We start from the raw sequence: 60,805 nt of genomic DNA on the forward strand, positions 1-60,805 counted from the left end.
TTGATCAAATTTGAAAACTGAAAACAATGTGTAGAGAGTATTTTCTTAATTTTTGCAGTGTGTTGAGGAGAAGGAGTATGGTAGATAGAATAAAATTTCAGATTCCGTGGCCATTTGGGGGGGACTGGAGTGACCATATACAATTGAGAGGCTTCCATTACCTGTTAGCAGGTGGATAGGACTGAATTGCAATGATAACTGATGCTTGGAGGTCCCAGAGAAAATTGACAGGGGCCCTTGGGTTGTGTCTCTGGACCATCTGTCCTTCTACCTCGTAGTGCACACAGGGAATGTGTAGAGATAAGAGAGAGAGGCTGCACCTGCCAATCCGTGTTCTCTGTTAGGTCTGTTCAGTTCTGCAGAATGGTCGACATTGGTTCATCATTCTCTACCTTTAAATAATAGCATACTTATTACTTACGTGTATTGAGTGTTTGACATAAAGGAAGAGCTTTGCAAATTGGCTTATTGGATCTGTCCACATTTGTAACAGGTCGTTAAACCATGTCACAAAGGAGAAATGTAAGGTTCACATAGGGGAAATGTTTACACATAATCACAGTTATATGTCACAGGCAACGAATATTGCTTGCTATGTGATGGTCTGTGGCTTAGTTGCAATTGGTGAGAAGGAGAGTCTAGTTATGTATTCTCAAGTTGAAAACTAATAAACTATATTAAACGTGCCAGTCTGTAAATGAGATTTACCATATTTTGGGGAAATGTCCAGTTTATTTCACATTGCGCATCATGTGATATTCCTTTATAATGAAGCTAGTATGTATTACGGCTGTGTACAGACTGTATATACGTCTATGGTTATGCATGAATAACATATGCCAGATCAGCACAAGGAAGCATTTGGCTGGAACCCCAAAGAGGGCTTCAGCTTTCTATACCTACGGCCTCCTTTCCCCAACTCTATCATGTCAACTTTCTGCCCCTGGACTCTGGTAGATGTGTCCCTGTCTGAACCAGAATGTCCACTATGTTTTAGGAATCAGCGACCTTCATGGATGTGGTTGTGGACTTCACCCAGGAAGAGTAGGCCTTGGAGGGTGCATCTTGGCAAAGCTGTACAGAGGTGAGATGCTGGAGAACATCAGTCATCTTGCCTCTGTGGTGAGTCTGTCAACGCTGATTTATTTATTCAATAAGTATCCAGAGAAGTTTCCACATATCACAGTCCCCTCTCAGCTCTCAGTCATAATCTTCCATGTCACTTAGAACTACGTAAAGGTAACCTGTTAATTTACTGACTTGCTGATGTGTGATGTGTACTGTGTCCCCCACTAGAATCTCGTCTTCCTGACCACAGTTTCATGTCTTTGTTGCTGCTCTATCGCCAGCACCCAGAACAGCACTGGAAACTTAATGGATATTTTTTCAATGACTAACTAATAAGATTAAACATTTCCTAAGTAATTCTTCTGTTCTAAGCACTAAGCCCAGAGTTTGAGACCACAGTAGAAAAAATAGCAGGCAACATACACTTAGGTTATTCTGGATTAACTAGAAACATTTAATTCCTCCTTTCTTGAAAACACTGGGAATCTTTACTCTGTGAGCTTGCTCGTGCACGACCACAACGAGTTCCTCAGTGCCTTGGGCTTGGTGTCACAGTGTTCCTCCTGCTCTGCTCAAGGACCTACAAGGTTTTACTCAATGCTCACTTGATTGTTCATTGAGATCCTGTCCTGGACTTGAAGAATATATATGATTCTTAAAACAGAGTTCAAAATTCAAGTGGTTTTTTCCCATGAACATAGCAGCTCTGCAAATCAGACATAATTTCCCATTGGAACAAGGAGAGGAGTTGTGAAGGGAAGAAAGGGGATTCCCATAAGGCCTGAGGCTGGGTAAGCTCCAGGCATATGTGTGTTCACTATGAGGAGAAGCATGGTCAGTGAGGCAGTAAGGACCTTGGTAATGCCAACTGAAAATTTCCTGAAGTCAATGGTCTTTTCAGGAAAGTATGAGAAGCCAGTGGGGCAAAAATTCACAATGGTGTCATTATTCCCAGCATTTATCAAAGTTTTTTATTTATAGTTTATGTCCTCTTTGGAGTGAAAGTTTCATGTTGTGACCTTTTCTCTCGTTCCTTCCCCTTGGTGATTTCTTCTCTCATAACCTTACCAAAATCCCATCTTAATTTTCTTTTCAATCTTGAAAACATTTTGTAACCGATAGTGCCCTAAAACATGTTTCTACACACTAGTGCATTGCTCCTTTTCACATTCTTTCCCCATGTAAGGGTCAATATTTGCCTTGCATGCTCTACAACATTTTGGTTCCCTAATACCTCTCTATAAATTTATTTTTTAATTTACTTTAGGCAGGAGAAGTGACCTTTAAAGCCAAGAAATGGTACCTATACCAGATATCTGCAGGCAGGACCCATCTAACTGCACAGTGATGGTAAGTTTCTTGGGCTGAACCCTGGTACCCTACATTAGAGGCCTGGGAATGGGATGATTATTAGGAAAGCACAATAACGGGACTATAATTTGAGCTGGGAGTAAGTGCTGTCCCAGCAGAAAGTTTTGCCTAATTTTAATTTAGGAAAGATATTAACCTGAGCTCAGAGCTATAACCTGAGTTCTTATAAAAGGAAAATTGTATAAACATGGCTCAAATACCTAGTCTATGAAACACAATGAAGTTATAAAATTAATCAACTGTACAGTTGAGACGTTATAAAGAAGAAATCTCAGTTCATGCAAAAGAGTAACACATCATGTGTATGTAACTTACATGGGGAAGGTTTTTAACCAGAAACTATGATTGACTGATTAGCCTAGAATTCATACATAGAGAAAAGAATGAATGAATGTCCGTGGAATACACTGGTGTAAATTCATAGAAGGGTAGAGTGGGAATTAACAGTAATTGGAGAAGCTCTCCTGATATGGCAGCCCTTTTTGCAGCTGCAGTTGCAGCTGCCAAGTTATTTCCTTTTATGGCCTCTGATTCCCCTCTTTGATGGCCTTTACAATGGACCCCAGCTACCTCCTTGGGGCCCTGTACTGCTTCTAGCACCTTAAGGACCTCTGACCCATATTTAATGCCCATGGCTCGCTCTGGAGACCTCTGTGGCCAGCAATCACTTCTAGGCAAGCATGGCTAATAGGCCCACTGGAATCAAGGAGCAGGGTAGCTGTGTTTAAGGTATTACAGGGTTTTAAAGAAATCTGAGAGGAATCTAGTAGCATAGCTTGATATTGCAGTATTCTATTCCGGGATAGCCAGAGATGTCCTTTAGTCTCTAGTAGGCTAGAGACTTGGTGGGGGTGGGGTCCACACCATCATAGACTGGCCCATAGTCAGTAGTTTTGCTTTCTTGAGTAACAGGCAGGGGGCAGCTACAGCTCTCAAGCATGGGGACCATCCTTTCACCATGGTGTCTAGCTTATCCTATTCAAATGGACCCTTTTCTGGCCCCTGTAGTTTATCCTAGGGAGGTTTAGCAGTTAATCCAAAGTTAGGGATCCAAATGTGGCAAAACCCAGCCATTCCCTGGAATACTGGTTGCTGCCTATGAATTTTCAGTGGAGCAAGTTGGCATGTTACCATTTTTCTCTCTTGGGGAAGGCTGCATTGTCCCCTTGAAATGATGACCCTCAAACACTTTGCAGTCTCTTTAGATATTTGTGCCTCCCCTTTAGACACCTTATATCATTTACTGGCTAAGAAGTTTAACATAGTTAATTCTGACACTGTCTACCCGGGGATAGAATCAGGTACCACAGGTTAAGGGTTCAGTCCCACAGGATTACCCTTCAGCTCCCATTCTAGATGCCACTTGCCAGTTCAGGTTGTCACCTGTGCTTCTGACCAACCAGCCACAGATCAGAGGTTCCCAAAACCCCCTCTGTGGGTTTGATTAATTTGACAGAGTAGCTCACATAACTCAGGAAGCCATTTTACTTAACAGCCTGGTGGGAGAGATGCATAGAGCAAAATATGTGGGAAAGGGAGGAAGAGCTCCCAGACCCTCTGGACATGCCACTCTCCCGAACCTCCACATGTTTGCCGATGTGGAAGCTGTATGAACACCATCCTTTTGGGTTTTAATGGAGACTTCATCATATAGTCATAGTTGATCAGATCATTGGCTGTTGACACTTGATCTCAATCTTCAGCCCCTCTCCCCACCTGGAGGTGTGGGGAGGGAGATGGGGCTGAAACTTATAACCTCAAATCACACACTTGGTTTCCCTGGCCACCAGCCCTCACCCTTAGGGGCTTTCCAAAAGTCATGTTATTAACATAAGTTCACGTGTGGTTGAAAGGGCCTTGTTAGGAATAACACAACACAAACCATTTCACCTTTATTGCTCTGGAGTTATTTAGGGAACTGAGGACTAAAGTAATTAGTATAATAAAAGATGCCTTTATGGCTCTCATATGGGAAATTACAAGAGTTTTCAGAGCTCTGTGCCAGAAACAAAATGAAGATATTCACTATTATAAATCCACTACTGTACAGCATTGACACACTAAGGTCTTGAACAAATCTATATTTCCCATTCCCCCGTTCCCAGTTTATTGAGACCCCTAACTTAACATGTCCCTCCATAGAAGGGGAACAAGGCAGTCTGGAACATACAGAAAATGATGCTTCAGCATTTTTGATCCTATTTCACAAGCCAAGGACTCCAGAAACATTTTGGCTTCTCCCTTTCCTGATACCTCTTTTAGGTCACACTTTCCTTTAGAAAGGTTTCCCTTTGGGAATTCAACATTGAGAATATGGCTCCATTATTGAGCAAAAGATTCAACTTGCTCTCCTCCTACTGCCAGTGTCACCTTGGGCTCTTGAGCCAACTGGGGAGCCCCACAGCCCCACCACATCTCATCTGTGGTCAAGGGAAGCTGCCACAGCTCGGTCTTGTTTGATCCCTTCCCTCTCTGGGGATGGTTTGGACAATCCTGCCACTAATGCACTTACAGTTTGCATACACATGTTGATTATCCCCCAACTTTGTAGCTTTCTGGTCCCTCAGTGGTGGCCAGGGCTACTCATCTAACTTCTCTTCCTCGGGTTACCTTGAGTAGACTTGAGGGCCACAGCGAGCAGGGTGGCTTGCCTTTTCATCTTAGCTTCCTTTTGATATCGAGCCTGAAGTAGGTTCGCTCACCCATTACATATCAAGCCAATTTCTGACACCAGTGTAGTGGAAGAAAGTAAGAATTTATTATTGCAAAGTGTTGAGCAAGACGAATAGGTAGCTAGTGCTGAAATCCCAAACTCCCCGAAAAGCTACAAGCAAAGGTTTTTATTTGGGGTTTTAGGAATGGGAGGCGGAACTTGTAGCCTTGCCGGCTGGCGTTTTCCCACCAGCTTGTGTTTGGCCTCGAGAAGCTGCTTACAGGGAGGGGGAATGGTAAGACAGGATGATTGCAGGTAGGCATCCTTGGCTGTCTTGCCTTCATGAGGCATGGTGGATCCTGGTGTCAGGGAGCTGAGGAGTTGAGGTCTCCTGGGAAGCTGGGAAGCCTGAGCTTTCTGATATTCTCTAGACAACTCTTTCCCTGTGGTAGACTGCAAGGATGCAGAATTAGCTACAACTTGAATGTAAGCCCAGCACCAGCCCACCTGGGCTTTAACAACTTGTAACTTCTCTTTGGTTGTAAAGCTCAGGGAGTCAGAGGTTGAAGAGGCAGATATCTACATATGAGTGTCACTAAAGAAGCAGGGAAAGGGGGTGAATGTTTTTGGTTTTAACCCCATGTATGTGGGGTTCAATGTAGAGGAAACAATATCAGGGCTGATATTAACTAAGAGCCAGTAGCACTTTTCATCCTCAGCTTCATCCTGGTTACTGAGCACCCTAAATGCAGCCTCTAGTAGTTCTGCAGAATTAGTATCGGGACCTATAGCCAACTTTTGGAGTTTCCTATGGAGGGCCGGAGCACTTTGAGATGTGAAATGTGTATTAAGAACCACAGTACTGCCCTGGTCCTTGGGGTCCCAATTTGTGTATCCTCTGAGGCAGTCCCACTGCATCACTGTAACCACATCCTACAGTAATGTGAAGATATGTTAGACATTACAAATCAGGCCAGTCAACGTATATTTATTAGTGATCATGGTCAATGCAACATGGCACAGAATAATCATGCAACTGATCCCTGCCTCAATTTCTGACCCACACATTTATGAGATACAATAAAGTGATGTTGTCCTAAGCCACAAACTTCGGGTGCAATTTGTTATGCCACAACAGAAAACTGAAACATGGCACTTCAAAATGGTTCCAAAACCAACCTTCTTACTTTTTCTTCCATTGTTCCTCTAGATGAGTAATATGCTATAGCCACAATTCTCATCTGTCACTGTCATCTGCACATTCTCATCTCTGAAATGATTGCCTTATTTTTTGTGTGTTTTTTAAGATAACTTTATTGATGCCATGTTACCTGGTTAAACAAGAGAACTAGTTGGTGAATAAATTATGGCTATGTAAAAATAAATAGTTTAAACATATGTTAAGGGAGAGACAGATTTTTAAAAAAATAATAAAAACCAAAAACAAAACCTTATGCAAGTTGCATTATTTCCCAATCTGGTTTGATTGCAAATGGGTCCAATTGGGTTGTCTGTATCTCACTGTGAAATATATGCAGGAAGACAAGACTTTTGTTTCTTAATGGTAACTTTTTGTTTGTTTAGTATGATTCTCTCTTCTCGGGTATCATACTTTTCAGTAAGAAGACTTGGAAAAATAATGTGGTAAACATTACAAGCATTTCCATTTTAATTTTGATTCTGTATTCCACCAAAAGAATAAAATATTAGGTCAAGAAATCTTACAGAATATGTGAATCCACATGGAGGCAAAATAGTTCAATTCCATACATACTGTGTCCCAGAAAAGCAAGGATGTATTCATATTTTTGCATTGCTAAAGAATAAGTTAAAAATTATTGAGATGTCATTAGTCATAATTCAGCCATATAGACAAATTATGTCTACGAAGAGAGAATCAGGCTGATATAGAGAGACGCAGAAGGTAAAAGATTCATTGCCATACCACCAATTTCTAAGTATCATTACAGCAGAGTTCCTATTTTTAGTCTTTCCTTGGGTGGTCTCTAAATCATAAAGAGGCAAATTCAGTTTTCTGAATGCTAAAATGTCTAAAATTATAAACATATAGAAGTTTAATAAATATTCTCCAAAGGCTTACCATATACAGAACATACCCTTTAATATCCAATAATGAAAAGAAAAAAAGTAAATGACAGTTACATAAAGGGAAGAGTATCAAAAACACTCACTATGGATCTTAGGCAGGAAAAAGCATATGATATCAATTATTAGATAAGAGATACAATATTTTTCCATAAAAGTCCCACATCACCAGTAAATCTGTGGAAGAAATAGACTGATACACTGAATATGAGATTAGCTGGATACTTAGTTTCTTATCAGCAGACAACTTTAGGGATATAATTCTGCTTTGGAAAGTCCAGCATAAAACAACAAGGTCAGGAATGAATAAAGATAACCAATCCAGAGTAAGGCAGAAAAACAAACTAAATATTAATTTCCAATTATACAATGACAGAATTACATAAGAAAATAGGCAATGAGTTCAAATCAGCAGCTAATACATTAAACATCAGCGCAGCAATTTCCTCAAGGCTCATCCCTATTTCTCAGTGTATATCGTGGGATTAAACATTGGGGTGACAATAGCATAGAAAACAGAGAGGAACTTGTCTGTTCTGGAAGAATGTTTGGATTTGGGTCATAAATATGTACATTGAGATTGTGGACCCAAAGAATAAAGCCACAATTGTGAAGTGAGATGAACAGGTGAAGAAGGCTTTGGCTCATCCTGTTGCCAATGGCAACTTCAGAACGTGGAGATGATTTCACTGTAGGAGCCAAGTATCAACCAAAAAGAGATCATAACAAACAGCACAGCAACTGTAAAGACCAACATCCCATTCAGAAAAGTGTCCCCACAAGCCAGCTTGAGTATTGGTGGGACGTCACAGAAGAAGTGATTAATTTGGGTGCTTCTACAAAAGTGCAGAGAGAAAATCTGGCACGCCTGCCCTATCTCAGCTGGAACTCCAGTGACCCAGCGGACAGCCACCAGCTGGACACAGACCTTGTGGTTCTCGGCTAGAGGATAGCGCAGAGGGTCACAAATGGCCACATAATGGTCATAGGCCAGAGCTGTAAGAAGGAGGCACTCTCTGTTTCCAAGCATAAGGACAAAACTCATTTGTGTCATGCAAACAATGTTTCTTTTCTGGATCCAAAGAGTTATAGGAAGAGTAACAGAAACATAGCAGATTTCCAAGTAGGAAATATTACATTGGAAAAAATACATGGGAGTCTGGAGAGCCTGGTCGACCCTGGTTATGACAATAATGCTGTTTCCCATCAGAATTATCACATAGACAAAGAACAGTATCTCAAAAAGAACCATTCGGAGATGGGAAGATCAGAAAATCCCAAAAGAACAAATTCCATCACTGAGGTGAGATTTACATCTGCTGGGTTTTTTTGGTGTTCCATCTGTGAAAATAGTGAAATTAGCCATTTACCATTTTTGGCCTGTTTTCTAATTCTGTAGATTAAAGGGATCTGGAGGAATAGGCACACAAGATTTCTGTTCTCCATTAATTTCCAGCATTTTATCTCCTGGGCTCAAAGAACACAACCGAGGTCTAATGGAGAATGTATGCTAAATTCTAAGTATATCAACATATTTAATATCTAATACTAGATTTGAGTTTGAAAGTAAGTGCTGTGTTTGAGAATTATGCATTTTTATTTTTTCTCTTTGTGCAGAGCAAAATTAGTCTGCTGTAGTCCTCATATTAACAAGCAGAATCCTGTGGCAGAAACATTTTTCTATCACATTTTCTTGGTCATATGTCACCACCAAATTTTGAGTTGTATTTTTTGCTAATTTCTTGACTCTTCCATGAAATCGTCACAAGTCCAAGGCCTGCCTTCCTTTCATACGGCCCAGCTGTAGCAATGACTACTTGTGCAGGCACTTTATTTGAAACCATTCTGGTTGCATTTATCTGTCAAAATAAAATAAACATCATTGTCATCAGGCATTATAATGCAAGATCTTTTATTTGTCTTGCCTGAATATACAGCAGATATTTGGTAAATGTTTTTTAACCTGTTATTTAATTAATAATGACAAATTTGAAAGAATTACGCTGATGTTATAATTTCTGAAACTCTGTCTAGTAAATGTATCCTCAAATCCCTCACTTCTTGCCACTGGTCATTTTCATTAAAAAAGTCTCATTTTAATAATATATCTGAGATAAAACGCATAGAAATCAAAATTTAAAGCCATAAATTATTATAAAATATGATCATTAAACAGTTGTCAAAGATATCAAAAACAGAATATATATTTTAGCTAGAGAGTATGTGAGCAAGTATATTTTGGTCATCAGTAATTAATGAGACATACAGAGACTCAGTAACTTTCTCATTTATTGAGATACAGTTGGACAATATAAGAATTTACACAAGAAAGAAAATTAACATATTATAGCATTAAATAATATCTGGGAAAACAGAAGACAAAAATGACTTTAATTGAGCTACCATTGTGTTACTCAAGTGTTGCAATAACATTTTCTCATTTATTCTAAAATATTCTTCTTGAATTAGTGTTAATGTCTTGATGCTATATTATAGACGAAAAAACAGAGATTCAAATACTTACATGATTAAACTTTAAAAAATGTTCTATTTGGGCATCTAAATTCGTGAGCATTCTGGGGAGAGTAACTGATACAAAGCAGATTTCCAAGAGGGAAAAATTGCCAAGGAAAAAAATACACGGGGGTCTGGAGGGCAGGGTCCAGTATTGTGATTAAAAACATGGTGCCATTGCCCATCAGGATAATGATATAGATGACTAAGAACAATTCAAAAAAAAAACTGCTGGAAATGGGGAACGTTAGCTAAGCCCAAGAGAACAAATTCCATCACTTTAGTTAGATTTTCTTCTGGTGGTTTCCCCTGGTATTTCATCTGTGGAAAGGGGAAATTTATCATGTGCTTTTCACCTTTCCTTCCTTGACATTGCCTATTCTCCAAACTGTATCAGGATGTCCAGACTGACTTTCATAATCATTGCAAGTGTTTCTAATTTAAGAATGTTACTACTTATGTGTTTCCCACTTGCTCAGTTCAGATCCTATGGGTTATCACTGTAAAAGTTGCCCTGAAATTTAACTTGGGGTCGTTCCATATCCTTTATGAATACAGCCCAGGATACACATCTATACCCTCCTTGCACAGCCTCTGGAACAACTGTGGAGACAGACCCAGAGCTTTGCCATGTGCTCTTCCATTTAATTAACTGCACTTCTTGACAATCCTATTGTACTTGTCTATCCATTTTCTCATTGAGTGGCACTATAAAGAGTCTTTTCACATACATTTTCAACTACCTATTTCAATCTTTCATTTCTCTTTGATCACTTGTTGATCTGGAGTACAAATGTCTTTATTATTCAGTTCGTATTATAAAACAGTTTAAAAAATAGTAGAGTTGTTATTGTGCTCATGGGAATTAAACAAATATGTTTTGGTCGGGTACTAAGTGGAAAACATAAGAGGATTTTATTCCAAAAAATTAACTTGAGAGCATTGATTCAGACAGAAACATTAAGAGTGGTTAAGCCTTGGAAAAGGGCAGCATGCAGTGTGTCCATCCCTCATGTGCAGGTGTGCAGGCAGGGGAGGGGAGGGGCTCGCTGCTTAGTTTTACCCTGTGTGCTGCGCACGCCTCCACTATCTTCGTTGTTTCTCAAATGACGACTTTTCCATAACCCTTTCTAATCTCACTGCTCTTTAGAGATAAGGATATTGAGACTCACTAATTTGAGTAGTTTGATAATTCGACCAAATTTCACGTAGGTTTGTGATTGCAAGCCAGTGCCTTTTTCTTTTTTTAGGTTTGAATCCCATTTCCTTGGTTTGTTATTCATGTGACATTAAGCAATTATATAAACTTTCTAATTTTTATTTCCCCATTTGTGAGAATTGAATGAGATAACATTGATGATATTATCACCTACCAAATTTAAACTGATTACTTATTAGGATTATGTAACTATAGTTATGTTTTTTGTCTGTACTCTCCAGGGTTATAGCACATTGCTTAGCAAATTCTATTCAATAGAGTTATCAAGTCACCTTGTTAGTGATGACTTTTTTCCATTCTTCCCTTTCACCTGGGCTGGGACTAGAATGAGGAGGATGAGACAGAGAGAGCACAGTTTAAGAGGCACTCACTAATGCTCCCACTGATCCTGCATGTGCACAGCTCTTCACGGGAGTGCCTCCTTCAATATTTCACCCTAAGCATCTCTTGGCTGGTCACTAGCGCAAGCCTGTCTTCCGTCTTTCCATCCTGGTGGGATTGGACACATTCCCCCCAATTTAGCATCAGTATAAATTTATGAGTAAGGACCAAAGCCCTCTCCAGGTGGATAGAATTTAGTTATTGCCCCAACATCTGTTAGCTGTGTGATCTCAAGCAAGTTACTCAATCTCCCAGTACCATAATTCTCTCAGCTAAAAGGGAGCCAGCTGTTGTTCCAACACTTAAGGGTTATGTGAATGAAATCACTTAATATACGTAAAACAACTTGAAGAAGCCCTGGCATTTATAAAAGTCTGTATAAGTGCTAGTTATTATTGTTATAATTAAAAACTAAGTTGTATTCTTCTGAATTTTACTCTGAGTTCGACACAACTTGAAAAAATTATCTGTAATTAACTTTTCTTTGTATCACAAGATTATTGTGGGAATCGAGTGAGATTTTAAAGCAATTATAAAATGCTATAAAAACCCCAAACAATTTGACTCTCAAGTTGCAAATTCTCCATGAATTCCCTGTCAATATTGTTTTTGTAGTATTATCTTTACTATGCAGACTCTACCATCTATGGTATGTGTCACTTTTCAGGGCTTAGTGTTGTAATTTGGCAAACTCCTTTTGTTTGCCTTTTCTTTTACTGACACAAAATTATCTGAGAGGTAAGCACGGTAACTACTTTCCTACTTAGGATCAATATAGGTCGCAGAAAATTACAGTACACCTAATACGGTGCTCAGAATTTGATTCTGCAGTGAATTAAGGCACTAGACTCTATTTAAATGAAATCATCACTCTTAAAAGGGAGAAAGAAATAACACAGGAGAAAACAAAGAATATCCAGTTTTCATGTATCACTTTTAAGAATGGCAATATTTAATTTTACTGGAATAAAATGACTTCAGGGCTAAATAAAATATAATTTCTAACTGTACAAACCCAAAGTTTCTTTTTTTTTTGAAAGATTGGCTCTGAGCTAACATCCTTTGCCAATCTTCCTCTTCATTCTAGTTCTTCTGTGTGGGATGCCACCACAGCATGGCTTGATGAGTGACGCGTAGGTCCACGCCCAGGATTCAAACTGGCAAACCTTGGGCTGCAAAGTGGAGTGCAAAGCACCAAGCCCTGAAACCTGAAGTTTTAATACTTAAATTATCAGTGTATAGCATGAAACACAGAAGATTTGTGTGTGCTATTCTCAACAGAGAACAAAGTAGAAAGAGCAAATAGTTACTCTGTGTGCCCCCACAAAATTATCTACATTAGTCTTTTTTATTGTAAATGTTTAAGTACTTGTTAATCAAGGAAAATACAATTTAATGTTTTAGTATTGCTATTTTTATGTTTTATTTATTTATGTTTTAAATTGGGGTTATTTCAGGACCTACTTCTTGGTCATGTGTTTTTTTTTCTTCTTCTCCCCAAACCCCCCAGTACATAGTTGTATATTTTAGTTGTGTGTCCTTCTAGTTGTGGCATGTGGGACGCCGCTTCAGCGTGGATTGATGAGTGGTGCCAGGTCTGTGCCAAGGATCCGAAACGGTGAAACCCTGGGCCACCAAAGTGGAGTGTGCAAACTTAACCACCCAGCCACAAAGCCAGCCCCTGACATTGCTATTTTTGAACTCAAGCCTCCATTCCCTGGAAATATCTAAATGATTGAGAGAATGTGTGACAATATTCTAAATCCATTTAATATTGATCGTATCATCATCTCTACCTACTTCAGTTATGTTTGCGTATTTGATATTAATTAGTAACAAACTCTATAATTAATTTTTAAAACAATAGTGAACTGGGAACGCCTTCATTATTTTACGTATCTTTAATTTTTAAAAGATTTCTTTTTCTTTAAAATAAATGCTCCTTAGAGTCTCCAAAAGTTGTAATTTTACTAACTAGATTGTTTTATTTTGTCTCATTAAAATATCATCAAGACTAAAATTAATAAAAAATGCTTATTTGTTACCAAGTCTTGGTTCAAAATGAAGTTTATCTCTGTTATTATTTACCCTACTTACAAAAATATATCAGTTATTCAAGTTTTCAGTATTTCAAAGTGATTTAATACCATTATTTGATATTATTGTTTAAATATGTTATATTTAATTGAATCAAAAATATATAGGATCTACTTTAATATGACACATTTACTATTAGATATTAAATATTAAACTTTAAAATTAAAAAATTATGAACTAAAGCTTATAACAGTATAAAAGAGTTCATATCTACCATTCCTATTTGGGATGATGCTGACTTTCCCTCTGAAGAGGGTTTAAATATTTATGTTACCTTTGGTGAAATCACTTATTTCATCAAAGACATTTAACTTATCTTTAAAATATTATATTCTTTCCAAAAATAAAATGTGCCTTAAATAAAATATAGTTGTCTCTACCCCATGGGATTTCTTCAACCAGACACATTGACATTTCTAATTAAAATCATCATTTCACACTCTATGGTTTGTTTTATTTTACGTTTCCGAGATAGCTCTCACTCTACACAGAATTTTCTCTTCAGTTTCTCCTTGGAATAGAGTGCACAGTGCATGTTACCTCTCAGACACGAATAGAGGGGTGAGCGATATCATTTCAGCCTATCCAAAACTGACATATATTCAGATCGTACTCTACTATGAACACTCCATATTGAGAATGTGTTTCCATGACACTGAGCTCCCATCACACTTTACTGCACACGTTTTTCTTATATTTTCCTCTAATTTCCATAGTCAGGGTTCTGTCTGTGCAATAGCTGTAAATGCCTTGATGATAAATAATATTTTAACCTATAAATCTTATATTTTGTTGATTTCTTCATGGGCCCCAGCACAACCTGAGAGCTATCTGTTGGATCTATTACAACTAGTTTAAAAATTAATTTTGGAACCGATATTACTGTTAATAGGGGGAAATTCTTCTTTTAAAAGTAGCATTTTGTAATCTTTCCACAACTTCATTTCCAATGTGAACCCACCTGTAAGCAGAAGTATTACCAAACTTCACGTAGGATAAAATGAAATACTTGCATTTACCAATGGAGATAGTGGGCAAGACACCAGGAAAATACTCTGTGTCTTCTAGACTTCAATTCTGGGAAAGAAAATTATTTCCAACACTTAAATTTTTTAATAATCTTGGCTTGGAACCAATTCTTCATGTCAAAAATAGGATTTGTGGGGCCAGCCCTGTGGCACAGCAGTTAAGTTTGCACGTTCCGTTTCTCAGCAGCCCGGGGTTCACCAATCCAGATCCCAGGTGCGGACATGGCACCATTTGGCAAAAGCTATGCTGTGGTATGTGTCCCACATATAAAGCAAAGGAAGAAGGGCACGGATGTTAGCTCAGGGCCAGTCTTCCTCAGCAAAAAGAGGAGGATTGCCAGCAGTTAGCTCAGGAATAATCTCCCTCAAAAAAAAAAATAAGATTTTCGTCTTGTTATTTAGTAAATAGTGGATTCTAAGGGTTTATGTTATGAAGAGAAAATATTTTCAAACAGAGGGAACTCCTGTAGTATTGTGACAACAAAGAGTGATTAGGAAATTTAATATAAAGTGTCAGGGGCCATGTGCCAGAGATCATGGGGGACAAACAAGGAGCTGATGGTGACAGATGCTGCACATGGGAGCCCAATGTGACAGAGCACAGCAAGGGAGTGAGACACCAGCCAGGCCTCAGCTACTGCAGATGAACATCCAAGAAGGAGCTATGCTGAAAAGGACTTCTGAAACCCCATAATTGGCATAGGGTAGTATTATGCATGAATAGGAGAATCATCTGATGCCATAAAAAAGGATATCAAGAAAAAATAGTCTAATACAAATAAGAATTTACTATATGATTAAAATAGCATACCAGAGTGATGTCACTGTCATGGTGGCATGAGTTCTCTGGCGATCTCTCCCCTCCACCATACAACAAAAAAGACATTCATACTCCAACAGAGAACATCCACACAACACAAAAGACATCTGAGAGACCAACGCAGCCACACGTCAGAGGGTGGAGAGGCTGGAGACTCCTCAGAGAGGGTGGAACAGGGTAAGAGAAAACTGCGCTCCCTCCCCAAAAGACTGTGATCTGGGACTGCACCTGGCCTCTGAAAGGGAATGAAGGAGGAGGGAGCACCTGTTAACAGGAACCTCAAAGATCCCCAAGGTCCCTCACAGCCTGGGGGAAAGATGCTTACTGAGGTGAAAGCTATTGCAGGGGTGACTTCATCAAGCCACACCCCAGGAGAGCAGATACTGAGGGCAGAGTGAGTAAGCCCACAAGCCACACCCCAGGAGGGCAGATAGTGAGGGCAGAGTGAGCAAGCCCACAAGCCACACCCCAGGAGGGCAGATAGTGAGGGCAGAGTGAGCAAGCCCACAAGCCACACCCCAGGAGGGCAGATAGTGAGGGCAGAGTGAGTAAGCTCACAAGCCACACGCCAGGAGGGCAGATAGTGAGGGCAGAGTGAGCAAGCCCACAAGCCACACCCCAGGAGGGCAGATAGTGAGGGCAGAGTGAGCAAGCCCACAAGCCACACCCCAGGAGGGCAGATAGTGAGGGCAGAGTGAGTAAGCTCACAAGCCACACCCAAGGAGAGCCGATAGTGAGGGCAGAGTGAGTAAGCCCACAAGCCACACCCCAGGAGGGCAGATAGTGAGGGCAGAGTGAGTAAGCTCACAAGCCACACCCAAGGAGAGCCAATAGTGAGGGCAGAGTGAGTAAGCCACACCCCAGGAGGGCAGACAGTGAGGGCAGAGTGAGTAAGCCCACAAGCCACACCCCAGGAGGGCAGATAGTGAGGGCAGAGTGAGCAAGCCCACAAGCCACACCCCAGGAGGGCAGATAGTGAGGGCAGAGTGAGTAAGCCACAAGCCACACCCCAGGAGGGCAGACAGTGAGGGCAGAGTGAGTAAAAGCCACACCCCAGGAGGGCAGATAGTGAGGGCAGAGTGAGTAAGCCCACAAGCCACACCCCAGGAGGGCAGACAGTGAGGGCAGAGTGAGTAAGCCCACAAGCCACACCCCAGGAGGGCAGACAGTGAGGGCAGAGTGAGTAAGCCCACAAGCCACACCCCAGGAGGGCAGACAGTGAGGGCAGAGTGAGTAAGCCCACAAGCCACACCCCAGGAGGGCAGACAGTGAGGGCAGAGTGAGTAAGCTCACAAGCCACACCCCAGGAGGGCAGATAGTGAGGGCAGAGTGAGCAAGCCCACAAGCCACACCCCAGGAGGGCAGATAGTGAGGGCAGAGTGAGCAAGCCCACAAGCCACACCCCAGGAGGGCAGATAGTGAGGGCAGAGTGAGTAAGCTCACAAGCCACACCCAAGGAGAGCCGATAGTGAGGGCAGAGTGAGTAAGCCCACAAGCCACACCCCAGGAGGGCAGATAGTGAGGGCAGAGTGAGTAAGCTCACAAGCCACACCCAAGGAGAGCCAATAGTGAGGGCAGAGTGAGTAAGCCACACCCCAGGAGGGCAGACAGTGAGGGCAGAGTGAGTAAGCCCACAAGCCACACCCCAGGAGGGCAGACAGTGAGGGCAGAGTGAGCAAGCCCACAAGCCACACCCCAGGAGGGCAGATAGTGAGGGCAGAGTGAGTAAGCCACAAGCCACACCCCAGGAGGGCAGACAGTGAGGGCAGAGTGAGTAAAAGCCACACCCCAGGAGGGCAGATAGTGAGGGCAGAGTGAGTAAGCCCACAAGCCACACCCCAGGAGGGCAGACAGTGAGGGCAGAGTGAGTAAGCCCACAAGCCACACCCCAGGAGGGCAGACAGTGAGGGCAGAGTGAGTAAAAGCCACACCCCAGGAGGGCAGACAGTGAGGGCAGAGTGAGTAAGCCCACAAGCCACACCCCAGGAGGGCAGACAGTGAGGGCAGAGTGAGTAAAAGCCACACCCCAGGAGGGCAGACAGTGAGGGCAGAGTGAGTAAGCCCACAAGCCACACCCCAGGAGGGCAGATAGTGAGGGCAGAGTGAGTAAAAGCCACACCCCAGGAGGGCAGACAGTGAGGGCAGAGTGAGTAAGCCCACAAGCCACACCCCAGGAGGGCAGACAGTGAGGGCAGAGTGAGCAAGCCCAAAGCCACACCCCAGGAGGGCAGACAGTGAGGGCAGAGTGAGTAAGCCCACAAGCCACACCCCAGGAGGGCAGACAGTGAGGGCAGAGTGAGTAAGCCCACAAGCCACACCCCAGGAGGGCAGACAGTGAGGGCAGAGTGAGTAAGCCCAGGAGAGCACAGAAGACAGTGCCCTTCCCCTGCACCCACCCAGCACTGGCTCCAGCACCTGGGATCCTGGAGGAACACAGAGGACTCAGAATACACAGCTCTGAACCCACACCCAGTGATGATAGGTAGTAACAGCCATTAATAATACCAGGGTGCAGAAAAAGAGCCACATCTTTAGCAGTATCAAAAATTATATTAAATCTCCAGACCAGAAAGAAAATGACAAGGACCCAGAAATGAGTCCTGAAGACACAGAAATACATAATCTAAATGACAGAGAATTCAAAATAGCTATCATCAAAAAACAACCAGTTAAAAGACAATGTAGAGAAACAATTCAATGAGTTCAGGAGCTACTTCACAAAAGAGATTGAAACTATAAAGAAGAACCAATCAGAAATATCAGAGATAGAAGAAACAATTGATGAGGTAAAACAAAATATGGATTCCCTGAATGCTCGAGTGGACACCATAGAGGAGAAAATCAGGATAATCGAGGACAGATATATTGAAATGCTCCAGATAGAGGAGGCGAGAGAACTAAGACTCAAAAGAAAGGAAGAAGGTCTCCAAGAAATATCCAACTCAATTAGGAAATGCAACATAAGGATTATAGGTATTCCAGAGGGAAAAGAGAAGGAGAATGGAGCAGAAAGCTTGTTGAAAGAAATAATAGCAAAGAACTTCCCAAACCTGGTGAAGGAGATGGAAACCCATGTGGAAAATGATACCAGATCTTCTAAATATGTCAGTGTAAAAAGACCTACTGCAAGGTGTATAGTAGTCAAACTGGCAAAAGTGAATGACAAAGAAAAACTACTAAGGGCAGCAAAGCAGAAGAAAATAACTTACAAAGGAACGCCTGTCAGGCTTTCAGCAGATTTCTCTGCAGAAATCTTACAAGCTAGGAGAGACTGGAATGACATATTCAAATCTTTGAAGGACAAAAACTTTCAGCCAAGAATATTCTATCCAGCAGAAATATCCTTCAGATATGATGAAGAAATAAAAACTTTCCCAGATAAACAAAAGCTAAGGTAGTTCATAGGCATAAGACCCCCACACACAAACACAAGAAATCCTCAAGAAGGCCCTCATATCTGAAAAAAAAGGGGAGAAAGGAATTATAAAGCAGAGAGTAAGGAGATAAATACGTAGATAAGATCAGAAAATTGTAGCTATACATAAGAACAGGTTAGCAAATACTCAAGTATAACATTAAAGATAAAGGGAAGGAAAACACCAAAAACAAAGATAATCTTGTCATTTTAACCATAAATTCACAACACAAGATGGAATAATATGTGACAAAAACAACATAGGGGAGGAAGAGAAGAGAGACTGAATTGGTTTAATCTAAGGAAATAGGAGGCCATCAGAAAATGGACTATCTTACCTACGAGATTTTGCATACAAACCCCATGGTATCCACTAAACAAAAAAGCAGAATGGAGACACAAATAATATATAAGGAGAAAGCAAAGAAACCCAATATAAAAAACCACATAATTCAATTGGTAGACTGAAACATGTGGGATGAGAAACAAAGGAAATACAGGAGAGCTGGCAAACAGGTGATAAAATGGCAGCATTAAGCCCTCATATATCAATAATCACCCTAAATGTAAATGGATTGAATTCTCCAATAAAAAGACACAGAGTGGTGAGATGGATTAAAGAAGAAGACCCAACAATATGCTGCCTCCTGGAAACACATCTCAGCTCCAATGACAGACACAGGCTCAGAGTGAAGGGATGGAAGATAATACTCCAACCTATTGGCAAACAAAACAAAGCAGATGTCACAATACTTATATCAGACAAAGTAGACTTCAAGATAAGACAGGTAAAGAGAGACAAAGAGGGGCAATATATAATGATCAAAGGGACATCCCACCAAAAAGCCATAGCACTTATAAATACCTATGCACCAAACACAAGAGCACCAAAGTTCATAAAGATACTATTAACTAACCTAAAAGGAGATATTAATAACAACAAAATAATAGTAGGGGATCTCAACACCCCACTCACATCAATGGATAGATCATCCAGAAAGAAAATCTACAAGGAAACAGTGGAGCTAAATGAAAAGCTAGACCAGTTGGACCTACTAGACATGTATAGAACACTGCATCCAAAACCAGCAGAATACACATTCTTCTCAAGTGAGCATGAAACATTCTCAAGGATAGACCATATGTTGGGAAACAAGGCAAGCCTCAATAAATTTAAGAAGATTGAAATAATAACAAGCATCTTTTCCAATCACAATACTATGAAGCTAGAAATTAATTACAATAAAAAAGCTGAGAAAGGGACAAAGATGTGGAGACTAAACAACATACTATTGAACAACCAAAGGATCATTGAAGAAATTAAAGGAGAAATCAAAAAATATCTGGAGACTAATGAAAATGAAAACATACCATACCAAGTCATATGGGATGCAGCAAAGTGGTCCTAAGAGGGAAATTCATCATGATACAGGCTCACCTTAAGAAAGAAGAAAACTCCCAAATAAGCAATCTCAAACTATACCTAAATGAATTAGAAAAAGAAGAACAAACAAGGCCTAAAATCAACAAAGGAGAGAAATAATAAAAATCAGAGCAGAAATAAATGCAATTGAAAGGAAAAAAAAAAGGCAGTAGAAAAGATCAATGAAACAAGGAGCTGGTTCTTTGAGAAGGTAAACAAAATTGACAACCCCCTAGCCAGACTTATAAAGAAAAAAAGAGAAAGCTCAGATAAATAAAATTAGAAATGAAATAAGAGAAATAACAACAGATACCCCAGAAATACAAAGGATTATAAGAGAAAACTACAAAAAGCTATACGCCAACAAAAAGGACAATCTAGAAGAAATGGTAAATTCTTAGACTCTTACAAGCTCCTAAAGCTGAATCAAGAAGAAATAGATAACTGCAATGAGATGTCACCTTACACTAGTCAGAATGGCTATAACTACCAAGAAAAACACAACAAATGTTGGAGAGGATGTGGAGAAAAGGGAACGCTCATACGCTGCTGGTGGGAATGCAAACTGGTGCAGCCACTATGGAAGACAATGTGGAGATTCCTCAAAAAACCAAAAATAGATATACCATAAGACCCACCTATCCCACTACTGGGTATCTACCCAAACAACTTGAAATCCAAAGTAACGTATGCACCCCTATGTTCACTGCAGCATTATTCACAATAGCCAAGACATGGAAGCAACCCAAGTACCTATTGACCGATGATTGGATAAAGAAGATGTGGTATATATATATACAATGGAATACTACTCAGCCAGTAAAAAAGACAAAATCATCCCATTTGCAACAACATGGATGGACCTGGAGGGTATTATGCTAAGCAAAATAAACCAGACTGAGAAAGACAAACACCAGATGATTTCACTCATATGGGGAATATAAACAAGTACATGGACAAAGAAAACAGTTCAGTGGTTACCAGGAGAAGGGGGGTGGGGGGCACAGGGTGCGAAGGTGAGCACTTATATGGTGACAAATAAGTAAAAATGTACAACTGAAATTTCACATTCATGTAAACTATTATGAACTCAATTAAGAAAAAAACTTTGAGGAATTTCCCAAAGATCTGGAAGCAGCAGCATCCTTAACCTGTATTCATTTCTTGAATGTGTGTTATAGACATTCTGTCATAGCTGTAGTGAAAAGTTTGGATTCTCAAATGAAAATGTTACCAAACCACGAGTCCGAGGCTGGGCTAAGAGAAAACAGTTTTTATAGTATGTGAATGCTGTCTGTATCAAGTACAGTGTTTTAAAGAAGTTCTCTGAAAATGTTCCCAGAGACCTAGAAGCAAGAGTCTCTCTACCCTGTGTTCATACTTTCAATGTATGTTATAGAAAGTCTGTCCTAGTTGTAGCAAAAAGTTTGGAATCTCAAAGGAAAATGTTATCCAATGGCGAGTTATACTCTAGGCAAATAGAAAGTGTTTTTATAGAATGTCAGCGAGAAGTTGTCTCTATGCCATAAAGAGCAATGCTTGAAAAATGGTCTTTAAAGAGTTATGAAGGAGCTAGAAGAGCATTATGTCCCACTGTTGGGTCAAGGAATGGATATAGGAGATATTCTGTACTGGCTGAAGTCAAATGTTTGCTGTTGTTTTTAGGAAAATAGTATGCTGGAAGGTGATGTGCTCAATTCTTTGGATTAAAGGATCCCATTTCTTTAGCTAGCCTTTATCTACACAAAACAAGACAGACAAATCTGTGCACCTTAATATAATCGACAGCCACTGAGAGATGTTACTACATCCTGGCACCTTAATATATTGGCAGTAACTGAGAGATATTACTATGTCCTAGCCAAAAGAAGGCCCTGTGTACACCACCAACAATTTCTGTGGAACCTAGGACTAGAGATAAGAATTGAACCAGCAAACCCAAAAGAATGTGGACTGATTTCAAACGAAAGGAAAACTGCAACTGCTACCAACAGTTCTCAGCATGGAATCTGGGGGCTGATTCCAAAACAGAATCTAGGGATGGAATTAAGTGCTGGGGTTTTCCATTAAAAAAAAAATCAGCAATAAGACATCCTGGGAATTATGGTCTGAAAGGAAGACCCTGTAAATGAAAGCCAATTAGATTGGAAGCTTGAATGCAAAGAGAGGGTGGAGCTCAAACCAAGAGGAACTTACCAACAGCTCCTGGAAACAATAAGAAAGGCTGTGAACTTGATGTTGGCCCTGCTATCAGTTCCCCTACATTAAACCGAGCTCATGTGCAGTTAAAACCAAAGCACTCTTTCCCTGCTCACTCCCTGGCTCCCTGGCTCCAGAATCCACTATCCGCCATGGACAGGAGCAGCCATGTCACCCACCTGGATTCTTGATCATCTCTCCTCCTCCCTGCAAACAGCATCCCAAGGCTGACCACAGGCTGGTGGGAAAGCTCTGACCAGCAAGGCCACTGACTCCCCCGCCTCTCTACAAGCAGCCACACTCCTCACAAACTTTTAAAACCCCTGGCCTCCCATCTTTCAGGGAGATGAGATGAAACAAGGCACATTTGAGGGCTCACTCTTGTGTCCTTGCTGATGTCACCCAAAATAAAAACCCTTTCCTTGCCATAAGCTTGGTGTTCCAGTTTTTCTTTGGCCCCTCTTGTGTGGTAGGTAGGGAAACCATGTTTGTAGGTACTAACAAACTCAAAAGGGTTTAAAAGTACCATGACTGTGTTTCTTGTTGTCCCCAAATGTCATTGGAAGTTCACTTCAGATCCCACCACTGCCATCAATCTGTTAAAAAACAAAATTCAACTGAGTAAATTTTAAGATCTAATTGGTGAATTGGGCAGCCACTCATAGGGCAGCAGAGAGACACTGCAAGGGGTTACACAACATGGAAGGCTTTTACTGCAAGGAGGTCAGGACAAGGAAGCCATCAACAAGGAAAAAATGAAAGTTCATTGGAGGAGTAAAAATTTAGGTGGCATTGGCTACTCATTGGCTGAGCTGTGATGTTGGTTTGACCTTGGCTGAGCTGGGCTTATTCCTGGGCAAACAGGAAATCTCCCTTCCTCCATCTGAAGCAGTAAACTGGTTGCACTTCCTGTTTTGAGTGCAGGGAACATCTCTTGCTGTTGAGGGCTATAACTGACACTGTAATTAACTAACGCTATAATTGACCACCTTCCTGTTTGGGCTAATTGATGACCAGTGGTAGGGTATGAAAGCACCTTCCACAGGATGTTGAATCTTGTCAAATGCTTTCTCTACATCAATTGAGATGATCATGTGATTTTTATTCTTCATTTTGTTAATGTGGTGAATCAACATTGATTGATTTGCAGATGTTGAACCATCCCTGCATCCCTGGAATAGATGCCACTTGATTGTGGTGTGTGATCTTTTTAACATATTTTTGTATTCGATTTGCTAATATTTTGTTGAGGATTTTTGCATCTATGTTCATCAGTGATATTACCCTTTAACTTTCCTTTTTTGTGTTGTCCTTTCCCGGTTTTGGTATCAGGGTAATTTTAGCCTCATAAAATGAGTTAGGAAGCATCCCATCCTCTTCAATGTTTTGGAAGAGTTTGAAAAGGATAGGTATTAAAGCTTCTTTGAATCTTTGGTAGAATCCACCAGGGAAGCCATCTGGTCTTCAAATATTGTTTGGGGGAGGTTTTTTTTATTACTTTTACAATCTCTTTGCTTGTGATTGGTCTACTCAAATTTTCTATTTCTTCTTAATTCAGTTTTGAAAGGTTGCATGATTCTAAGAATTTATTAATTTCTTCTAGGTTATCCAATTTGTTGGTGCATAGCTTTTCATATTATTCCTTTATAATCCTTTGTATTTCTGTGTTGTTCATGGTAGTTTCTTCTCTTTCATTTCTGATTTTATTTATTTGAGTCTTCTCTCCTTCTTTCTTAGTGAGTGTGGCTAAGGGCTTATCAATTTTCTTTACCATTTCAAAGAACCACCTCTTAGTTTCATTGATCCTTTCTACTGTTTTTTTAGTCTCTATTTCATTTATTTCTTCTCTGATTTTTATTATTTTCTTCCTTCTACTGACTTTGGGCTTTGTTTGTTCTTCTTTTTCTAGTTCTTTTAGTTATACTGTTAGATTGTTTACTTGAGATTTTGCTTACTTCTTGAGGTAGGATTGCATCGCTATAAACTTGCCTCTTAGTACCACTTTTGTTGCATCCAGTAAGTTTTGGTATGTGGTATTTTCATTTTCATTTCTCTCTAGGTATTTTTTTAATTCTCCTTTGATTTCTTCATTGACACAATCATTGTTTAGTAGCATGTTGCTTAGTCTCCACATATTTGTGACTTTTCCAGCTTCCTTCTTGCAGTTGATTTCCAGTTTCACACCATTGTGGTCAGAAAAGATGCTTTACATGATTTCAGTCTTCTTAAACTTATTGAGGCTTGCTTTGTTTCCCAACATATGGTCTATCTTTTTTTTCTTTTCTTAAAGCTGTTTTTCTATTGGCACCTGGGCTAACAAGTGTTGCCAATCTTTTTTTTTCTGCTCTATCTCCCCAACAGCCCCCCCCCTCCCCATACACAGTTGTATATCTTAGTTGCAGGCCCTTCTAGTTGTGGGATGTGGGACACCGCCTCAATGTGGCCTGATGAGCAGTGCCATGTCCGTGCCCAGGATCCAAACCCTGGGCCGCCACAGCAGAATGCGCAAACTTAACCACACAGCCATGGAGCCAGCCCCTGGTATATCTTTGAGAATGTTCCATGTGCACTTGAGAAGAATGTATATTCTGCTGTTTTTGGATGGAATGTTCTCTATATATCTATTAAGTCCAGCTGGCCTAGTGTTGCATTTAAGGCCTTTGTTTTCTTGTTGACTTCCTTTATGGATGATCTATCCATTGATGTAAGTGGAATATTAAAGTCCCCTACTTATATAGTGTTGCTGTCAATTTCTCTCTTTAGGTCTGTTAAGAGTTGCTTTATATACTTTGGTGCTCCTGTGTTAGGTGCTTCTTGGTGGAAGTGTTATATTAAGTGTTTTGTCTTCTTGGTGGAATGTCCCTCTTATTATATAATGCTCCTCTTTGTCTCTTGCTCTTTTCTGTCTTGAAGTCTGTTTTGTCTGATATAAGTATGGCTACACCCACTTTCTTTTGGTTGCCATTTGCTTGGAGTATCATTTTCCATCCCTTCACTCCAAGCCTCTGTATTTAGAACTGAGATGTGTTTCCTGGAGGCAGCATAGTGTTGGGTCTTATTTTTTAATCCCTTCAGATACTCTGTATCTTTTGATTGATGAATTCAATTCATTTACATTTGGAGTGATTATTGACATATGAGGGCTTAATACTGCCATTTTATCTTTTGTTTTCTGATTGTTCTATATTTCCATTGTTTCTTTTTCCATGCCTGCCATTTTGGTTTGGTGGTTTTCTATGATGTTTTTCTCAGTTTTCTCTTTATGATTTGTGACTCTGCTCTGAATTTTTGTATTGTGGTTACCACGAGGTTTGTATAAAAGATCTCATAGGGGCCAGCCCCATGGCCGAGTGGTTAAGTTTGCGTGCTCTGCTGCAGTGGTCCAGGGTTCGGATCCTGGGCACAGACATGGCACCGCTCATCAGGCCACGTTGAGGCAGTGTCCCATATGCCACAACTAGAAGGACCTGCAACTAAGATATACAACTATGTACCAGGGGGGATTTGGGGAGATAAAGCAGGAAAAAAAAAAGATCTCATAGATTAAACGGTTCTTCTTCCGATAGCCTCTTATCTCCATTAGCCTATGAAGGTTCTGTCTTTTTCCTCTTCCCATGCTATGTTTTTGTTGTCACAAATTATTCTTTTTTGCATTGTAGTTTGTGACCAAATTGAAGTGTTTATAGTTATTTGATGGTTTCTTTACTTTATCCTTTATGTTACAATCGTTTACTAACCTATTCTGATATAGAGTTGCAATTTTCTCATTCTGTCAATTTACCACCTTGCTCAAAGCCTTGTAAAACTTTGCCTTTTTGTTTCAGGTAGGAGGGCTGCATTTTGCATTTCTTGTAAGGCAGGTCTAGTGGCAATGAACTCCCTCAGCTTTTGTTTGTTGGGAAAAGCTTTTACTTCTCCTTCATATCTAAAGGATAATCTTGCTGGATAGAATATTCCTAGCTGATAGTTTTTGTCTTTCAGTGTTTTCATTATGTCATTCCACTCTTCCCTAGTTTGTAGGGTTTCTGCTGAAAAATCCATTGAAAGCCACATGATGGCTATTTTTATGCCTTCCTTTTCCTAGTCATTGCTTTTTTGCCTTAAATTCTACTTTCTCTGGGTTTTTTAATATTTTCATTTACTTTACATATGTGCCTATCCCCTTATTTTATAACCATTTTGCATTAAGCATGTCTTATAAAAACATTCACCTTTACTATGATTATTAGTATGATTGAGCTACTGTAATCTTTTCTATTTTATGTATTTTTTGTCCCTCCTCATCATTGTCTTGTGTTTTTGCTACATTTTTCCTTGCTCTTTCTCCCTCTAGTTATTTGGAAATTTTCCTTTCAACTTTTATTCCACTATTGGATGGATATTCTTATTTTTAAAATCTCTTAAATTTATTAAAATCAATAAAACCATAGCTATTGGCATCCCCTGTGCTACATGAAAAATTTAACTTGGCTACTTTCCAGTTTTTGTCAAAGTAATTGTGATAAAAAAACCCGAGTTCATAATTATGAAATCTTTATCATATATAATTGTAAGGATTATTTTTATCTCTTTTCTCTTGATCAAAATTATTTAGTTTGTGTAGTTTTATTTAATTCTATACATTTAATTGTTCTTTGCCTTTTATTTTACACTTTACATTTTGAGTTCTTCATTTTGATTTATTTCTCAGTTAGCAGGAATATTTCCTAAAGTAACATTCTTTCAAAAAAGTTTTATGGACAAGCCCTCCCACACCCCAATGGAGCCCACTAACATCCTATACCACTTACCAATTTATTGTCTTTCAGCTCCAAATCCACCCTTCATAGATACCTGGAACATCTCTCCCTTGCCGGCTGGCACATGTTAAACTTTGTCAGTAGAACACACTGGAAGGACAAGAGGAAAAGAAACACTCTTCCTGGTTCCATTGTGCCTTTCTTTCTACTTGCTCCCAAGACTCTGAACTCCAGTGGAGCTCACTTCTAGCATGTTTCAGCAGCACTCCTGCTGGCATCTTCATGGCTAGTTCTGTGGGTGTCCCACTGGGTTTCCTGAGTTCAGCTGCATGGGTAGATTCCTGATGAAAAGCAGGGGTGACTCAGCAGGCTTCCTGAAAATGCCAGCATGTAGCATTCTCCAAGGGCAGCTTCCCAATGAGTTTTGCAGAGCCCTATTGGCTTCACCATGAATTGAGCAGCATCCTCCAAAGCAACTTCCTGGGGAATTTTGTAGGCACACAACAGGAGGCTTGAGGCTGGCAGCCCCAGCCAGCAGTTCCCTGCCCACCAGACTTGGCTCTCCGACTGTGGACCAGTTCTGTCCAGAGACAGTCCAGAGAACTTCTCTGCCATCTGGTGGGCTGCAATCACACCTTCCCCTACAAGGTCTGAAGCCCAGCCTTGTGGTGGTCCCCTCCCCTTCCAAGTGTGTTCTTTCTTTGTGTACTCTCCATCAGCCATAAGAGATTCTTTAACATTATTTTTTGTTCCCATTGTGTAGTCAATTCCCTGAAAATAGTTAATAATTCTTATATCAAACCTTCCCTGTTCAAATTACTGTGTGATTTCTCTCTCCTATATCAGAGGCAAGAGAAAACTGTGGAGCATTTTTTTCCTTCTCTACTCAGAATGGAAAGAACCAATGGAATCTTACTACTATTAACATCTCTGAATATTGCACTCATTTCTGGAATCTGCACAGAGCAGGAGTCCTGCAGAATTATGGCTTACTGGAAAGGTGCCAGGTAGGGCAGGGCAGTCAAACCAGTTGTAGAAAGTGCTGTCAGTATTCCATAAAAACCACGTCACTCCTGACTTCCACCCCTGTGTTAGTCGGTCCATGTTCTTCTAAGACCCCTTGGTTGGAGTCATACTCCTGTTTCCCTCTTTGGTGTCCCTCAGACCCTCCTTTAGCCACCCTCACTGCCATTGCTATGCCCAGGCCCTGAACACCTAGCCTAGGATAGTGGCTTCCCCTGGGAATGCTATTTCCCTTACTCCATAGGTTCCTTAGAACCAAGCTCACCTCCCTAGAAGCTTCACCCCCAGCTTGACTCAATATCTCCCATCTCCTATGATCTGTACAGATCTTAAAGCACTTTCCTAAGCCAGCTCTGCCATGCCTGGGCTGCCTTGATGAAACTTGGTTCAGATTAGCAGAGGAAAAGTACTTACTTTTACAGAAATGGTACCCTCTGTTTGTAAATGTGTATGACTAATTTTTTTTATCAGCCACTCAAGGACCCTCAATTACTGCCCAAAGCAGAGAGAACCATTTATAGCCAAGAAAGTCAGCTGCCACTCTCTGCTCATCCCATTCCCTCAGCAGGTAAAAATCAATTCACTGACCAACCCACCAGATTTCCACCTCTTACTATCACACTGAGAGTTTTCTGATGCTCACATCTCCTAGATAATAACAATCTCTAACATTTATTGAACACTTGCTATATACCAGGCATGGGACTAATTTTCTATGTTATATCATTTTATCCTCACAGCAACTTTATGCGGTAGGTACTTGGGCCAGGTTCCCTAAAAGCAGATTTCTGCACATGTGATCTATTGACGGAGAACCCTCAGGAGAAAAGAAAGAAAGCAAGACAGGGTAGGGAAGGAGCTAAGCAAACCTGTGGTCTTAGCTGTGGCCTAGCATTGGCCTGATCCCACAGGAAGCTTTGGGACATGGATTGCACCAGAGTTAATCCTATCTTGAGGTAAGGGGGGCTGGCCTTTCCTGCCCTGTGTCAGGTAATCATTGGCTGCAGGCTCCCAAACAAGGCAGCTTCCATTCAGCTGAGGGAATTCTCTGCTGAGGAAATAACTGTGAACTGTTAGCTCTAGTCCTTGCACAACCGAGGGGTGAGTGCACCAGCCTGGGAAAAGGGATATGGTTGGGCACAAAATGTCATTAACAGTATTTTTATTTCTACTATACAAACAGAATCATAATCTTTCACATTTGTAAATATTCTACAGATTTTGGAGTGTTTTCATATTCAGTACCTCATTCGATGTTGCAATAAGCTTGACAGGTGGGGATTATAATCCCACTATATGAACCAGGAGAGTGACAGGGTAGAAGACTTCCTCAAGATCACCCAGCCCACTAATATGCCTTTTCTGTTGGTAAATAGCATCTTCCCAGAAACATAGCAGCTGTTGCAGGTCCTAGTTCAGACTCTCCTCAGTGACGTGCGGGTTCTGACAGTAGGATCTTACAATCCTTTTAACTCAAACTAAGCCCTACACAGCCCTGAAGCTGGCAACCACTCCTTCTGATATTAAGTAAGAGAAAATATACCTCCTTACTGGCAGGGGCTCATGCTTTGCCTACCTGACACTTTGCTGTGCTCGCAAAGCTCTTGCAAAATTCCTTCATGGAAAGAGGCTGCTCCTGGGGCATAGCTCATCTTTTTCAGCAGCTCTCCTTAGCAAAGTTTCCTGAGAGGTGTACCAGCAGACTAGAGTCTGTCAGAGGAGACTGGGGTCCCAGGGCTGCCTGAGTGCAGCCTGCACCTGCCAGAAAGGGTGGCTGCATGGCAAGTCCCATGGCAGAAGGTTGGAGTTTCCCGGATCTTAGGGGAGGTATCATCCTCACCACCCTCTCAGGGTCCTGGGCTTCAGCTCCCAAGGTGCCTCTGGATCTATCAAATTCCCCTGAGCCATCCTTGGAATGAATGAGTATAACGAATTGCCTTAGACAAGCTCCCCCTCCTGCAATTCCCACCCCATCCTAGTTCCAAGTAATGCTTCACACCTAAGAGCTGATGGAGGTACAGCAGGAGTACACATAGGGTCCCCAGAAACATCACACGGTGGTGGGAAAGTGTGAGTTTAGGATCTCACTGACTCAGGTTCGAATCCCCCACTCCCCGCCTCCCTCCTGACTAGATATCTCAGTTAGGATGAGGTACAAATGAGGGTAACAGAAAACCCACAACAACAGTGGTTTTAACAAGGCAGAGGTTTGTTTTCCTCTCACATAAAAACCCAGAGGTAGGAGTCGGAGTCCAGTCTCCTTTCAGATCACTGTTCCGCTGTTCCTAGGGGGTGGCCCTCATCCTCATGGTTCGAGGTGGCCTTGGCCTAGCAAACAGCAATATGGAGGGAAGAACAAAAAAGAAGGAGCATAGAGCACAAATACAAGCTATAACTTAAGGAAGCTTCTTAGAAACTGCCACATCACAGTCCACTTACTTCTCATCAGCCAGAACTCAGTCACATGGCCACACCTAACCACACAGGAGATTGGGAAGTGTAGTCTTCATTCTAGGTAGCCATGTTTTCCAGCTAAAATGTCTCTATGATCAAGTAGTAGGAGTTATTGGGGAACCACCAGCAGCATCTACCACAGTAAGTGTGTGGTCTTGGGAGTCTCTTGACCTCTGCAGGCATGCAGATAATGCTATCTAGCACATGTAAATTGTTGTATTAACTGCAACCTCAAATGCAAATCATCTAGCCCAGAGCCTGGAACATACTATGCACAGCCTCCCTTTTTCCTCCTCCCTGTCTCCAGTGTTCTAGAATGTGCGGTGGTAGCTCTCATCCTCTCAAATTTGGCCAGAGCTCCTGCAGCCAGTGTCAGAGTACCGTCCCCAGCCAAACTCTCAGAATCAGCCTGAAACTTGTCAAGCCTTCTGAGCCAGACCTCGAAGTTCTAGAGTAAGCCATGGTGACTTATCTTATCTTCATGCCTACCACACTGGAATCTGTAAAAAGACTCTTCCTGCCTACCTCTCTGATACTGCTAGTAATTTTGTAAGAGAGAACCCATGCCCCAGGCCCTGGCTGGAGCCCCAGACCTGATTCTTGTCCTTGGGCTGCTGGCTAAAGCCCAGGAGAACCAGGACTTATTCAGACAAAGATCTCAGATGTGCAAAAGCCTGTGGACAAGCTGAGCCAACTCCACTGCAGAAGGCTCGCTGTGTACCAGGCAGGAACCAGCTCCTCACACACCTTGGTTTCAGATTCAAAAGGCTCCCAAAGGCAGAGAAAGTGACCCTTAACCAGAACCCCTGCCCCCTAAGTTTAGAATGTAACCCAAAGCAAGTGACCACAAGTAAAACATTTCTTTCAGCCTTCTCTTTCTTCTTTGAAATTCAAAGTTTACATTTTTCTAGTTTCCTTCAAAACACATCTCCCTAAATTTTTCTAGTAAAATTAACACTCCAGCAAGATATACCACATTATCCTTTAGCTTCACTTGTCCTCGGCCCAGTGTTCATACCCCTTGAAGTCACTGCATTATCCCCTTTCATTCCTGCCTAACCCTAGACTACACTATTATCCTGATTGAAAGATTTGGAAACTGAGTTTCAGAGAGGTTATGCAGATTGCCCAAGGTAACACAGAGAGTAACTGGTTGAATTAGGATTCATATTCCAGTTCATCTGGCTTCAAATCCTTATCCTGTAATCATCATTTTACAGTAAGTAGGGATTACCCATCACCTGCTGATGAAACCTGTTGCTAAGGGATCTTGGCCACACAGGGGAATTGGCAAGGAGGGGGCACCATAAAGGAAGACCTCTCCTAGGTGATAAGACCAAGTTCTGGGGACTGAATGCCATTAATTCCAGTAGTCACCACCAAATCAATGCAGCAAGATGCCTAGAGGCTGGAGAGGGCTATGACTAATAGCACAGGACCATCTTGGGACTTACCCAGACACTCCTTCTCATATTGCCCTGATCTCAAGGGCAGAGAACCAGGACCAGAGAGGAGGGGGAGAGGGCCCTGACTCCTGGCCAACAACTCCAAAAAGAAAAAGCTCCTTTGTGAGCTGCAGTGAGTTATTAGGATTCATTTCAGCCCGAAGTCCAGAGGTTTCCAGGAGAACTGAGCCCAAGGTAGCCAGGGCACAAGAAAAGCAGAACACAGTGTGTCAATCTAGGTGTTCTCTGGAAGAGGGAAAGAGCCTCTACTAGAGGCACAGGCAAGTGCCCCTTATAATCCCAGAGACGCTGAGTGTGCAGGAAGGGTGATCTAGGAGACTCCTGATAAGGAAGCAATAACCTAGGTCTGGGCACTCGCTCCCTGCCAGAGACGCTAGCTAGGCCTCAGCTTCAGGCATCCGCCAGCCTTCACCTTGAGGCCACTTACCCGCCATCTGTGAATTCGGTTCTTGTAGCAGGGAGGCGACTTCTTTGTAGTCTCATCTGACTCGTCTCTCCCATGAGTGGGAGCTCCCCAATGGGAGGGCCATTGCACACCCCTTTTCCTGGACCTCCGTTGCTACACCAGAACCTCTACCCACTAGGACTTACTCCACAGGGGCGGGCACTCGCCTTGCCCCACTGCATCTCTCTGACTGCCTATCTGTTGAGCATCAGCAATTCCTTTACTTCCCACGCTCACCAGGTGGGCCTAGAACATAGAAATGGCTCCTTGTTCTCCTCCACAGGAGATCTCCGTGTCACACAGCCACTAGAGGGTTGTTCACACCACAGGGTCTGAGGGGCTGGTGTTAGACAGGTCACGTGTGGCCCAATGGTGTCAGCAGTCCAGCATTAGGCACTGTCTGGCCAGGGAGAACAGTGTAAGGAGGAGGCCTTGGCCAATGGTGATGAGAAGACACAGCAACGTCTCCCTGTGGTGGCCCAGGTGGTCCTGGTGACAGTAAGTGGGCACGTCTGCCTCCTCATTGGTTCTGCATGAAGGAGGCCAATTCCGACCCTGCACCAACTTGCTGAGTAACTGTTAGTGCCTATAAGCGTAGGTTCTTTACCTGCTGCACAAGAGGGGCCACATGAAAACTGGAATGCCGGGCTGATAGCAAGAAGGGCTTTTATTTCAAGTGACATCAGCCGGGAGACGAGAGTGAGCCCTCAAATTCATCTCGTTTCATCTCATCTCCCTGAAAGATGGGAGGCCAGGAGTTTTAAAGGTTTGTGAGGAATGTGGCTTCTTGTAGCGGGTGGAGGGAGTCAGTGGCTTTGTTGGTCAGAGCTTTCCCACCAGCCTGCATTTGGCCTTGGGACACTGATTGCAGGGAGGAGGATGATAAGGGAATTTGTGGTGGGTGACCTTGGCTGTTTGTCTCCATGGCGGATAGTGGATTCTGGAGCCAGGGAGCCAGGGAGTGAGCAGGGAAAGAGTGCTTTGGTTTTAATTACATATGTTCTGGGTTTAACGTAGGGGAACTGACATCATGGCCAGCATCATTATCCTGGGAGAGTCATTTACGCTCTCAGGGCCTCATCTTTCCTTCCACACTACAGGGAGGTGAATCCTGCCTTTGAGAGAATGAGCAGAAGTAAATGACCCTGGTTCCCTGGGAGAAAAGGAGAGAGAGGGGAACACTGTTCTTATTCGTCTCTGTGTCCCCATCAGATCCAGTACCTGGAGGTGTTTTCTCAGTGTCTGTGCCATCATCCAACTTGGGATGAATGCCCAGGCTCACCAGCAGGGGGAGCCAGGTCTCTCTTTTGGTCCTTGAGCTGCCCCAGCTGGGAGCTGGGCTGGCAAGTGGGAAAGGCCTGTCTCAAAAGCTGTTGCTCCAGGCAAGGTGTGTCTTGCAGCCCAGAAAAGTCACCCAGTTCCCAGAGGTCTGAAATAGCTGACTGTGTTTATTTAAAGCCTGTCACCATTTTTCACCATCTGACTTTCCCTGAGTGTGTGTGTGGATGGAAATAGATGAATACAAAGGAGTATATGACTGTCTAAATGCAGGGAACACCTGTTTGTGCCTATGGGCTTTGTCCCGGGCAGTGGGAGGGCATCTCTGTCAGCCCATATCCTGGGCTCCAGGGAGAGGCCAGGCAAGACATTTCCTACGCTGGGGGAGGGTGGTGCTGGTGCTGCAGAGGGTCCAGAACCAGTTGCCTCGGTAGTTAGCCCAGAAAGGAGTCATCTATAGGTCTTGCACTGGAGAGGACCCATTCAAGTGGCCCAGAGAGAGCCCCTGGAGGCAGCCCTGGAGGGGTCTCCTGCAGCAACCCCACTCCCATACCCATGCTCCTGCTTTCCAGGTCAGTTGGGCCCAGGAGAGAGGAAGTCTCACTTGCTTCTCTGGCCAGAGGAAAGGGGCTACGGGGTTGCAGAACAGACTTTAGGTTCTTGGACAAGCAGGCAAGGCAAAACAAAATAAAACACAAAGCTCAGTGGGATCATCACCTTACCCAGAGGCAAGGAAGTACGCAAGACAAATCAGCCGGCCTGGGCTCTGCCACCTGCTGAGCACAGGAATGGACCCTGCCTGGGCCGGCCCATCTGAGGAGGGCAGGGGGGTACGCTCTGCCCCCGAGCTCCTGGCCTAAGAGGGAGATGCTTAGTCCATGGCTCTTCTTGCTTCCTGACTGCCCAGAGTCCCCTGCTTTTAAACATTTACTGAAGAGCCACCTCATGACCATCCTTCCCAAGTTGGGGGTGCAGACAGGGAGTTTACCGAGCAGGATGGGTGCTGGACAATCACCACAGGTGACAAGCCCTGAAAAAGCCTCCTGACTGGGGCAGATGCCAGAGATGGCCAGCGACAGGGGCCTGTCTCCCAGAGCCGGAAGGAAGTGATGCTCACACTGAGCCTTGAGGAAACAGAGACATTGTCTAGGCAGATGGCAGGAGCAAGGCCCCTCTGCAAATCCTGCCTGAGGGAATCAGGGCCAGTGGGCCTGGTAGGCTCACACAGTGGTGGTGATAACTCTGGGCAGACCATAAAGCACTTTAGTTTACTATTTCACATACCTTTATTCTGTGAGGTAGAGCAGAAAATAAAGCTCAGAGAAATTAAGTTACTTACCCCAGAATACACAGCAAGGATCTCTGATTCCACATCCCAAGTCTTAACTGGTTCTTTAGGTATCCTCTGCCCCTACGACCACCCCAACTCCCTGAGGCAGAACCTTGGTGAAAACAACAGGGCCTGTCTTAATTTGACACGTCTAGAATTTTTTTTTTTTTTTCAGGTCACCAGAGTTGGTTAACACCTGGAGGCCTGGCTCACACCAACCAAAAACACAGAAGGCAGACGGGCAAAGAGAATGCCCACATGTTTGTTTACAGGGAGTGTGAGCCTGTCATTAAGGCTGGTGGTGGGAATCTTCTGGAGCCACCCATTCCCTCCTGGTGATGCCCACAAAGACAGACCCAAGTGAAGGGAGCTCCCCCATCTTGAAGGACTTCTCAGTGTGTCAGGCTGGGCGAGAGAGATGCGTGACATGCTGGGAAGCATCAGGAAATGGGGGCTCTGGACTTGGCCTGGGTTGGAATTTTAGCTCTAGTTTCTGACAGTGTGTCCCTGGCACACTACTCAAGCCTCAGCTTCTTCATCTGCTAGATAGAGATAATCATAAAATAACCCAGAATTGCTGGGAGAAGCAAAAGAAATGATGCATATACAACAATGCAAAATGAACAGTAACTGTTGCTATTTAGAGTGGCTGGGTGACTTCCCTGTTCCTACAGAAGGTATATTTACAAGAGTTGCCCTCTAGAAGCAAATTTTCCTTGCCCCAGTCAGTGCTGGATCCATTCAAAAATTCTTGCTCTCCTTCTGAGCCCTTCTCTTAGGTAACGTCTCTCCAGACAGTTGGGTGCCTGAATAATTCACTGGGCTACAACTTTATTTGGTGACGTTCTTCTCCTGAAGATGCTCACAGCTCAATTTGATGGAGGCATTCTCTATTCTTCAAGGAGATTTGAAGACGTTGTACCTCACTTCCCTCCATTATGTACCCTCCCTTAAGGAATTGATATCCAAGAATGAGGGTTCCAAGTCTGGAGCCTGAATGACAACCTGGCCCCGCCTTTACTACTGTGAGTGAACTTGGGCATGTGACTTTCCCTCATGGGACCCCAGTTTCCTCATCTGTCAGTTGGGGCACACCCATCCATAGAGTTGTTGGGAGGATTAGACTTGAAATGTGTAAGGTGTCTAACACCTTGACCAGAACGTAGAGGGACTCAACAAATGGAACTGTCTTGTTATCATGATAATGATGCAGATTTTATAGGCTTCAAGTTGAGAGATCTTGTGCATGTAACTGGTATAAGCAGGTGTACTGATGACAAGACCTCATAAATGGACCGCTGTTGGAGCCCACAGGCAGCAAAGACCAACTTCACAAACTGGGTGAAGGGGGGGCTTCCTACAAGCATTTGAACCAGATCTGCTGATATCCCTCCCCTCCTGTGCCCTCCCTTGGATCAGTATCCAAGATCCCGCTGGTCCTCCTTTCCAAGTGTCCACTCCAAGCAGAGTGTGGGAGCTGGGGAAAGGGGAGAGGAGGAGCACACCCTGCAGTGTGATCTGCTCTCTGACACCCCGCAGTGTATTTCTGGCTTGGAGACCTGAGGGCCCCAAGAAGTCTGGAGATTTGGGAGTGAGTGGGTTAAGAAGAAACTGTGGGTATCTTGGTTGGGCAGAGGGACTGAGGCCTTTCTGAAGGGCCTTTCTTCTCCCCAGTGGCCCCTCTCAGCCTCTACCCTCACCCTACACTCTCTGTACACAAACCCCTGAGGAAGACAAGCAGTCCCAAAACAGGTCTTCTTGGGGACACCTAATTCAGGCACACACTCCAAGAAAGCAGAATCAAGACTGCTCACCATCCTCCTGCAGTTTGGAGCCTGCTTGGGGTGATGGAAGCAGGCACCAGCCTAGAGTAGATGGAACAATGATAGCTCCTTGCGCTTGTGTTGCACACAACAGCTTACGAAGTGCTGTCAAAGCTGTCGTCACCTTAATCCCTGCTCACAGCAGTCCTGAGGGGTATGCAGAGAGGAGCAGGTGTTTGGGGATTTTTTGTTTGTTTTTTGCATTTCAGAAACCTTTTAATAGTCCCTAAACTGCAAGAGTCATAAGGGGCTTTTTGAAAAGTACTAATTGTATAATGACATATCTTCAGCACTTAATTAAAATTCTTCCAAATTCTAGATTGGATTCAGCCATCTCAATCCCCTAATGCAGTGAATTTTATTGCCTTCTTTGTTTTCACAAGTGTAGTGCTCTGGCTTGGGGGAAAGGCAGTCGATACTGTGGTATAGACCCTGCACTTGAACATTTGGGTAACATAAAGATTTGTCCTACACCAACCTCAACATGGAGAAAACTATCTTTCAACCCAAAGTTAATGCAAATGAAGGAATTGGAATTTAAGCTTAAGAGTCAAAGTGAATGATCCAGTTCAGATATTGAAGTCTTGCACCCCTGAGTGAAAGCTTTCCCCTACACTGCAGCAGCCTGGCATCGATGCTGACAATGCAGAGAGACAGCAAAGAAATGTGGCTAAAGGCACAGGATCCAGAGCCAAGCTATCTGCCTGGGGCCAGATCCTGGCTAGGACAGTGCCTTAGGTCTCAGCTTCATCATTTGTAAAATGAGAAAGCAGATTTTTTTATTCTAATTTTTATTTCTTTTATTGAGGTATAATTGACAAATAACATTAGTTTCAGGTGTACAACACATTGATTTGATATTCGTAAATATTGCAAAATGATCACCACAATAAATCTAGTTAACACCCATCACCATACATAGTTAAAACAAATTTTTTCTTGTGATAAAGACTTTTAAGATCTGCTCTCTTAGCAGCTTTCAAATATGCAATACGGTGCTATCAACTATAGTCGCCACGCTGTACGTTACATCCCCAGGACTTACTGATTTTGAAACTGGAAGTTTGTACCTTTTGACCCCCTTCACCCATTTGGCCTCTCCACCCCCTGCCTCTGGCAACTACCTGTCTGTTCTCTGTATCTCTGAGCTTGGTGTTTTTTATTTGTTTGTTTGTTTTTTAATTCAACACATAAGTGAGATCATACAGTAGCAGATGTTTTTATTCTCATTTTACAGAGGAGACTGGGGCCGACCAGGGAAGGAACCGCATCCCTCACTCTAAAGTAAGGTAGAGGACAGGACTCAGCTGTCTCCCAAGCAGGATGAGGTCCCTGCAGCCCCAGAGAAGCTGGGTGGTAGGGAGGCAGCCTGACTGACACGCAGCCCGGATTAGCTGCCCAATGAGACATGCCAAGTCCTAGCTTTCCAGAGGGCAGGCTGGTGCCCAGTGCCCTGCCCCCCCAAGCCCTGACCACTGGGATGGGTCTTGTAGGGGAGGAAGACATTTCCTCTACCCACTCTGGGTTCTTCTGGCCAGAGAACGAATTAAATTCACATGAGACAGAATAACAGGAGAAAATTAAACTAAGCTTTATAACAGGTATACATGGGAGAGGCTCAGGCAAGCTGAGCAACTTGCCAAAATGGCTAAAGCCACCACCTCAAATATCCTCCTCAGCTAAAGACAAAGGGGGATGTTGGGTCTGGGGGGAGTCAGTTACAGGAGGTTACCAGACAAGTACAGTAAACAGGAGTAAGATTATTATGCAGATTTAAGTCCTTGTCTTCTGCATTGATTAAGAGTTTCTAGAGATAAGGTCATCCCCCTTCTTCCTGGTACAGAGAGGGAGACACCTTTACAGACAGAGATTTCCTTTACAATGTAAATGTCTCTTAACAAAGGGTAAGTAAATTCTACTTTTCAGAGTTGCTTTCCTGTCTGCAGTTTTCAAAAGTAACCAGCCCCAAATAATCCTCATGCCAAAGAGACGTATCTTGGGGTGGCCAATACCAGTCCCCCACAGGCTCAACCTCAGGAAGAGCTGCCATAACCTGGGATCCCCCTCGGCCTGGAATAGAAGAGATTAAGTCCTCAGGGAGGGACCTTCCTCTGTATGAATCCCTATGAGTTTGTTTTCTGTCTGTTTCACTGTCCCTCTAGTTTTGAGCTTTTCTTCAGGGCTGACGAGAAGGAGGCGAGGCTGACACAGATTTCTGAGCTGGGGATGAGGAAGCGGAACTGGGCTGGACTCTGTTGCGCATCAACATGAACTCTATCTGCCGATGTTAGCAGGTCTGCTCTAACTGGGGCCTTGAAAATGGACAATGAAGATCATCAACCCACATTTGGTTGCCTCCTTGCTCTGTCTCTGTCCCTGTGTCCTCTGTCTTTGCTGCTCTCTCTACACATGTAATGTATATAATTATATGCATATATATATACATATATATATGTGTATATATATATGTATATATATATATATATATATTCTATCTCTGTCTCTGTCTCTCTACACTAATTTGACTTGAAAGATCACAGAGCTGGATGGGACAAGGGTCATCTCATCCACTCACTACCTCTGACCAGGATGGTTCTTGAACCATTGAATGTGCATCAGGTTTCCAAACAAACTCTCCCTTCTCATCCCACTGGGGAGTCAGTTCATGCTCACATTAGATGTAACAGTCTCCGTACTTCCTCCTTTGGCCAAGCCCACATCCTTTGTGCTGCAGTTTACACACTCACTTTGCTGTCCTAGGGGAATAATAATGAGACAGAGGTCAGATCCTAGCCCTGCCTGCTGACTGGTGAAATTTGGTGCTTTATGGGGCTGAACCTTGCCGGGGGCAGAGAGGAAGCAGCAGAGGCAGCTCAGGGAGTGTGGCAAGATGCTGTCATGTCCCTCTGTGAGACTTTAGCCAAGTGCCATGTAGGAGGATATTTATAGACACACACACAGACATGCACCCTCAGAAAAGTGCTATTTGTTTCCTGGAAACACGTGCCCATTCTCATGGTCTTACAAGATTCCCTGGGTAGTGTCATCCTGAAACAGGAAAAACTGCATTTTCTCCCTGGCATCCACCCACCACAGAAAGAGAGATCTTTGGAAAACAGATCTGATTGCTTCTCTTCCCCAGGAAACCTGCAGTGATCTCCCCTTGCCCTGAGGGCAAGCTCTTCCCCAGGCCTGCCTCATTGCCCTGCTAACTGCTCCAGCTCATCTCTTGCCTCCAAAGCCTTCCCACACTCTTCCCAAACCGAAGTAGTGTGCGTGCAATCCTCTGTGTGCATGAGACACCCTCAACCCGGCTTGCCTTGGCAAACTCAGTCCTTTGGCCAGGAATGCTTTTCCATTCCTTATTCTTCTGGTACAGCCCTGCTCAGCCTCCAGATCCAGCCCATACATCACCTCCCCTGAAGTGTCTTTTCTCACCTCTCCCAAGGGGACACAGTTACCCATTCCCCTAAGGGTTTAGGACTCCAACCACTCATCTTGCTGTTATTATTTCTATTCATATCTGTCTCCTCCTCCAAACCACATGTGCTCCAAGGTCAAGAACTGGCTCTCACTCATCTTTGCACCCCCAACATCTAGTCCAGCGTCTGATGTGCCATGGAGAGTCATTGAAAGAACGGATGAGATATTTAAAGTGTAGCTGCTAAGAGCCCAGGGTCTGCTTTTGGTGGAAGACTAGGTTTAAACGCCAGCTCCACGACGAACCAGTCATGGGATTTTTCCAGTTACCTAGCCCCTCTCAGTGTCAGTGTTATACTCTGTGAAGCAGCCTATGACAGTAGAGCCTCACTTATTATTGTGAAATTTTAATGATAATATCATATAAAGGATTTCATATATTATCTGGCATATGCACATATAATCTTTTTCTCACAATCTACATATCAGAAAGTCCTGTAGGGTCTTCCTTTAAAATATCAAAGCAGAGGCCAGCCTGTGGCCAAGTGGTTAAGTTTGCACACTCCACTTCGGGGACCCAGGGTTTTGCTGGTTCGGATCCTGGGCACAGACACAGCACCACTCATCAGGCCACGCTGAGGCACTGTCCCACATGCCACAACTAGAAGAACCCACAACTAAAATACACAACTATGTACCAGGAGGATTTGGGGAAAAAAAACAGGAAAAAAAAAAAGAAGATTGGCAACAGTTGTTAGTTCAGGTGCCAATCTTAAAAAATAAATAAATAAAAACTTTTTAAAAATCGAATAAAAAACTTCTGACTGCTAACAGCTCACTCCAAACCACCATCATTTCCCCTGGACGTAGCTCAATGGCTTCCTACCTGGCCTCCCTCTGCCCTTGTCCCACTTCATCTATTTTCAACACAATGCCAGAGGCGATCCTTTAAAAATATAAATCAAATCAGTTGACTGTCTGCCAATATTCTCCTTTGGCTTCCCTGCCTCACTGAGGGTAGAACCCCAGGATCTCATGACAGCTGACAAGGCCCCTTTAGGATTGGTTGTTGCTACCTGATTCCATCTCCTTCTTCCCTCTTCCCCTCCTAGCTCTAGCCACACAGGCCAAGGCTGTAACTCAATCCGGCCGCACACCACCCTGCTCAGTGCCTTTGCACTTGCCATTTCCTGGGCCTGGAATTTGATTTTCCCAGATGTCCTCACACCTCCCGGCTTACTTAAAGTCTTCACTCAAAAGTTACCTTCTCCTTAAAGCCCTCACTGGCCATTACATTTAAACTTTCAATAATGTGCTAGCTGCTCATACTCTCTATCCTCCTCCCCCTTTATTAGCCTTTATCAGCCTTTATCATTAATAGAAATATGTATATTTTATTATCCTGCTCACCGTCTCCCCAGTAGAATGCAAGCTCTAAGAGAGCGGAGATTTTCCCGTTTTGCTCACTGCTGCATCCTCAGCGTCTAGAACACTGTCTGGCACAAAGTAAGTACCATGTGGAATAAACACATCATTCCAGAGGGTTTCACTGGAGTCCATCTCTCTTCTGTTACAAATGCTTGGTGCCCTGAGACTGCGAAGATGAGAGTTTCGATGGCTGTAGAGTCCTGGGAGAGCACCCTCTGCACTGGATGTGGGCCATGCCTCACCGCCCCTGAGCAGTCAGAACTGACTCAGGAGGCAGAAGCCCAAACCGTGCTTGTGTCCTCAGAAGCACTGGATTTTCCCTTTCTTCCAGCCCACCTCAGCTGTGTCAGGTAGAAGGGGCTGGGAACTCCATGCTCATCCTTTTCTCTGGAGAGGCTGGGCACTGGGCCTAGGCACTAGGAAGAGGGAGTGGCATGTGAAGATGGCTGCAGCTAGAAAGCTGGGTGACACCTGTAGCTACTCTTTGCCCAATTTTCTTGAGGTTCCCACAGGGCCTTCCTAGGGGAAAAATCAGTGCCATCCTTCTTGGACTTGGTTTCCCAGGAAAGCAATGTTCCCCAGAGGAAGTCTATGGCGTCACATTTCTGGGCCTGACCTCAGGTCTGCTAAATCAGACACTCTGAGGTGGGGCCTGGGCATCTGCATGCTACAGGTCCACCAGGAGATTCCTCATTATACTCAAATGAGAGCCACCTATCAGAAAGTGACCTCCTTGAGGCAAGGATTGTGACCTTCTCACATTCCAGCCACCCTTCCACAAATCTCACCCTCTCCCCTGCTTCATGTTCCTCCTTAGCAATTATCACAATGCAGTCTAACATAGTGTGTACCTATTCCACTTACTTATCCTGTTTACTATCTGACCTTCCCCCACCCTCTCCCACACACTAGGAATAGATGTTTTGTCTATTTTGTTCACTGTTGTATCTCCAGTGCCTAGAACAATGCCTGACACATAGTGACTCATGAATAGTTGTTGGAGTAGATCCTTATCCCAAGCTCTCCTTGATGAGAGCTCACTAGGGAGGGAGGCAGAGTGAAAGGAGGAGATAGTAATCCTCTCTCAGTGAGATTGTCCCTGTCCTCAGGGACTCCCAGAGGCCCCAGGAAGAGCAAGACCCAAAAATTCCACCTGAACTGATGTTGGGTCACCTATGCATCTTCCGCCCGCTGACCCGAATGTTGGACCACTTTGCACAGAGCAGGAGGAACATATTGTGATGGGGCCTAAACAAGCTGAACTCCCCTCCCAAGACTCTCCTTTGCTGTTACAACGCCCACCTCTCCTGCAGACCCCCTTCCACCCAGCAGGCCTGCTTGGGCTGCCCTAGGCCCCCTTCTCCTCCTTCTCTGGGCTCAAGGAACACCAGGGGCCAGTCCTGTCACCTGAGCACTCGGTGGCCAAGAGGGCAGCTGCATTGTCAGTGGACCCTCCACAGACATCTTTCTTTCCTCCCCAAATAGACTGTGAGTTTGCTGACAGTATAGACCTTGCTTATAAACCTTCATCTGCCACTACCTAGAGCATGGCAGGTGCTCAATAAGTCATGAATCTGTGGCTTTATGAAGGAGAAGCACATGGAACCTGGCTGTGTTCAGGGCTTGGTGTATGCTAGGGCTAAACAGAGGGATTTTCTTTAATGGGAAGCTCTATTATACAGGGATTATCTGTAGACCAAGGGGATACACAGCAACATGCCTTGATGTTGGAGCTTAGTTGCCCACCTATAACCTCATGGTACTCTCACAGATACTAGTAGCTAACATTTATTGGGTGTTTACTGTGTGCTAAGCACTGTTCTAAGCATTCCACAAGGATTACCTCATTCAATTCTCATAATTTTTTGAGACAGGAACTATTGTTACACATATCACATGCATATCAGAGCCTATGCTATTTTGGGGGTAAAGGCTATGAAGTAGTTGGTGGGGGGCCAAGCATGTATGCTAAGGGATAAATGAGGGGATCAGGAAGAAGGGCTTCACCAGTATGAAAACCCCAGGTACGCATGAGGTCACGTGAGTTCTTCAGAGTGAGGCACTCAATTCCATCTCTATCATGCCTTCAATCCTGACACCACAGGTCTCAGGACTGTCCTTCAGGATTCCCTCGTCTCTAGAAGTTCAACCTTCAAAACCCAACCTAGAGGTGAAGGGTCTGGGCTTTGGGAACATTTGCCTAATGCCCTGGCCATTTTTGATCCATTCAACCAGCTTTCTTCCTGTCTGAATTAGTTAAGAAATAATTATGAAATCTCTCTTCCCTGTCCCTGCTCCCCACTCCCTCCCACGGAAGACTTCCTAGGACAGGACGTTGCCCTCTCTCACTCTGATTCCCACCAGATAGGGAGTCCCTCGAGGGAAAGGCCACGTCGATCCAACTCAAGGGGACCTCTCGGCCCCTCCCAGCCGCTCCAATCCCACGGCTAGGAACCTTCCTGGTTCTCAGTCACTGGTGGGAGGCCCTCTGCGCTGCTCCCAAGCCCCTCCCTCTGTCCTAAGAACACTCTATCCAGGTCCCAGCTGTGAGTGACACATCAGATACAGGGGCACTGGGTGCTCCTGGGTAGAAAGAAGGTGGGAGGGCAAGGAATTGTGACAGGGTATGAGAAAGTCAAAGAGCAGGAGAAACTGGAGAAGACAGCACGTCCATCCCCCTCCCTCCCAGCTTGGAGGCTGATCATTAGACAAGGTCTGTAAATAGCATCTGAGTGGCCTCTAAAGCTGTGCCTGAACCATGACATTCGATCCCCCAAATAGATCTTGACTGTCTGTCCCAGGCATTCCATGGGCACTGGGGAAGGGTGAACACCTGCCCCTCCCCCTCTGGGTACTCTAGAGCCAGGACCCAGGTCATGGGGACCCCCAGCTCACAGGCCTATTGCAGGGTTCTGCTGAAGGTATGGTGAGCATGACATTTGCAATATGCCTAGGTCTGTGGAGCACTCAAGTTCCCTGTTTTCAATAGTTCAAAAGAATGACAAACACTGCTCTGCTTTCTCCCTAAAGATAAGCAGAAATTCAGATGCTCAGGGGGCACCAGGGTAGGCTCAAAAGAAATCTGTGTTTAAGCCCTACAGCACTTCATCCACTCAACCCACTGTGTTTTGGGCTCTCCCAGGAAGGCTCTGGGAGCGTGCATTGGGTGGCCTCAGTGCTCACTGCTGGAGAGCGCTGAGAAGAGGCAGATGGGGAAAATGTGGCCAGAGCCATACAAACACACAGTTGAGTGTTCTGTCCCAGTCATAGTGTGTCTCCCCCGTGTGTCCTGCCCTCTAGCCCTTTTTGCTCCAATAATCTCTTCTCCCTCTGCAGAGCAGAGGGGTGACTGACAAATCTGCCATCTGCCACCTCCTCTGATGCCCAAGTCCTTGCACCAAAGTAATCTAAATGACTCAGGTAACAGAGATAAGATTCCTGCTGCCGTTAAACATTGACAGTCTGGCTCAGAGCATGGTGCTCAGTCACACACAGACTTACCGGAGAGTCCGCAGGGAGGTGGGGAGATGACAGCAGCTGGGCCATTAAAAATGGATGGAAACCAACCCCTCTAAGAAGGGGCTGCAGGGCCCAGCCCGGTGGTGCAGTGGTTAAGACTGTGTGTTCCGCTTTGGCGGCCCAGGGTTCACAGGTTCAGATCCCTGGTGTGGACCTAGCACTGCTCACCAAGCCACGCTGTGGTGACGTCCCAGATACAGCAGACAAAGACTGGCACAGATGTTAGCTCAGCAACAATCTTTCTCACACACACAGAAAGCAGCTGTATCTCTTAAAGTGGCAGTTCTTCTGTTGTCCAGAGGGAGGAACCAGGAGCACTCAGACGAGGCCTACAGGGCTCAGACCCTGAGCAGTTTCCAAAGTGGCAGCTATGGGTGCCTTTCACCTTCTGTTAGTTGGGTGGAAAGAGCACAGCTCTGGAGTCATTCAGACTTGAGTTTGAGTCTCAGCTCAATCCCACAGTATGGCTTCAGTCACCCTGGATCTTAGTTTGTTCATCTCTAAAATAGGCTTAATACTTATCTAAAGGTTGTTATAAGCATAAAATGAAATAGCGCAGTGTTTGGCCAATGAGAGGTGATTACTTAAGATTAGTCCCCATCTCTTTCTTCCTGGAAGGGGCTGAGTTTCTTCCCACACTTCAGTCTCCTCAGGGAGACCGTCTCTGGTCTTGGTGGGATCTCCTCCCTGCCCCCTGGGGTTTCCAGAGACCCCGGTCTTATTTTTATTTTGTTTGTCTGTCGTCCCCCTACTAGTCTGGAAGCACCCTGACAACAGACCTCTCAGGCACCACTGACTCTCTAGTCCCCAGATCAATGTCTGGGATATACTAGTTACTTAGAGAATGTCTAATTGAACTAAATTGAAAAAAAACTTTAAAGGGATGTAAATGAGACCAATAAACTGAAGGTAAGTAACAAAAGATGAAAGGAATTGAGGTCATTTTGCACAGAGAAGGTCATCACAGGCTGTCCAAGCTCACAGGGAACTTAGACACCATTGGTCCACCCTCTCACTCCACAGTGGAGGAGACTGAGACCCAGTAAGGTGGTGGCAGAGCTGGCAGGTCACCAGGCTCTATGCTGGAGAGCTGGGGCTGGGACCGAGAGGCTGTGCCCTCCCCGCCCTCCCACAAGCAGGGCAGGACTGCGCTCCCTGCCCGGGTGCCTGGAGAGGTTACAGGCCTAACCCGCAGCCACAGAGTCCACTCAGGGCGAACCTGGACCCAGGCAGCTCTCCCAACATCCAGATCAGCACTGTCCTACCCCCGACTCCCATGAGGACCTGGAATTTCTTGTGTGCAGGCTGGGAGGGCACTCAGTCCTTCAGTCTTGGTTCTAGCAATAGTGTCATATACTTCCTGGCCTCTGGGAGTCCGGGGTTAAGTGGGAGTGTTGGAAGAGCAGGGAATGAGCCCTTTCCCTGCACAGTACCTGCCCCCGCAGCAGCTGAATAGACCTGCTATCAAATCACGTCACTGTGGGACCCTGCGTTCTGCCCCCATGGAGCCACCTCGGCGCTTCCTCAGTGGAGGCCAAGCTGGAAAGGACCCTTCTCACCCCTGAGTGGCCTGCTGGAGCAGAGGGTCAGAAGACGGGAGATCCAGGCCCAGCCAGCCTCTCTGATAACATTTTTACAGTTTATTCTGTAGTATCATTGTAAAATGAAATAATACAATAAATGTGAAAGTTCTGGGAGATAAACATTACCATTATAAAAAAATATTTGGCAGGTAGGGGTTGAATGAATCAAATGACAAGAGATTTTCACATATTGAGGTACGTAGGGTAACTATTCAAGTTCAAAACTGATTCAGCTTGAACTAGAAAGCCTGACTTATGGCCCATCAAACATGCATTGTTCATCTGCTTATCCATTAAGTAAGGAATCTCTCTTGAGATAAAGAATGCAGACTTCCCCTCCGATGCCCTATTGGTAACAACACCCTATTGGTAACAACACCCTATTGGTAATAAAACCCTATTGGTAATGCCTGGATTAGTCCCTTTCTGGGCATCACGGTCATGTTGACCTGCTAATTTGCAACTGAATACCTCTTTGAAAATGTATCCTGGGTGTGTTTAATGTATCTTCTTTGTTCTAAAAGACAGAAGACTGTACTGAAACCTATGCTTCTCTGGAACACCTTCTAAGGCCCTCCCGGGTTATAATCCTCACTGTGGCTCATAATAAACTCACCCCAGTTTTAATTTGTAGGTTGGTTATGGATTATTTGCGTCAACATTTCTTGGCATAGTGGCAGCAGGATTTCAGAGAAACCCACCAGAGACCGCCTAGGCTCTACACTGAACCAGCATTTGGTACCAATAGGGGCCCATTGAGCCCCCCCGGATCATTGCATTCTTCAGGTGACTCTGGTGAGTTCTTCTGAAACCCAGACCTTCTTATTTTAAGTTGACAGGACAGAGTTTATATGAGCTGTTTCAAACCTTAAGACTAGGTGTCTTAGGGAGTACCGGTACTACTCTAGGTAAGAGGAACCTAGGGGGACTTCCCAGGACTGAGGAACGTAGGGGGAATTCCTAGGCCCAGGGAGCCTAGAGGGAACTTTGGGGTGAATGGGGAGGGCTGACCTTTTTAATGTGGCTTTCAATTGTAAAGAATTGCATTTCCATAAAGTCTAAACAAACTGCTTGATAGAGAAATGAGAGACTGATGTGTTCAGTTCTAAAGAAAAGAGACATTGCTCCTCCTGGCTGAAAGGTGTTCTCAGGGGACTGAGGACCTCAGCAGGAGTGTTGGAGGGTCAAATCCTCACCACGTGCAGCGGTCCCATAGGGAACTCCACTCATTCACGGTAATTAATTACAGGCTCATCCGGGGACTCACACATAAGGGCTGGTCACCTGCTGCTCGGAGCCCCCACGGCGGTTTTAGACTGCCATAGGGAGAAACTGAGGCACGTAAGAGAGTGTTTATGACCTTTCTATAGGGAGTAACACTCACAAGCAGCACACTTCTGACCCACTACCCTGTCCCTAGGAATTGTTCAGACTTTACAGCAAAGGAAAACTAAAAGAAAAGCAGGAAATTAAGCTTCTAAAAGCCAACCAGTTCCCGAATGGGCAGCCTCATCTCTCACCTTCAGCTGACTTCATGCTGTGACTTGCAAGTGCTTAACGAAATAATGATAGCTGTTAATGGCTGGTAAGATACCCCGGGATAATTTGAAATTACAGTGGCCACTGTGGGGCTCCTTTTTAAGAGCCACGTAACAAAGAAATTTTTTTTAAACAGTCAAGCTCACCAACTTCCAGCACAATTGCTCAAAAACTAAAGGTTCTGAGAGCTGTAAATATTTACAAAGAATAGCAAAAAAAATATTTTGCCAAGCTTGTCTCATGTCCTGAGGGCTTGGCTTAATAATCGTCAGGTTAGAGGTCCTGAAATATGGTCAGACAAAATGTGCTGTATGCCATTTTGCAGTCAGAGATAGTCAGGGAGAAATGTGGGTTGCACTCCATTCGTGGCTAAGGGTCCTACCAAGCTGCTGCCAGCCTCAGGGGAATCACATTGGCCATTGGAAGGAACCTTCCGATTAGATAAGATCATTTAAAAAGTGCTCTTAAAAAGCAAAAACTTCAATATTCCAAAACAATCTCATGGAAAGTTTTGTTGCAAACAGCTAGTAGAAAATTAAGTTATAAATAGTAATTAAAGGACTATATTAGGCCATGACTGTACAGACACCCCCATAATCTACAAGTTAATGAGACATTGAGAGATTTTCTGGGAAACTGCTATGCTAAAGATTCCTGGAACTGTTCAGTACTGCCAGGTAGTTACTGTTTGCCCTGGCTCAAACTGACAAGGTATTCAAAAGGATTTAAGCAACTTAGCATCAGAAATGTGGCCAGACTGGAAGCTGATATTCAGAGTCTGACAGGAATTTTCTTTCCAAGCCTTCTTCCCTAAATTAAATTAAAACTAAGCACCCAGAGAGGGGAAAAAAAGCAAATTAGGGTGATGGGGTTGGACAGGAGTCTTCAATTTACAAATCGCTTTATGACTGGAAAAGCAGTTCTAAAGGCAGTTCAGATTCCACCTGGTTCCTTTATCTTAACAAAGATTATGACCTCACCTCTCTGGGAACTGTTACCTAGCTTATGACTAATTCCTAAGACTGAAGAAAAAAGTGGAAAAGACCAAAGAAAACATGTGCCATAAGTATGCCCTTGCCAAAAAATCTAGCATCCTGAGTGTCTTCTCCACAAATATTGGTAAACAGGCTCAAAACAAAATTTGGATTCATAACTGGTGAGCTTTGTATTACTGTACCTGATTCATGGCAGTAATTTTTAAAACAATAGCTGTGGAGACTCTGTGCATGTGTGTCTACATGTATGTTATATATGTGTGATATTTTACTTCCGGAGGTATGGCCAAAACTAAGAGCTCTGTTTAATTGGCTTAAAGTAAGCACTTACATAAATTCTAAATGTAATAGAAATTAACCCAATGTCTTTTAAGTTAAAGTGATATAATGAAAGTTTATGTTTGGTTAATGAAAGTTTAAGTCTGTTGGTTTGATTGAAAAGGCACGTCCTCAGAGTTGTCAGTATTTGAATATGGTGCAGACATGCAGGCTGGGTTTACTAGTCAAATAAGCTCACGTTGTCTGTTAGAAATTCGTCAGCAAAACAAGTGCTTTAAATGATAGCTAATTTTGTTTAATGTCTCAAGTTTTTTGTGGGTAATCTAAACATCATCATTGGAAACAAATGATTTAGATATAAATGAAATAAGAGTTTATAGATAAACTTTTAGCAATAATTATAGTTTATGGCATGTGTATTTAAAATAACTTCCAAAATCTTTTTGGTAACTTGAGACTTTGAAGTTTTGGTTGGTTAATTTAAATGATGAAATTCATTGAGTATCTAGATCATTTCCAAATAAGATAAGATATTAGACATTAATTACTAAATGCAAGTTTATCTACTTTTGGGTTCTTATTGCAGAGAGGCTAAAAGCGTTTGGGTCTATTTCTGTGAAGTAGCATGTTTCTAGAAACTATAAAATGTATTTATAAATTTGCCAAGCCACAGTATGCTAATGTAAAAGACAATCCATAATTGCTGAGCTTTCAGTTTTTACTAGGGTCTGTAAGAGTTAAAAATTCTAATTAGGGGTCAGCCCGGTGGCACAGTGGTTAAGTTCGCACATTCTGCTTCTTGGCAGCCCGGGGTTCACCAGTTCGGATCCTGGGTGCAGACATGGCATGCACTGCTTGGCACGCCATGCTGTGGCAGGCATCCCACATAAGAAGTAGAGGAAGATGGGCATGGATGTTAGCTCAGGGCCAGCCTTCCTCAACGAAAAGAGGAGGACTGGCAGTAGTTAGCTCAAGGCTAATCTGCCTCCAAAAAAAATTCTAATTAATATATGTAATTAGAGCTAGTAAAAATTAATAAGGAAAACAGCTCTGTCTACAAGGAAATTAAAATTTACATTTTCAGTAAAGAATGGAAATATTTTTGTTTGTTGGGTTAAGAAAGATAAATTTGTCCTAAAGTACTAGAAGGGAAGAAAGCAAGCACAGGACAAATTCTGAATGTAAAAAAGTTGGTGAAGGTTGTGAAGGAAAAATCCTGAAGGGAGTTTTATGCCTGGTCAAGTTGGCTAAGATTAACATAAATCCCATTAAGTAAATGAGTTTTAATTTTTTAAAAAAATGAGCTGATGCAAAAAAAAAAAATTTGGTTTTCTCTCTCAAAAGGATAATTTTCTTGAACTTTTGGTCTGCTCTTGATAAAGAGGTTATAAAAGATTGTCCTTTAAGTCTACCTAAAAGACAGAAAATCTGTTTTGTCAAAATAATTTCTTATGTTTAGAAAGACTGAGGTCTCTCTATTAAGATTTTTTTACTGTTTTAACTGTTTGCCCTTGACTGTTTTGTTGTCACTTTGAATAGAGTGAGCATTGTTTCCTATTTGACCAAGTGTTTGAAAAACCTTTTGATATTTTTGACAAGCTCCCCCCTCACCCTACCAAAATACTCAAATCCTGAATAAAGACTTTCTTTTGACCTGGAGGAAGGAAGAGAATTTCTCTGAGGATTTTCAGACGGCCCCTGAGACTTCTCAGAGAAATGTGTTCTCTCTTCCTATAAAGGGGGGGATACTAATTAGGCTTGTTTGGGATGCTAAACTGCATGGGAAGCATTGTCAAGCAAATGATGATAAACCTTCTTAGGTTATATAATGTAGGTAAAGATTATTCACTATTTTAACCTTGCTACCTTGCTTCCAACATCACAAGGGGAGAACACCATGACTGCATTCTATTATGTAATTGGTTTACAATTGGGTCTTACTTAAACTATAAGCAAGGATGTTATCAAGTTGGATATGCTATCCAGCCCCAAGAATGCCTGCTACTTTCTATTAACTCTGCTAACCCACTAAAAGATTTCCTTCTATGGGCTCAAGAAATCAGCATGGAAGAGAAAAAATAAAGGTGGCAACAAAAGGGGGAAAACAATACTTTTGGAAACTTTGTCCCACAGTGGCTCATAAAGCCCATACTCATTGTGCTATATGCCCAAATACAATCTAGGGAAAGTATTTCATGAGTCACAAGGCCACTTTCCCCCTCCTAAGGGACCCTTTGAGGTATGACAATTGGACTTTGTCCAAATGCCACCATCTCAAGGATAAATATCTTGTAATGATTTGTGTGTTCTCATGTTGGGTTGAGGCCTTTCCTTCAGAAGAGCAATGGCTTTAGGTAAATTATTATTGAAAATGATCATTCTTGTTTGATGAATTCCTACTGAGTTATACGGTGACGGGGGAACTCATTTCACCAAATAATTAAATCTATTTGTAACATTTGGGCAATCATGCAGCATTTCCACTGCAGTTACTATCCCTGGTCCTCAGGATTGGTGGAAAGAACTAACAGCATAATCAAAACTTAGTTGGCAAAGGTTTCAGAAGCATTTAATCTCTCATGGCCAAAAGCTCTTCAATCTTAGATCTACACCCTTTGGTAATCATTGACTCTCTCCTTTTGAGATAATAACTGGATGGCCTATGCAATTAGACGAGGAAATATATGAACCAACTTTGCTTAAGGGAGACAGGACATTGTTATCAGGGTCCTATTGACATGTTTAAATGAAAGGTTGGTAGCTGATTCTTTTCACAGAGCTCCCAGACCTTAAGGATCATGGACTATAACCTGGAGAATTTATCAAAAGAGGCATCAAATAAAAGACTCTTTGCAGCCTGTTGAAAAAGACCGTACCAAGATGAGAAGAAGACGGCATCTGTTGTAGGCAGCTGTCCCAAGACTCTGGACCAGGCCTGTATTCCCAACCTTGTGTCTCCACATTTTTTGTGTGCTTAAACTGTATACCTATTTTATAATTGTTCCAGTTAAGGTTTCAAAACACTACATACTTAAAGAAAGTGACTAATTTGGAACAGACTGGTCTTGAAGGCCGAGCATTTATCAGGTGGCTCCTAATGGAACTCAATGGTTATGTGGAACAAATCTCTGGCCTTGGCTACTGCCTGGATGGCTAAAACACTGCACCCTGAGTTCCCCTTGGAAGCATGGAAGGATTCAGACTGAGCTAGCATCTGTTGCCAATCTCCCTCTCTTTAAGCCCAGATGAGCTCATTCAGTGTTCCACTGGTATGACCACCAAGAAGCTAGCTTTAGCTGTTCCTCCTTTGGGGCTAGAGGATGTCACAGCACACAGAGAAGCCCTTAACAGTAGTCAAGCAGGAATAGCCTTGTTGGATACTGAAATGTCTTTAATGAGAAAGGCCGTCCTTCAAAATAGAAAGGCCTTAGATATTCTTACAGCATCCCAAGGTGGTACATGTAAGTCATTCAAACTGAATGTGTGTTTTTATACCTGAGGAATCTTCCAATGTGTCATTTCTGCTAAAGCACAAAAAGAAAAGCAGGTGAATGCCTTAAGCAATCTTATATCTGCTCTTGATTTGTTTAGTTGGCTCCCTTCCAGTATTGGCTTGTAGATTGCAATTCCTATTTCTATTACTCCTTGGAATTCTTGTATTGGTCATAATATTCAAACTAATTACTGCGTTCTCAGCATTGTATGATTGGCATGCAAGCTAGAGTAATGATTGCTGAGCCAACTTGAGACAGCTGATGGATCCTACAGCCCTGAATGAATCCCCTCTTATTAAGGCTACGCCTAAGAATTCATTTTTAAGCCAATCATTTCAAGTATTGGATTACCTATTCTATGATCATTATAAACAACGTAACTATAAGAAGTCATGTAAAAGCACATATGCAATGTTTGTGTGATAATCTAAAAATAATTGACAAGTTACATAGCCTAAGAAACACTTCCCCTGTTAATATATATCTCTATGCTTGTCCGCTATATCTGACTATCTCCCCCCAACATGGATAACTGGGCAAATCAATGAAATAAAAGCCTAGCACCAAGGGACATGATGGACCCAGGGCAGGCAGCAATCACTCTGGCACCAAGGGATGATATTTTGATCAGCAATGCTTTCTACTGAAAGATTATTGATCAAAAGGGGAAAATGACAAGAGATTTTCACATATTGAGGTATATGGGGTAACTATTCAAGTTTAAAACTCATTCAGCTTGAACTAGAAAGCCTGACTTATGGCCCATCAAACATACATTGTTCATCTGCTTATCCATTAAAGTAAGGAATCTCTCTTGAGATAAAGAATGCAGACTTCCCCTCCGATGCCCTATTGGTAACAACACCCTATTGGTAACAACATCCTATTGGTAATGCCCGGATTAGTCCCTTTCCTGGCATCATGATCATGTTGACCTGCTAATTTGCAACTGAATACCTCTTTGAAATGTATCCAGGGTGTGTTTAATGTATCTTCTTTGATCTAAAAAGATAGAAGGCTGAACTGAAACTCATGCTTCTCCAGAATGCCTTCTAAGGCCTTCCTGGGTTATAATTCTCACTTTGGCTCATAATAAACTCACCCCAATTTTGATTTATAGGTTGGTTATGGATTATTTGCATCGACACAAGTCAGAGACACTTGGCCAGGCAGGTTTCTTCCACTGAGAAGAGTCTCAGACCTTCTACCTCCCAGTCCCCTGGAGTGGCTGCTACCACTCCACTGGCAGTGTTGAACAGCTCCTGGGATCTTCATTGTCCATAAGAAGGAAACAAGCATTCTCTTCTTGCTGAACCTGGCGTTCAGAGACCAGAAGAAATACATACGTACATACTGGCCTGATACAAAGACGTCAGAATCAGGGAAAGATGGTGGCAGAGAAATAGACTAGAAGGCCTCTTAAGTAAGGTCTTTTCTTATAATAACAGTATTTATTGAGCCCGAAGTGTTATGCACATATTACCACATTAGTCACAATCTTATGTGATAGACACTTGTAATTCCACTTTACAGATGAGGAAACCGAGGCACAGAGAATATTAGCTAACTTGCTCATGCTAAGATTTGAACCCAAGCAGGCTGACACAGCAGCCCGAACCCCTGCCCCTCATCTCGCAGGTGCGACTATAGTAGAGAAACCACTCTGGGGAGCTTTTGGGGTGAGGAGGAACTCCTGTTACAATGATCAACCCCAAGATTTCTCTAGACCGTGGGAGGTAGATTCAAAACCCCTCTCCAGAGGCCGGTCTGGTGGCGCAGCAGTTAAATGCGCATGTTCTGCTTTGGTGGCCTGGGGTTTGTCTGTTCGGATCCCGGGTGTGGACGTGGCACCACTTGGCAAGCCATGCTGTGGTAGGCGTCCCACATAGAAAGTAGAGGAAGATGGGCACAGATGTTCACTCAGGGCCAATCTTCCTCAGCAAAAAGAGGAAGATTGGCAGCAAATGTTACTTCAGGGCTAATCTTCCTCAAAATAAGAAAACAAAACAAAACCAAAAAAACCTCTCTCCATCCCGGTCGTATGTCTACTTGATAAGCCAGGAATAAAGCTATCCTGTGTCTTCCAGAGCCTTCTGTTCCCTGGGGCAGCAGGGCATTTATTTGGCTAGGGCTTCACACCTCGGAGGCTCATCTGCCCCAGCAATGCGGGGCAGCTCATTGACATGAGCAGTGCCAGTCAGCTTCAGACAGGGAGCAGCTGGGTGTCCTCGCCCTCTCTGGGAGGCAAGAGAGGCTGGGAGGGACAGCCTCCTGAGAGCTGAAAACGTGAGACCTTTATCCTTCTCTAAAAGGAGGGATTTCCCCAGCCCCTCTCCTCAGGGCTTGGCTCTGCCTTCTCTGGGCTCCTCCTGCAGGCAGCTGCCTTTTGGAATGCCCAATGAATCCCAAATTAGCTTGATTCATAAGAGGAAAATACAGAAAACCCCTTCACATCCAGAGAGTGATTTGTCTACAAGGTCCATGTGGTAGAAACAGTTTTGCCCAAGAAGCCGTCTGGCTGTGTGCCCTCTCCCAAGTACACATTTGGATTCAGCACACTTATGTTACCCCACGCCGTGCGGGAACAAAGAGCTACCAGCCGTGGATCACCAAGGAACAAGCTTATACTCCCAGGATGCTAGGAATGGGGTAGGAGCACAGAAGACAAGCACACAAGCCACAGACAATACTTGAGGATATTCCCCACACCCCCAAGCAACAGGTGCGCCTCTCCACAGAGCACTTCGAGGAGGCCCTGAGGAGATGGAGGGGTGCACTCAGCTGCCCTTTACTTGGGTTTGAGGAAGGCAGGGCTCCTTGTGGAAAGGGCTGGGCTCTGGGGGGCTGCCGGCAGAAATAACAATGCTCATCACAACACACCTCCACAGCCACATCTCATTTGATCCTGATGGCCAATCTGCAAGCAGGCTTCACCACTCTCATTCTCAGATGAGGAAACTGAGGCTCAGAGAGGTTTCTGAGTACACACAGGATTTCTTTCCCTTCCCCCGCAGTTCGCCTGGGAAGTCAAGCAAAATCTCTCCCTGGAGGGTCAGCCCCCAAGGCAAGACAAACCTTGACTTCTGCAGAGGCAGCTTCCTCCCAGCCTTGTGCAAAGCCCACTGCAGATGCAAAGTCACAGTAGTAAAAAGTGAGTGTGCAGGAGGCCACACTGCCTGCCGTAGGGCAGCGGGGAGCACCCAAAGGCACTCAGAGGCTGAGTTAGGAGCAGGTCACCCACTGAGGATGAGTGTGGCTCAGTGGCAGGCAAAGAGCTCCAGGGGAAAGAGGGGACCTGCCGAGAGCTCAGGAGTGGGGTCTGGCCTAAGGGAAGGCTGACTGTGCCAAGGTCTTTGGGACAAAGCCGATCTCTCATTTTTAAACCAATCAAGGCGAGGACAGCTGTTCTTAGTTTCCAGGCAGAAGAGGAAATGAGCTGCCTGTGCTGGGGCAGGTGGGAGGAGGAGGGGTGGGGCTTGGGTTGGTGCTCTGGCTGTGAGGAAGTGGAACTTGTTACAAGGACTTCCCTTTCAGCAGGAACGTATGCTTTCCTCCCAGGAAGAGTGGAGCGCAGGGCCAGAGGCTCTCAGGGCTTCTCCCAGCCCTGTCAGCATGGTGTCGCCACCCTGCAGAGATGGGAGTGGTGGTGTGACAGGAGCAGCAGGAGTCCTTGAATCTGCCTAGTGCCAGGATGGCTCCCCTCCTTCTGTCCTCCTCTGATTCCGAACCCCTCCCTCCCAGAAGACGGAAGCCCCCTTCCCCAAATTCTGTTGAGGCTGCCTTGTCTGGCCTCCATCACTAGGAATTGCTGATAGACAAAAGGGAACTAGGTTTTACTGAGCCCTACTGTGCGCCCTGCCCTGGACTTGGCACCATGGTCATGAAATGAAATGAATAAGGCATACTTCCTGGGGCCAGCCCCGGGGCCTGGTGGTTAAGTTTGGCATGCTTCACTGCGGCAGCCAGTGTTCAGTTCCCAGGCGTGGACCTACACCACTCCTCCACAGCCATGCTGTGGCGGCATCCCACATACAAAAAAACAGAGGAAGACTGACATGGACGTTAGCTAGGGCCAATCTTCCTCAGCAAATAAATAAACATATAAATAAAAAGACATATTTCCTGCACTGGGGAGTTGTCCATCAGGGGAATCAGAATTAAATCACTAAGAGAAGTATGAGGTAAAGGAAAAGCCATCACCAGAGCTGTGAGCACCCACAGGGAGGAGACCTCGGTGGACGAACAGAGATAAAAGCTGCGGCTGGGAAGGGAGGATCCACCAAGTGTAGCACTGGTAGGTGGGGGCAGTTTTCAAAGTATTTTCACGAATTTTTATTCCCTTGACTTTCACACACAGGGAAGCCAGGCAGAAAGTGTTTTCTCCACGCCAATGATAAGGAAACTGAGGCACAAGTAAGGGCACGGCCAGAGGCAGACACCTGTCTTGTGCTTCCACACTCACTGCCCTTTCTTCAAGGCCACACTGGGATCAGGATCGGGGGGGAGGTGGCGGAGGTGATGAGGTATCAGAAAGAGAGGAAAGCTGAGGACCAGGGGACCCCCAAAGGCCAACATGGAATACCTGATGATGCTGGCCAACTTTCCCTGTGCTGTTCTGGAAAGGACTTCTACCAGTGCAGTCACTACTACAAATAGGAACAACAGTTACTTTTATTAAGTGTTTACTATGTGCCAGACACCTAAATATGGTGGAAGGGATTAGCATGTGCAAAATGCTTCACAAACATGCTCTTTTAATCCTCAAAAAACCCAATAAGATAAATACTTTTATTTCTGTTTTTCAGACAAGGAGATTGGGGTTCAGAAAGGTCAGGAACTTGCTCAAGACCTCGCGGTGAGTAGCAGAGCTAAGACCCCAAAGCCCACCCACATAGCCACTGTGTAGGACTGTTCAGGCAGGGACGCAGATACTGCCCCCATTGCTTTATTGATTTCTTTATGATGATATTTTATGATGTCACACCTGTGGCATCATCCAGCTCCAGGATACTGGCGCTCAGTGAAGGAAGGCCTCTGTTATGCAACCCCTTAAACTCCCAGGCTTAAAACCATTTTCACCCAGTGCCCTGAGCCTAGGCCTTGAGAACAGTATCCATAACCAAGGCTAACTGGCCACATCCTGGGCAGATGCCCTGCCAAGGAGGGCCACCATTTCTTCTGTACCCCTGAGACCCTACTCTCCCAGCGTGCCTAGAGCTAGTGGGGGTGAGGTTTTCACCCAGACAATTCTCTACCAAGGGAAGTAGAGAGAGGAAGTGGGTCTAAGACAGGCGAGGGAGACTGGGTGGGTGAACACTGGTGTGAAGGGACAGTTTGAGAGGCCCTGGGGACTTTCCCCTCTGTCTGAGCTCCTCCCCCAGATGGGGCAGCTGAGCTCCCACACACAGCCGTGAGCCTCTGGCGGGGTGTCTGACTTCCCCTCTGCGTCCTACTGATCTGGCACCCTGTGTAATGCACCCTCTCCCTGCCTCTTGGACTCTTACTTCCCACTGCTTCCCTAGGCGCCCGGCCTCACAAATGCAGGTGAGAGAAGGCAGGCCTGCGAGGGCCCCACTCCAACAGGCGTCACCAGAACACAGCAGGACTCACAGAGGAGGCCCCCCGCCCTGAAGGCTCCATGAAGAAGCCTGCTTGAAACGTGAGCCCTGAGCTGCTCTCCTTGTGGTTTCTCCTTCTTTTGTTAGTGGCACTAGCCTTCTGAAACCCTCCTTGTTTAGGCTTCTCCTCCATCAGCCCCTGGCCAGACCTCTTCTTATTTGACCTGGCCCGGGTAGGAGTCAACTTGATAAAAGGACAGCCAGTCCTTTAGGGCCAAGCCTTTAGTGAGACTTTTTTTTTTTGAGGAAGATTAGTCCTGAGCTAACTACTGCCAATCCTCCTCTTTTTGCTGAGGAAGACTGGCCCTAAGCTAACATCCGTGCCCATCTTCCTCTACTTTATAAGTGGGACGCCTACCACAGCATGGCTCTTGCCAAGCCATGCCATGTCCACACCCGGGATCCAAACCAGTGAACCCGGGGCCACCAAGAAGCAGAACGTGTGAACTTAACCACTGTGCCACCGGGCTGGCCCCTAGTGAGAGTTTTTCAGGGATCTCTGGAAGCACAAGGGCCCTGGGAGTCTTTTTGTTTAAGGAGTAAAAAGATGGAGAGATGGGATTGTCTTCGAACATCTCACAGCAAACTTCCTCCTCTGTCTCCAGAGTATAAATACACACCATGGCCGTAAGACAACATACGCCTTCTTGGCAGTTTGAGACACAGGAGACTGTAAACACACTTGGACATCCCAAGACAAGACTGTCCACAACATAAGTGCTTGCGCCCACAGCGGGGACAAACAGTCCTCACACACATGACCCCCTTGTTGCACCCACATTTATACAGGGAGCGAAAAGAGAAGCACAGGGGCTGGCCCCACCACAGGAGGTAGCCTGAGGTGCCTGCCTTCCCCCACCCTCTCCCTCCCCTTCTTCCCTTCCCCCTCTCCCTCTCCCCTTCTTCCCCTCCCCCCTCTCCCTCTCCCCTTCTTCCCCTCCCCCCTCCCCTTCTTCCCCTCCCCCCTCTCCCTCTCCCCTTCTTCCCCTCCCCCCTCCCCTTCTTCCCCTCCCCCCTCTCCCTCTCCCCTTCTTCCCCTCCCCCCTCCCTCTCCCCTTCTTCCCCTCCCCCCTCTCCCTCTCCCCTTCTTCCCCTCCCCCCTCTCCCCTTCTTCCCCTCCCCCCTCTCCCCTTCTTCCCCTCCCCCCTCTCCCCTTCTTCCCCTCCCCCCTCCCTCTCCCCTTCTTCCCCTCCCCCTCCCTCTCCCCTTCTTCCCCTCCCCCCTCTCCCTCTCCCCTTCTTCCCCTCCCCCTCCCTCTCCCCTTCTTCCCCTCCCCCCTCCCTCTCCCCTTCTTCCCCTCCCCCCTCCCTCTCCCCTTCTTCCCCTCCCCCCTCTCCCTCTCCCCTTCTTCCCCTCCCCCTCTCCCCTTCTCCCTTTCTCCCCTTCCCCTCTCTCCCTGCCTCTCCCTTTTCTCCCTCCCCTCCCCCCACGCAGCACTGTGTCACTTGTTTTTCGTGCTGGCGCACCAGCTCCTCCCCGCCGGCTGTCTGTGACGTGGCCCTGAGCGTCACTGCCTGGCAGACAGGAAGCGCTGCCCTTATATGGGTCGAGACTCCGGAGAGGCTGCGGGGCGGGGGCGGGGACAGGAAAACAGCTGCCTGCTGTCCCCTAGCCAGCTTCTCATCTTCTGTACAGTTCCCCGGCAAGGGCAAAGATGAGCCCATTTGGAGAGAGGATGAAGCTTTCCCACCTCCTCCAGAGCTGGACAGCCCAGGTGGGCATCCTCCCTCTTTGGGTTTCTCATGAAATGTTCCAAGCTAGACTGAGACGCAGACTGAGGAATCAGACTTTGATAGTTGCACTCAGATAATCCCTTAATCCCCTGGGTCGGTAAATCCAAGGCGGGAAGGCTGTGATTTGGAGGCCAGTGTAGGGTAGTGGAAAGGAGAGCCTTGCCTCCACTGGGTGACCTTAAACAAGCCTCATAATCGCTTCCAGCCTCAGTTTCCTTACCCATAAAGTATAAAGGATGCTTGCCTTCTGAGTGGTTACTTCCACTTGCAGATCTAAACAGCTGTGTAAACTGTGAAGCGCTGTCCAAATGATATGGGTGGTCCCTTTGTGCCCTGGAGGAAGCG

At 44.3% G+C, this 60,805-nt stretch overlaps 1 long non-coding RNA gene and 1 pseudogene across 1 annotated transcript in view; one reads left to right on the plus strand and one right to left on the minus strand.

Annotated features, from left to right (window-relative positions):
* Positions 1 to 7,197: 7,197 nt before the first annotated feature.
* LOC139081773 (olfactory receptor 10AG1-like) lies at positions 7,198 to 35,146 on the minus strand (annotated as a pseudogene).
* Positions 35,147 to 60,283: 25,137 nt separating this feature from the next.
* The window catches only part of LOC139081771 (uncharacterized), a 2,443-nt gene continuing 1,921 nt past the window's right edge, over positions 60,284 to 60,805 (plus strand). Inside the window, exon 1 of the long non-coding RNA XR_011537061.1 lies at positions 60,284 to 60,441. This is a non-coding gene — a long non-coding RNA (uncharacterized lncRNA). The remainder of the gene's footprint in view (positions 60,442 to 60,805) is intronic.

Source organism: Equus przewalskii, unplaced genomic scaffold (assembly GCF_037783145.1).
Source record: "Equus przewalskii isolate Varuska unplaced genomic scaffold, EquPr2 ChrUn-1, whole genome shotgun sequence".
NCBI lineage: Eukaryota > Metazoa > Chordata > Mammalia > Perissodactyla > Equidae > Equus > Equus przewalskii.